The sequence below is a fragment of the Astatotilapia calliptera genome, chromosome 3 (genome assembly GCF_964374335.1).
Source record: "Astatotilapia calliptera chromosome 3, fAstCal68.1, whole genome shotgun sequence".
NCBI lineage: Eukaryota > Metazoa > Chordata > Actinopteri > Cichliformes > Cichlidae > Astatotilapia > Astatotilapia calliptera.
In genome coordinates, this window is record NC_137424.1 from 62,502,080 (window position 1) to 62,574,168 (window position 72,089).

Consider the following 72,089-nt stretch of genomic DNA (forward strand, 5'->3'; position numbering starts at 1 on the left):
TAATGACTTTATACAGATATATACTTAACCCATGAATTTTACCTCAAGGTCAAATTGAAGAACTGCTGTCAGCTAATTACAACACACACAACAAACACAAAAAAGACACAAATAACTGAGAGTCTAAAAAATGTAGGAGCTTCGAATGATGTCTGTTGTTCAGTCCCATCAAAATGCTGATAGTATTTGCTACGATAATAATTAATCGCAGACTGCTATAAACCAGCTATGTTGCAGCAACAACAAACTGGCTCCTTTCATTTTAACTGTGTGTTTACCAGGATTGACCTTTAGACATAATAACAGCAGGTAAATGAATAAACCAGAGATAACTTCTTCTAAGAAAACTTTAGATATGTTCTTTGATAGCTTATCATGAGAATAATAAAAATAAAATGTCCATAAAATGAACAGATGGCAGTACAGAAGGAAAAGTAAATACGAAAGAAAAAAGGAAAAGAAAACTGCTGTGAAGGCTTTTTGGGGGATCACATATTTTTTCACAAGATTTTTTCTGAATAATTTCTGTTAATTTTTTTTCTGTTAATTTTGTATTTACCAACCACATTGCAGCAGCAGCACAGCGCAGCAGCTTCAGCAATGAAGGTGCTGAACATTGTCCAAACTCAATGTCCCCAGTCTCTTTCATAATGCGGTCAAAGCTCTGCAGGAGGTGGGAGTTAAAGATCTCGTGGACTGAGGCCTCTGCCGGGTGTTCCCTCACTGTACATGTAGGTGCACCAGGTTTGTCCACCATCCTCCATGACCACCTGATCCAACTCAACACCAGGTGGTGAATAGTTGACAGCTCAGCACCTCTCTTCACTTGAGTGTCCAGAACATACAGCTGCAGATCTGATGATACGATTACAAAATCCTGGTGCCATGCACTTATGGACAACGTTAGGTTCGAAAATAATTTTGTTATGGCCAAACTGTGGTTTGCACAAAAGTCCAGTAACAGAATACCACTCAGGTTCAGATCTGGGACACTGTGGGACGTTAGAATCCCCAAGTGGAGCACCTTCAAGCACCATGCCCAGTGAATCCAATAAGGCCGGGTACTCTGAACCCTTGTTTTGCACATAAGCAGTCAACACCTGTTCCCCAACCCGAAGGAACAGGGAACAAACCCTTTCCCATGGCCAATTTCCCATGGGAGACCCTACCAGGAGACAAAAACCCCTCAACAAACCCTCCACGAAGATAAAGTGGTGATTCACATAGGGGATTCTGGAGGTGAAAGTTCAGCTTTTTTTGTACACAATTTTTTTTCTGTTTTTACATTCTATAATATATCCCGAATTCACTTTTTCTTTCCATTCTTTCTGTTGCTTTAGTAAGTGAATTTTCCCAATGTGAGGTTAACTAAAGTCAATGTTTATGTCTGATTAATGACGCAATACATAAAATGAAAACAGCAGAAATGGTAATATTCATAAGTAAATGGGTTTTAATTAAAATCTTTTACATACTGCTCTAGGTGGTCTGAAACTACATGGATTATGTGTCATGGTCCTGGGTCATTTGACCCAGCGTTTTATGTTTATTATTATGATCTTGTGTTCTAGTGTATTCTGTCTAAGTATTTGATTTTAGACTTTTTAGTTCTAGGGTTTTGATTCCCTGCTTCCTCTGTTTTGTGTCTGCCCATGTGTTCCCTCCCTGTTGCTATGTCTGATGTCTTGTCTTAAGCTTGTTTCTGTTTTACTTTGATAGTCCCTGTCTTGTGTGTAGTGTGTCTGGTTTTGCTTCCCAAAGTCTTGTCGGCTCTGATTTCTCATAGCTTGTTTCCTTTCTGTCTCCCATTCAGTCGTGCGTTTTCTTCTGCCTTTTCCTGGTACATCTGTTTTGCCTCCCTGTGTTTCCTCTGCGGTTCTTCCTGTGTTCATCTTTGAGTCGTCCAGTGTTTTTCCCTGCATGTCATCCTTTGAGCTTAGGTTTCAGTTTCATTCATTCGATTTTCCCAGTTTAGGTTATTGCTTAGTTCCTCTCCTCACCACCTCCATGTCAGTCTGTTATTTCACATCGTTTCAATAAAAGCTCACTCATCGCATCAAAGCCAGTTCCTGCATTTTGGGTTCTCTATCATAACCCCAAACATCTGCCACCGCAGCTGTAACATTATGCTGTTCAGTGATGATTAAGCTAAGTCATGATCTATCACTTTTTTTGTTTTTCTCTTCCTTATCTGTACTTTCTAATGTAAACAAAACAGAACTTCCCCATAAAAGTAAACTATGTGGAGGAAAAAAAGTCACTGTTGCTTCTACACTGAACAGGAAAAAGGAAGTACTACACCTTCACATCTATCATATTGTGCTTTTACTCAGTGATATGTGAGACATGTGAGGGGTAACATGGAGGTCACAGGGCTCGGTATGAGACTGAGTGAGTACTGATTCTTCTTTCCATCTCTATTCAACTTCAAAATCAAATCTTCAAAATAAGATGTTTGTCTATTAGACAGTATTAAAACTTTACTACCTAAATACTTTTGTTAGAGTCAGATTTTCTTTAACCAGTCAGTTAGTATTGGTGATAGAAACTCCTTTAACTTTTATTGACTTGCATTTAAAGGAGTTTATTTCAGTCAATAAGGACATTGGTGTGTATGATTACAGTTATCAAAACATGAATCCTACTTTTAGTCAGTGTTTACAATATGTATTTATTCAAAAAGGGGGAAAACGATTGAAATATGCCACTAAAAGCTAAATTTAATAATTTGAGTGGCGGTGTAATGAAGGTTTTCTTTTTGTGTCTGCAGTGGTGATGGCACTGTTTCTGCTCATGGCTGAAAATCAGAAATGTTGCCATGCTCAGAAATGTAAGACATTTTTGATATATAAACTGTAAAAAAAATAAGGATGTAGTTATTGTATGTATTTTCTATGCTGAGTCTCACAATTTCAACAGTGGTGGTCTCAATGTAACACAGAGTATTAGTTCTGCACTAAAATTAAACTGGTTAATCAATGTGAGTTTTCACTTTGCTCTTTTTGAACAGTGGATATAAACTCACTTTCTTTTCTTTTCTTTTCCCGCTTATCTGTGCAGCAGAAGGAGCTTATCTTCATGTTCATCCAAACAGACTGCAGTTCTTTGAATATGATTCCATCTCATTAAACTGCTCGGGGTTTCATGGCCCAGCAGAATGGATAGTGATCAAAAAGCTTGGCTTAAATTCTACTCAGTGGGAAACATCAACAAGAACTTTGTACATTAAACCTGCCTTTAAGTCACACAGTGGAGAATACTGGTGCGAAAAAGAAGACGGAGAGAAAAGCAGCACTGTCAACATCACCATCACTAGTATGTTTAGTAACCCACAATTAACATTTTTTTAAAAAGTTCAATATGCTGCCATGGCTCCAGAAAAAGTTAAAATAGGCTTTATTCAAAATATATTTGCAGCTATCTTCACTTTAGTTAGATTTGCACAATGACTTTGTATCATTGTATTCATCATTATAATTATTATTATTATTATTTTTTTTTTTGAGGAGATGTGATCCTGGAGATTCCCGCTTTTCCTGTTATGGAGGGAGAAAATGTCACTTTGGGTTGTAGAAAAAAAGGAATGCCTTCCAATCTTCCAGCTGATTTTTATAAAGATGGCCACAATTTGGAAACTGGATATGGAGGAAAGATAACCATTCCCAATGTTTCCAAGTCTAATGAAGGACTGTACAAGTGCATCTTTTCTGAATCTCAAGGGAAATCACCAGAGAGTTGGCTGACTGTTAGGGGTGAGAAATGACTACATACCTGACATATAATTGTGTATAAAAGAAACAGCACACACACAGTATTTCACATTTTCTGGTTTTTTTGGGTTTTTTTTTTAGCTTTATACATTAAATAGGCTAAAAATACGATGCTAGAACAAAATCGCAATGTACAATTCAAACCAAGGCTCATCCAGGATTCGAGCTCTAGTGACTATGATGTGAAAAAAATAAATTACAATCTGCACAACTAAAGACCTAAATTGAGTCAAAACAAAAAGTAAAAATGTTATGATTAGATCTTTTGGACAAACTGATATTAATTATCAAATGTCAGAGTTTCATAGAATAAATACTAAGAGGTTTTGATGAGTTTTTTTTTTCTTTGACCAGTAATTTCCATGCAAATTAAACTTGAATATTGCCATACCAATTTTTTTATTTTGTTAACAGTGGACATTGTTACCACACCTCAAGAAACAATACCTCGTGAATATGAAAGGAGTCCAGAAGAGACACCCAACTCCACTGAGCCCTCCATCTTGTTGTCAGCTGTCTTCACGACTTTGGGTGTAGCTGTGCTGGTCGTTATTGGAGTACTTTACCATCAGAAACACAGAGGTATAGACAATATTTCATCCAGCTGCAAATTAGAAATAATAAAATTATTTACTGTCTTCCATAGAATGCTTCCCTATAAAAGGGATCCTTCTAAAACCCCACACATTTTGTGGCCACAGGATGTTAAGTATAATAGTATAATTAAAAGTGGGCATGTATTGAGCTCCACTACTACTGTCTGAAAACTGTACTCAAGCCTTTGACATTACTTCATGACTGCCTAATTCACTTTTGCCATATAGCCAATATAGGGAAAACTGAGAGATGCACTCAAAATAAAGCAAATAAAAGTGTAGTGTGTGCAATGGGTAGCAGAGCTTAGGGTAAGCATTTGTACGGTAGATTAAAGAAGGTTTATTTAAGTAAGTAATACAAAAATGATGGTTGAGCTAGCAGTTTCATGTTGGTTCTCACATTTGATCTCTCTGTTTATTTTATTTATATTTTTTAATCTAATAGCATGTGCTTCCTCTGGGACATCAGCAACAGGTAAGAATTACATGCTAAATTAACAGAAACCACACTGCATAATAATACAATTATATAAAATGATTATTTATAATACTGTGCATTCAGTATTTTTTTCTAGTAATTACTCCTCTTGAAGCATAGCAGTAATTTCAAAAAACGGTGTCTCTAAACTTTGGAAAGGAATTGAAATTCTTTCTCCTGGAGTCTAATGAATAACTTGACTGTAAAGACTGTAAGGATTACTATTTTAAAAGTATATGTATGCTGTCTACTTTTCTACTACTATGTATGTATACATGTGTATACACGTATGTCTTATGTTTATTTGTTCCAATGTATGAAGATGTCAGGGTACCTGATGTAATCATGGATAAATGTGACAATGGCAGAAAAAACAACAAGAGAAAAGGTACTTATTACATAATATCATTTTTATACCCTGAGGTACCCCTGAGCAAGGTACTGTCTACACACTCCTCCATGGGCCCACTGCTTCACTGAGTGAATGGGTTAAGTGCAGAGAGTAATTTCCCTACAGGGATCAGCTGTAATGTATCACAACTTTGGAAAACTCAGTTCAATTTCTCTAGCCACACCCAGGCCTGATCACTGCCACACCTGTTATAAATAAAAGAATCACTTAAATATGCCTGACAAAGTGGAGTAAACCAAAAGATCCTCAAAAGCCAGACATCATGCTGGGATCCAAGGAAATTCAGAAAGAAATAAGAAACAAAGTAATTGAGATCTTTCAGTCTGGAAAAGTTTGAGCCATTTCTAAAGCTGTGAGTCTCCAGTGAACCACAGTGAGGGCAATTATCCACAAATGGCAAAAACATGGAACAGTGGTGAACCTTACTAGGAGTGGCCGGCAACAAAAATTACCCCGAGAGCACAGCGATGACTCATCCAAGAGGTCACAAAAGACCCTAGAACAAAAACAGCAGGACTCACTTGTGTCAGTTAAGGTTAGTATTCATGAAAGAGCCTGGAGGAAAATGGCCTGCATAACAGAGTTACAACATGAAAACTAGTGGTGAGCAAAAGAAACATAAAGGCTAGTCTCAGTTTTGCCAAAAACAAGACTTTCAGGAAAACACTGTGGACTGACGACACAAAAGCTGAACTTTTTTGAAGGTGTGTGTACCATTAAATCTGCCGTAAAAGCAACACAGCATTTCAGAAAAGGCACATCATACCAGCAGTAAAATATTGTGGGGGTAGTGTGATTGTCTGGGGCTGTTTTGCTGCCTTGGGACCTGGAAAACTTGCTGTGGTAAATGAAACCATGAATGCTGCTGTCTACCAAAATATCCTGAAAGAGAATGTCGGGCCATCTGTTCGTGAACTCAAGCGTGCTTGGGTTCTGCAGCAGGGCAATTATCCAAAACACACCAGCAAGTTCAAGCGTGAATGGCCTAAGAAAACTATAAGACTTTTGAGTGGCCTAGACAAAGTCCTGACCTGAATCTGACTGAAATACTTTGGCATGATCATCAAATTTGTTTGATGATCTGAAACATTTAAGTGTGACAAACATACAAAAACATAAAGGAAAATACTGTATGAATATGTTTTTAAAGCTTGTCTATAAGTCCATAATATCTTAGCTTCATCTAGCCACTAATCAAAGTCTGTATTGCTTCTTCTGTTGAATTAAGAGGTGAAAATGTATTTCTATATTGTTTCAGAAAATCAGAGAGGAAATGTAGCTGATCCAGACAGTGTTACATATGCTGCTGTCACGGTCAAACCAAAGAGGGAGAGAGGTAACTTATTTGCAAGTTATTTTGTGTTGTTCGTTATCAGAAGCGCAGAACATGTGAAATATGTTATGTAGATTGATAATTTCATTTTTCATTAATTAGGGCTAGCTTTTATCATTCAGTTGCACCCAATAAAGTCAATCAAGATTTTGACTTAATCCTAGTCACCCCTAGTCCTATCCTTTTCAAGTGAGACTATTATGTATCTCACATCTATTGCATTTATTTTTTAAGATGTGCTGAGGGTAAAAAAGTGAACCGACGACGTTATATCTCTGTTCATACATGAGTGTTACTTATACCAGAATAGACATGCTGTCATTTGTAGATGCACTCACTGTGGTGAACTACTTATATTACAGTTTTAGTACAGATAATTTTGAGATGTGTGAGAAACAGTTTGACAGGAAATTTATTTTGCATTAAAAGGAAATTGAAAGAACATAACCACAAAAACCATAAAAACCAACCCATGTTTGAGTAAGATGATTCGTTTTGTATTGCTCAAGTTTTGTATTTGTATGTTTAGTAATAATAGCTTATCTGCCTTCTTACTGCTTTAGTATTTAAGTGTATGTGGCTGATACATATAGTTTGTCATGTTCTTCTCTTATTTGTCAGTTTGTAAACAGACAATAGAATCAGATCCAGACAAAACAACATATGCTACTGTTGCAAATCAGAGGAAAGACAGAGGTAATTTTCTCTTTACTGACTACATCAACAGGCCATGTAGGTATCAACACAATTTTTGACATTGCCTTTTTGTTTATCTTGCAGGTCATTGACAACAAAAAAAGACATCTGAATACTGAAAAATGAGACATGAGTCTGAAGCTTTTTGACATATTTTATTGTGTTTTGGATGCATTACAATATCCTGGTTAAACTATTTCTTTTGGCTGTGTTGCAGTGCTACTGATTGTAAATCTAAGTCGTATTATTACTTCAGACTTGCCAGATAAAATGTATTGTTGTTAATTTAAAAAAGTAGAAATAAATCATTAAATATAGGTTTAAATAAATTTTCTCAAATATAGAAAAGAAGATTTGCAACCTAAAAACTTTAATTTTTAAATAACAAATTTTCTTTTAATAGATACTTATTGAGAGCATTTCAGACTCACAATTGTCTTCATATGTGAGCTTTAGTTCAACACCATCAGGGCCTCTTTTTAAAGGAAGTGGGTTATTATAGTCTAACACAGGGGTCGGCAACCTGCGGCTCTTTAGTCCTTTAGTCCTGCGGCTCCGCGTGGTTTGGGAAAATAAATTAGAAGTATTTAGCTGAAGTGTATTTTATTTATGTTAGTTCTTTTTTAACTTGTAGTTATAAATTGGAAGATTATTGTGATAGTGAAATATAAAAATAAAATTATATTCTATTATTTCTTCATCGCTCAAAATAAGCGTCACACTCGCAGAAGCCGGTGTACTGGGCGAAATGCCGTGAATTTATCGAGACTTTCAACCCAGGTAGGCCAATTATGGATCTTCGGGTCCACATTATGTCAGCAGCTGTTCTCCACCGTGAACTATGTTAAAAACAAACACTGCTCACGCCTCACAGATGACAGCTTACAGGCCTGCGTACAGATGAAAGTGACTTCGTACAGCCCCGATTTGCAGACGCTGTGCGCAAAGGTTCAGGAGCAGAAGTCCCATTGTAAACATACCACGGCAGACCCGCTGCTTTTCAGCATCTCTTTATTGACCACTTTTCACACACAGTTGCTGTACGCATACAGCCGGCTGTAGCTATTCAGCTCACAGCCCGACACATACCAACAACAACATAACAGCATAGAGAGCACAGACGTAAAGGCGGCGAGGCGTAATTGCGGGTGCCGCTCAGGTGCGTCCGCCTCCCCTGTAGCGGTGCTGCAGACCACACCCCACCACACACATTAACCAGATAAAATACATATTTAGGCAGAATTTTGCAAATATATATTTTTCATTTTTCAGCAGCATAGTGCTTTTTTCCAGTTATTTTTTAAAAGTCAGGTCAAGGCTCCAAAATCCCAAAGGTGATAAAAGGGTGGCGGCTCACAACAGTTTTTGTTTGCTACATGGATGATTTTAGTTCAGCTGGGTGTCTTTCCTTTTGTTATATTTCTTCAAGAGTTCAAAATGTGTTAATTACATAAATAAAATGTAATTTTCTCTGTAGCACTTCATGGGTTTCCTAAGCAACACACCTTAGTTGTTCACACAAAGCATAAAGGTAAAAAACAATTTATACAGTGTTATCTTCATTTTAGATGTCAAAAAGTATTTGCGGCTCCCAGTGTTTTCTTTTGCGTGGAAACCAGGTCCAAATGGCTCTTTGGGTGTTAACGGTTGCAGACCCCTGGTCTAACAGGTTATACCAAAATGTGCTATTGCTGTTGTGGCTATTGACCTGAAGCAAAGATGCAGTGCGGCAGATACACTATACTGCCAAAAGTTTCAGATGATTGAACCCAAGTGTTCCAATCACTTTCACTGCCACAGGTTTATAAAATCAATCACTTAGGCATGCAGACTGCTCCTACAAACTTTTGAGAAAGAATGGGTGCTTATACCAAAGTGGAAGAGATTGGGAACAACTCAGCCATGAAGTGGAAGGCCACACAAAATCACAGAGTGGTCAGCAGATGCTGAGGTGTATAGTGTACCAGAGGTTGTCAACTTTCTGCAGTGTCAGTCACCACAGAACTTTTCAGATCAAATAAAGAACAATGCATAGAGAGCTTCATGGAATCGGTTTCCACGGCCAAGCAGCTGCAGCCAAGCCTTACATCACCAATTACAATGCAAACCATTGGATGCAGTGGTGTAAAGCAGACCACCACTGGACTTTAGAGCAGTGGAGACATGTTCAGGCCAGGAGAACGTTACTTATCTGACTGCATTGTCCCAAGCTTGGTGTAGGAGGGAAATTTTGGTGTGGGGCTGTTTTTCAGGAGTTGGGCTCAGCTCCTAAGTTCCAGTGAAAGGAACTCTTAATGCTTCAGCAAACAAATATACTTTTTGACACTTTCAAGCTCCCAAATTTGTGGGAACAGTTTGGGATTGGCCCCTTCCTGTTCCAACATAACTGTACACAAGAGCACAAAGGAAGGACCTCAAAGATGGGAAATTCTGATGTAAAAGAACTGACTGGCTTGTAGAGTCTTGACCTCAACCCGAACGAACACCTTGGGGTTTGAATTAGGGTGCAGACTGCAAGCCAGATCTTTTTGTCCATCAGTGTCAGACCCCACAAATGTGTTTCTGTAAGAAGAGTCAAAACATTTCCATAAACACACTCCTAAACCTCTAGAAAGCCTTCCCTGAAGAGCGGAGATAGCTGCATAGAATGGGTCAACATTATTAGACACTATGGATTAAGAAAAGGATGTCACTCAAGTTCATATAATAATAATGTACACTTTTATTGATCCCCGTGGGGAAAGTCTTCTCTGCATTTAACCCATTCACTCAGTGAAGCAGTGGGCAGCCACCAGTGCAGCGCCCAGGGAGCAGCGTGTGGGGATCGTACCTTGCTCAAGGGTACCTCAGGGTAGTCGTTCAGGGGATTCGAACCCCTGACCTTCTGATTATGGGGCAACCGCTTTACCTACTGAGCTATATTTGTGTGTGAAAGCAGATGTGTGCATTATTTTGGCAATTTTTTACACACACATGACCTGCTATATTAAATTAAAGTCCACTGAATGTTCATTTTTACATTAATTCAGGTTATAAGCAGGTGTGATATGAAATCCATTTATGATAGAACAAATGTGATCTTCAAAAATAAACATGTAGCATTCAGATCATGTTGACAAATAAATATTTGCAGAGCAGAATTATGTGTGCTTATTCATTTACACATGATTTCAAAAGTGAAAACATAAAATGATCAAATAATAATCACCTAAACCTATGACTCGTTATACCACCCTTGCAGTATTTCCTTCTGGAGAGGAATCTTGACCCATTTTTCTTTGCAGAATTGCCAAATTTCTGTCATTTTTCATTATTTTGCACATGAACACCCTTTTTAACTCATTCACTGCCATTGACGTCTATAGACGTCAATTGAAAAACTCTTCAAAAAAAACTCTTCAAAAATGAGTAAAAATGCTCAAAAACCCTGGCAGTGGGGAGTTACCTGATTTGAAAATGGCTGGCAGTGAATGAGTTAAGATCTCTCAGTAGTTCCACTTTTTCTCCTTTTGAGGATGATGGCTATATCATTGTTGCTGAGTCTCAAAGCTTTAGATGTGGCTTTGTAACCCTTTCCAGATTGTTAGATCTCAATGACTATGTTTCTCATGTGTTTCTTGTAGTGTGGTGTTGCTTTTTGAGAATTCTCGTTCTACTTCACTTTATCAGTCATGTTCTATTTAACTGATTTCTTAATTCCTCAGCAATCACGCCTAGATGTGTCTAGTGAAAGTGAAGGGTTTTCTTTTGTTTTTTTGTGGTTACGCGTACATATACCAGTTTGGAGTTTTCCAGACAAGCAGTTTGTTGGAATAGATGAGCAAAATGCCAAAACTGCTTTAATTGGTGTGGTCACACTTGTTGGTTATCAGTTAATCAAGTGCAAGAGCTACAACTACAACAACATACAACTATGATTTGGTTACCAAATATGTTAAAAATACTTACCAAATAATAATAATAATAATTTCAAATGCAATATACACCATACTGTATTAGAAACCAGTAACTAAAACGCCAATTCATGGCAAAGTACCTCAGGAGGAAGAGCAGGTCATCAATCATCAAGTCGGGGGGCATGCCACATGTCCTTAGGCAAGATACCAAGATACCCCAGAAGCTTGGAAGTGTCTAAATGTTAGATGGAAAACACTTAGGCGCTTCTATGAAAGGTTGAATAAGGCATTCGGGTGTTCTGGGAGAGTCAAAAATTGCTTTTTGACTCTTTGAGTTCCCCACGCAGGCGTAGGTGAAAGCTCAGCCTTCTGGTATGATGGGTGTCGTCTCGGTTTAGGGCGACGCCGGCCTGATCCCGAGGATATGTGAGGGTTTGTTCAGTCGGATCTCGGAGGCCACTCGATGGGTCGAAGCTTCGTTTCACACAGAAGTCAGGTGAGAGTCTGGTTCCAGCACCTGAGGGTCCAAAATGCTGGAGAGGCTGCTTTCACGTTTGTGCTTGTGCCCTCAGCTACCTGAAGCTCTACAACGAGAGTGTCAGAGACCTGCTGAGGAGGAAGTCCACTCAGACCTACAACCTGAGAGTCAGGGAGCACCCGAAAGGCGGGCCTTACGTAGCTGATGGAGGCCGGAAACATCAACCGCACCACCGCCAGCGCCGGCATGCACGATGTCAGCAGCCCCTCACACGCCATCTTCACCATCAACTTCACACAGGTCAGCGACGGTCACGGGTTCCACGTCATCATAAGGAACAAAAAAGAATTTGTTCTTTTACCAAGTATAAAATACATTTTCTTTATATTTATTTTTTTCTCTGCCACAGGTGGAATATATCTATGTATTGAACCAAAGAGATTACAGTTATAGACCAGTCACATGTTTGGACACAGTTTCTTATTCAATGTTGTGTGTTTTCTTTATTTTCATGACTATTTACAATGTAGATTCTCACTGAAGGTATCAAGACTATGAAGGAACACACACACAATTATGAAGTTAATGAAAAACTGTGAAATAAATCAAAACATGTTTTATATTTTAGACTCTTCAAAATAGCCACCCGTTGCTGTGATTACTGCTTTGGACACTCTTGGCATTACTTGTGATTTCTGAGGGTGGTGACTCGGATGAATTTATCCTCAGCAGCAGAGGTGACTCCTGGTCTTCCTTTCCTGTGGGGGTCCTCATGCCTGCCAGTCAAATGAATGTGAAATACAACATGCCATGTTATCATACTGAAGGCAGCCGCTAGAAGATGGGGGACAGACACAGAGGGCATACATTCTCAGGTTGGCTGTGGCACTTAAACAATGCTCACTTGAAACTAAAAGACAAAGAAAATAATTCAGATAAGACAGGATGGATCCATGCTTCATGCTGTTTATGCCCAAATTTGACCACGAGATTCATCAAACCAGGTGATATTTTCACATGTTTTTTTTACAGTTATGGCAATTATGAGGAAGGATATGTTTGGTCTGTGTAGCTGTATCGCAAGCTGAGTGACAGCAGAGGGCAGAAAAGGATCATTTTCTTTGTTCACATAACTGTGTGAGAAAGGAGAAAGAACTAATAAAGGATAACATTACTATTGTGTTTATGGCTAATCTCAGTGTCAGCAAGTCTGACACAAATCTACTAATCTGAAAGCTGGAGAGTCAGAGTCATTATAGTCATTATAGCAGTAGTTCAATATAAAGAATATACTTTTGGTAGATTTAAGCGACTTAATATGTGTCAAAGTAATGGGTGGATGATCTTTTGAAATAGAAAATTAAATAAAATATAAATTAACCATAATGTAATTTATGACATTTTAAAAACATTTTAATAGTGATCATACACTGAACAAAAATAAAAATGCAACACTATTGTGCTGTGTGATCAAAATGCATATTTCAGAGTGGCCTTTTGTTGTGGGCAGTCTAAGGCACACCTGTGCAATATGTCTATTTAGCACCTTGACATACCTACATACATACACGTGAGGCAAAGGAGAAGTTCTCACTAACACAGATTTAGACATTTTGTGATTTGTGACGAATTTGTGAAGAATATTTGAGAGTAATGGGTCTTTTGTGTATGTGGAAAATGTTACACATCTTTGAGTTCAGCTCATGAAAAATGGGAGCAAAAATAAAAGTGTTGCATTTATATTTTCGTTCAGTGTACATACATATATGGATGCACAGACACAAATTACACACACACACACACACACACACATACACATACATACACTGTATATCATGCACTGGTATCGGATCGATACTAGCCTGGTGAGATCGATCCTTTACTTTAAGTTCTGCTCTTGTTTGCGGTCCTGTGGTTTCGGCAAAGACGAAACAGCCTCTTGTGTTTAGATGTTGCGCCATAACGTGACATGACTTAGATGCTTTGGGGGTTGTTAAGTTGTTTACATATTATTTATATTTTCCCCATTTGTTGTTTTTGTTGTTGAGAATTTTAATTGTAATTTTTGTACTATAGTTTCTCAACAGTATCTGTTTGTTTTAATTTGTTTACTGGTTTGCCTGCACTTTTTATTTGAGATTTTTCTAAAAAAATTCATTTTCGATAAGAATTTTCTTTTTAATTATAAACTTTGCCCTAATTATGTCCGGGGTTTTAACTATTTAATAATAAAAAAGGAAACATCACAAAAACACTTAAGGTCATAAAAATTAATTGAGATTTAGCAATTTAATGGCGCATCCGCCTCATTTATTCAAAAAGTATTGGTATCCGCAATACTGGCCTGTATTTACTTGGTGTCACGGTTCTGGGTCATTCTGACCCAGCATTTTCAGTTCTTATGTTTTTGGTATTTCTTTGGATTATGATTCATATTCTGATTATTTAGTGTTACTGTTTTGATTATTGTTGTTATTGCAGGTTTAGTTTAGTGTCTAGTCTGTCTCTCTTTGTCTATTCTGTGTCTTAGTAAAGTGTGTCTTCTTTCCTCATCTTGCTTTGTGTTCTGTCTGCCTGCCTAAGTTTACTTTTGGGTTCTCAGTTTTGTTACTTTTTGAGTTCAGCATTAAAGCTGTTTTGAGTTCGCGTTTTGCCTCAGAGTGTCTGAACTTTGGGTCCTCCATATCACCACTTCTGCCTGCACGCAGCCTAAAAATGAAACTTGGTATCGATACCAATACCAAAATATGCAGTATTGACACCACTAGTGTCAATTCTGAAGCAATATAATTATTGAGCTGTGATGCAATCGCTGATATAAAGTTCACATGATATTATGATAAGACAAGATAAGAGAAGCTTTACTGTCATTGTTAACACAAGAATACAGCAATACTACCCTGGCTTCTGCAAGTTGGGTATTGTTGGTTGTTCCTTTGGCTGATTTGTCAAGTCCTGCCAACACTTTTGTGTGAACCTCAGGATGTCAGGAGTCATTTGACTCAGCCAAAGCCCGGCTGTGCAGTGCTCCAGTGGTGGCTGCTGCTGATTTTGCTTGTGCTTTCAAGCTAGAGTTGGATGCAAGTTCTTATGGTGCAGGTGCTGCACTTCTCCAGGAAGTTGCTCACCCAGTGTGCTGCTTTTCAAAGAAATTCAATACACATCAAAAGAATTGCTGCACAAATGAAAAAGAAACCTTAGCATTACTTTCAGCACTGCAACATTTCGAAGTGTATGTTAGTTCCAGCTCCACCCAGTTGTTGTTTATAGTGACCACAATCCCCTGGTGTTTCTGTCTCTAACAATCAGGGTCTCATGCATTGGTCCATATTGCTGCAAGATTTTAACCTTGTGTTGCAGGAATTGCCGTCTTGTGTGTGGCCGGGTGCAGTAAGGAGTGTATGTGATGTGTGTGAGCATGCGCGTGAAGGAAACGTGGGGAGCGGAAGGAAAAAAAAAAGGAAAAAAGAGAGAGTGTGTCGTGGGTAGAGAGGGCGACCGGGAGCAGCATTCTAACAGGCTACAGCCAATGCAGTGTTTCGAAGTGTGCAGTACTGTTATTAAAGCCTCATCTCTTCAGTACTCTCCGGTGTCTCAGCTGATTAACCTCGAAGGAGGACAAACTTCGGCCCTGGAGGAAGCATCTCCCCTTGCGTCTCCCGACCACAGTGAGGGGACTGACGGCGAGGGATGGTTAACACTTGATATTTATCATCATATAATCATAGAGGGGCTGATAATATTGTGGCAGATGCACTATGCCATGTAGGAATTTAGGCCGAGCATTTCTTCAGGGGTAGAAATGTGGCTACTACATTTTATATCCAATACTTGATTTTAAATTGTGGGTGTTATGACTCAGGTCATAATTTTGTTTGTTTTCACTCCTGATGGTGGCATTGTTAATCTCTCTCTCTCTTTTTTTTTTGGTCGCTTATGTAAGTTCCAGATGGAGGCTGGCCATCGGTTGAAGACTGAATGAAACTCCCTACAATTTAGGACCAGTGTAGCTCCACCTACTTCCTGCTTCCAACCAGGCAGTTATCTACTGTGTGTGATGAATTTTCTGTATCTAGAAGAACTAGATTAGTTATTTTTTCCATGTATTGTAAATATTGTGAATAGACTCTTTTGTTGATTGACCTGGTAACTGTTTTCATAGGAAGCTTATGGCTTTTAAAACCTTTTCTCTTGTTCAGGTTAGGGAGACCAATGACAGGCCTGGATTTTCTTTGGGATTTTCATGATAGGAAAGTTGATTCGGTTTACTTTCTTGAATATTTTGTTTGTTGTTTTGGCCATGCCCAGCCTGACGTTTCCTACCTTCAAAGATAAATAAAATATTTCATTTCATTTCAATTCATTTTATTTTGTTTCACACATGGTACAGCAGTAATTCATTTCCTATACACAAACCTTCCTTTCAATTGAAGTAACACTGTATCCATGCATGAAAAGGAACAGGAAGAAGAATAAATTCTTATTAACACCTGCCCACTATCTGTAATAATACAAGTAGGCACTTACAACCAAAATACACTCTGACACTATCCTACACACAGCTAAACAAAACAAAGAAAACAATATACTCAACAACAAGCAATACCACTAAATATAAAACTAAAAGGATAATTCTTTCTACAGTTAACTCCTGTTATTTTCATCTTCTTCATATTGGTTTATCATTTTATTCTTACAGCACATTTTAAATTGAAAAACATTTGTGCAGCCCTTACGATTATCATGGAGACAATTCCACATTTTACACCTTTGTGTGGTCCGAGCAAACGGATGCTTAAAATACACTGAACAAAAATATAAACGCAACACTTTTGTTTTTGCTCTCATTTTTCATGAGCTGAACTTAAAGATGTGAAACATTTTCTACATACACAAAGGACCCATTACTATCAAATATTGTTCACAAATCTGTTTAAATCTGTGTTAGTGAGAATTTCTCGTTTGCCGAGATAATCCATCCCACCTCACAGGTGTGGCATGTCAAGGTGCTGATTAGATAGCATTGATATCGCTCAGGTGTGCCTTAGACTGCCCACAATAAAAGGCCACTCTGAAATATGCAGCTTGATCACACAGCACAATGCCGCCACTTTTCATGTCCGATGTCTCCACAGTTCAGTTAGCAAGCATTTAGTTAGCACCAGCAACTGCGCAAACAGACATACAGCAAATAGTGAAGGTCTGGTAGAGAAAGCCAGTTGGTTAATACCAAGTATTCAGCAAAGGAGGGGGGTTACATTACTAGATGATTAAACATGCAACTGTTTTGCTGGCAATAATTAAAATGATTAAAGAAAATTAACAAGCTATTTATGCAAGATAATTCATAATTTTATAAACTGGAATGATGAAATTATATTGGGGGGTTATATTGGCTGGATCTCATTATTGGGGGGGATCATGACCCCCATAACCCCCTGGAAATTACGCACGTGAACGGTGAACTTACTGATCTGTTAACCGTATATATTTTTGTAATAGAGAAGACATTTAAAACCTTCTATAGAAAATGTGTTTATTTTAGATTTTAAAAAAATATAAGTATCTAGGATATTAATACAAATGCATTTTTCCCCAATAAGAATGTGTATTTCAAAGAAAATGAGATTTAGAGATAGAATGACAGACCACTTATAATAAATTAATCACCTGAAATTCCTCATTTTACATTTTCTCACCAAAAGTGTTCTATCAGTCCAATTGCTTTCTGGCAGTTTTGCTTGGCTCAACTACATGGGAGGTAAACCTTTGTTTCTTCTTTACTCTGAAATGATTCCAACCAAAAGGCTAAAGAAACTAACTCCACTGCATGATCACTTGACAACACAAATCAGCCAGCTGCTAATGCATGAGACACACCTGGCATGGTTAACCAAAGGGCAGAAGGTCTTGATCCCCAAGGATCCCAAGAAAAGACCAGTCCTGCGCACTCTCTGGAGTTACTAAAACAAATCCTATGTCTCTTGGAATGCTTGATTAAGGATCAGGAATTAAATTTGGGGATGTGGAAAACAACACTGGAGGCTAACTTCAAGCCAACTGTACAAGCCATCATAAATTGTGGGATTAACAAAGGAGATGCTTTGCCCCCACTGCTGTTCTGCATGGGCCTGAAACACATGGATATCAACTATGAAGTGGAACAATTGTAAGCTGCCTCCACTGCATGGATGAATATAGAGAAGATGGCTGTATTCCAGGAGTGAACGAGACATTGGTTGATTGATGCACACGACTTGATTTTACAGCAGTGACATTAGAATTTCATTTGGACTGGAGAACTGCAGTCAGATGTTAACAAATAGAGTGGACCACATTAACAGAATGTAAAATAGCAAACACTGAGGATAGCTAAAAATTACTCAGGAATCCCATACACCAATGGGAACCACGAAGAGGCCACTAGGATAAAAGGTGATTTTAAAGGGCAGGGGCTATCAATTTTGGCTGCATGTTATAAGTGTCTCTCTCTTGCTCAAAATTAATTTGTTTTTACATTTGTCTTCCCAATAGACTGTGTTGACATCATACGTTGTCGCAGATTTTAGTATACAGTTGCTTTATTTAATAGTGGACTCGACTGAGGATTTCCACTTAAATATAAGAATACTCTTTACCTCCTAATTGTTAAAGTAACACAACATTTACAAAAGTATATAAAAAAAGTGTTGGTTAAATAAAAGATCAAGGCTTAATTATAATACACTATTGTAAAATTAACTACATGTTACATAGCTTAGTCAGATTTGTTTGGAATTGCATCATGTAAAGGTGCCACCAGCTTGCATGTTATGAGACCAGAGGTCTAGCTGCAAAAATACTAAGACTAACAGGACTAATAATAATAGTCCTACTTTCCATTATGCCAGCAGCCAGTTTTTAAAAGCTCATACCTAACAAAGCACTAGTTAGTCTATCATACTTTTTTAAACACAAAGTTGTTGGAATATCATACATATCTTCCCTTTATCGACTGAAAAAAGGCTCAAAATCCTCGACCCAAATAACAAAGATAATAAAACAGGGTCTAACCTACATTTTTTCAGTTATATTTCAGTCTAATTTTAATACAGCAGTAGCAATAAACCATGGAGCTCACAGCTCTTTGCAAGAAACTTTCTGAGTACTTTTGTCTTCTTGTAAAATGTAGCAATTTATTCGTAAAACATTAAACAATTTACAGTTTGAATTACTTATAGGGAGGCAGGATTCCTGTTTTGATAATAATATGTTGTTTGATGGGGTTATTTACAGACATAATGCTTAGAATAAAAAGTCTAAGACACTTTTGTGTTTTCTTCATCTCTACAGTGACAGCTTTTTTGGTGTTGCTGGTTTTACAAATTGACTATAACTACACACAGGACAGATGTAAGTTATCATCAACTTAAAAAAAACAACAAAAACAAAAAAACTAAACAGAGACATAAAGGCATAAAGAAAAAAAAGAAAGAAAGTCATTAAATATTATTATTCAGTGCTAAACAAGTTTTTAGGGTCAGTTGTCTACATATGTGTTGTTGATTTAAAAATATCACTATATTGTCAAACTCATTTCTTTTTATTTTATTATCATTGTTATTTTTACATTTCCAATACAGCTTTTGCTCAGATTGTTCCCACTGGACTTCAGCTCTTTGAATATAGCTCCCTCTCAATTAACTGTGAGGGTCTTAATCCCGAAACTGGATGGACTGTAAAGAGGAGACGAAAGGGAGAAGTCAGTGCATGTGTCAGTAACTGGGTGACAACAACTACGTCTGTCTGTGCCATCAAACCTGTTTATCTCACAGAAAGTGGGGAATACTGGTGTGAGAATTGAAACGAGAGGAGAAACACTGTCAACGTCATAGTTGCTGGTAATATGCATTTATGTAAAAAAATTGTTAATTAGCTGCAATAAATCTAAGCTGAAATGTAAAGGTAAATTAAAGCATAGAGAAATTATAGCAATACTAAAACAAGCGGGAGAAAAAAGGTGCTCTATCTGGACAGGTATACTTTGCTGCCTTTCAGAGCTGCCTTAATTCCTAATGGGATAGATTTCAACAAGGTGCTGGAAATATTCCTCAGAGACTTTGGTCCATAGTCAATTCAGTGTGGAATTCAATGTTATTTATAACACCAAGTCACAACTACAATTGTCCCAAGGCGTTTCTTATTGTAAGGTAAAGTGGATTTGTTTGATGTCAATGTGAAATTTCCATTCTGCAACATCCCAAAGGTGCTCTCTAAAATGCTTTGTGACATGGTGTGTTGTCCTGTTAGATGGATTCATCATACAAATAAAGGGATAGTCATCATCAATACAAAAAGTGTGCCAAGGAATTATTCCACACACTATTATACTGCGAGCAGCATGCAAAACTGCTGATACAAGTCAGGATGGATCCCTCTATCTAGATATCACAGCAGAAATTAAGAGTCATCAGATCAGTTCTAATTTTTGTGAGCTTGTGTAAATTGTGGCCTCACTTTTCCTCGTCTTAGCTGATAGGAGTCGCTTCTTTTTCTGTAGCGCATCTGCTTCAAGGTTCAGTGTGTATTCAGAGATGGTCTTTTCTATAGCTTAATTGAAACAAGTAATTATTTGTGTTACTTTTGTTTCCCTAACCACTTGAATGAGTCTGGCCTTTCTCCTCTGACCTCTGGCATTAACAAGTCTTTTTGGATCAGTCTCTGTAGACCCCAAAGATGTTGGTCATGACCCAAAGCATAGTCAAGCTCACTTAAATCACATTTTTCCCTATTCTGATGCTCAGTTTGAGCTTCAGGTAAACTTGACCACTATCCAGTGCCTTTATACACTGTGTTGCTGTCTTGTGATTAACTGATAAGACATTTGCTTTAATGATGAACACATTAAACAAATTGACAACATTTAGTCATAACAGCTGACTCTCAGTAATATGTGCTTATGTTTAAGCTGGAGCTGTGATCCTGGAAAATCCTGTTGTTCCTGTGAAGGAGGGAGACGTCGTGACTTTTATCTGTAGAAGTACCATGGCCCCTTCTGCCCACATAGCAGATTTCTTCAAAGATGACCAACACATCAACAGCAGCTCCACAGGCAAGATGACCATTACTAGAGTTTCTGAGTCTGATGAAGGGCTTTATAAGTGCAATATCTCAGAGTTTGGAGAATCTCCAGAGAGCTGGCTGGCAGTCCGAGGTGAGACGTGAAGATTTTTTACTATTAGGCTCAATTAAAAAATAACCTTAAAAGTCACAGCAAAATTATAAGGCAGTAAAACTGAAAAATGTACTTCTCAAACATCAAATATTAAAAGAAAAAGAAAAAAATAACAAACTATAATAATGAATTATACATGTTTTGTTTTCTTGCAGCCCTTCACAAAACTGCTCGAACTGCTCAAACCTACTCACAGAACTCTTGCCATTGTCATAAGGACTATTTTCACGGTAATCATGGTAGTTCTGCTGCTGCTCATTGTGGGACTTCTTTACTGTGGAAATATATGAGTTACAAATAACTGACTCAAACTCACTTCACCAGAAAATTAAATCATTTCTGGGGTTTCATATCTTACCAAATAGGAAAGAAATCTAACAAGAAACTTTTGCTTTGCTTTGCTTATTTATTTCTCTAATCTTCTCTAAGATAAAAGGTTATGGTTTCATAATTTCAGGTATTAGTTGAGGTAATTTTCTGATCTTAGAGGAGCACATGTGACAGCTATTACTGTACATAATAAGTAGCAAGAAGTTTCAGAGTGTCTGTTCAGTTACCACTTGCAGAAATTATCAAACAGTCACAAGTGAAATCAACCAAGCTACATCTGCTATAACTGTTTGTGTCACAGTCTGCCAGGGTGTGTGGAGGACCCAGGTGCAGACACAGGCAAGAAAATGGAATTAACTCGAACAAAAAGCTTTATTTGGGGTTTATACACATGAAACATAAATCAAGGCAAGAAACAAACTTGAGCAACAACTAGACTGCGAAGACTAAGACTAAATAAAGAAAACTTTGGATAAACTACAACACTGTGACCAGACTATGATGACCATTATCACTATGAATTAACTATGCGTTAACTATGATAACTATGACCATGTGACGAAGAACGAATGGAGACACACAGACTAAATACAATGGAGGCGATGAGGGAACGGGAAACACATGGGGACACAGCTGATACAAATTAGCGTGAGGACACCACAGGGGAAAGTGAAACTAAAACAATGAACACAGAACACAAAACCTCTTCAAAGTAAAACAGGAACCATAAGACACAGACATGACATGAACTTGACAACAAGAAAACAAATGACAGACATGAAACCTGACAAGTAACTACACGAACCAACAAGGGAGACTAAATCTCAGGGGGTGATGACACAAAAGGGATCTGATAGCAGAGAACTAAAAACTGAACAACCTAGGGGCTTAAGATAACCAGATGATATTAACATAACTTCCATACTAATATAGGGAATCAATGATACGTAATAAATTCAAAATGCTGGGTCGGAGACCCAGCCCATGAAAGTTTGGGGGTGAAAGGAGAAAGACAGGACAAAAGGCTGTGGAAGTGAGACAGAGATTAGATTGATAACAAATAATAATTATTGGTGACTGGAAAAAAGATAAGTGAAGAAGAGACACTCAGTGTGTCATAGGAAGCCCCTAGCATCCTAGGCATAAGTAACATAAGGTTCAGGGTAATCTGATCCAGCCCTAAATATATACTTAGGGCTGATCATTCTTGCATTTGTTTTTGTTTTATTATAATTAGACATAAAGTAAAAAAAATAAAGTAAAAAAAAAAAGTCACTGGTTATATTACACCATAAATCAGTTCTAGCATTTTTCTGTCTGCAGTTATGAATTCTTCTGTGAAAATATTATTTTTGCTTTAGATTTCAAAACTGAAAATAATCTAATAATTAAATTCTGCAGAATAACCACATCAAATCATCTCCATAATACTTCAGGTATTTATGCACTCACAAACATAAAATTTATAAAATTATTTTAAATAATAGCAAATATAGGATATTTCAGCAATTGTAATTCCAGCATTGCAAGCATATTTAGAAGTGTTGGAGGAAGAAACTGCTGACCTAATTATGCTGTATATCAGCTGGACGATGTGCTTGTATTATTAGAGTTTAATGTATGCATGAGTGTAAAATAAATAATGACATGGTAAGTGTGGAGAAAAAAAATGATCTGAGCAAAAAGTAAACACCGTTATATTGTTGATGGACAGTATACAATATAACAATAATCAAATCACTTAAACTAATCTAAAAAACATATTCTGAGCTGAGTTTGTTCTTATCTTATCCCCATGCTCTGAGTTAATGATAATCACCCAACAGGAAAGCAGAGCAGCTGGGCATTGAGTGGAAGTATGATGTAACTCAAAATCCTTCCGAATTAACCATCTAACAGGCAAAACTGAGCAGATATTTTAGCAGATATAAATTCCAAAATCAATTCACACTTTGGACTTTTACCCTTTTTAGTGTCCCTGCTAGAATTTTCACCTCTTAGATCCAATTTTCTGAACTGCTCATCTCACAGAAGACAAAAGGGAAGAACCCAGAGTCTCTTTTACACCCCATTTTTATACCTGTTCACCCTTTCTCCCCCCTTTCCTACTGGGCATCACATCTTCACATTTTGGACATCCAATCAAGTTGTTGACATTTTATCATCTGCTGTCCACCAACACCTTATCTGTCACTCTCTGTCTGTCTGACTTAAATGTGCTTTTTAAACCTTTAAAATCAACTCATTGCATTTTCTTTGTTATTCTTAACATGAAGAATTTTAACATGAACATTTGTTGCAGCATAATCCCTCTTCATTTGAAATACAGAGGGATACTTTCTTTCACCTTTTTAAAATCTGTTAATTAACCTTTTTTACTTTTTATTTATTTTAATAACTTATTTTATGGAATCATACATTTTGTAGTCAGACATTTTCTAATATAATTGGCCCCAGGCTGTCACTTTCACCCCCACCCTGCACCACACACACACACACACACACACACACACACACCAAGGTCAGATTCTTGGTGAGGCCTGTTATTAGAAACACAAAACTGCCACGGTTGTAGCTGCTCATGCGCACTCACACATTTCACCACAGAAATCTGACATTAAAACAGTTATTTCTATTACTCAAACTATGTTTGTCATTAGTATATTAATTACATTTGTATTTTATTTATCTTGATTAAGAATAAAATGCTTAATTATTAGGAAATAGATGAAAGCTCTGTTTTAGAACTTTGATCACTTTTACTCACATAAGTCTGACTATTAAGACCTTCAATATCTCTTAGCTGTGATGTGGAGGCGGCCAGGGGGGACCTCAATCTCATTCTACCCCAGGTCTCACGACAAGACAGACAACATATTTTCTTCTTGCTTTCACAGTGTAATTCTTACTTACACACAGACAAAAGATTTAAAGGATCACAAAAATGTTGATACATTTTATCATAACAAACTCTCCTATGATAAAATACAGTCAAACTGCGTTTCTTGTTTAAATGTATATAGTATAAATTTAAAGCAAACAAATAAAGAAACATTAGGCATCACATTGCAAAATGACAACAAGAGAAAAAAAACAGAAAAATCCATGTTTTATTTGTCGTGTTACTCTGTCCTTTGCTGAGGGAGAAAAGCAAAAAAAACGGGTTAGGTTTATAACTGAAGACACAACACGACAGTTTGTACGTGTGATTTTAGCAAGAAATATATACAAGAAAAACTTACACACCTGTTCATTGTCTCTCGCTTGTTTCTCTGACAGTTTCTTCTTAATCTCTTCTATGTCTTCCTGTTTCTCTCTCAAGTGTTTAATAATTTGTTCCTTGTCTATTTCTAGTTTTCCCTTTCTTTCTGTCATTTCGATTATAATGTTCTCCGTTTCCTCCATTAGCTTTTCTGTCATCTTTAACAGTTCATCATGTACTTCTATTCTCTTTTCCAGGTCAGTTTTTTTATCTTCACGCTTATGCATTTTTTTCTCTTTGTCAAGTTTTGGGGCTTTGTCTTTCTCCAACTTTTTCATGGCCTCTTTCATCTCTGCCTTGTCCTCCTGCAGTAGTGTGATGAGTTTTTCTCTCTGGTCCTTCAGAAATGTCTTCTGCTCCATCAGTTTTTCAATGGTTTGTCTGACATGTTTTAAGTCCTCCTCCTTGTTCTGCAACTCATCTTCAAGTCTTTTCTTTTTCTCACATTCTCTCTGTAATTTTTCCTCCATCTCTGTTTGATGTAGTTTGTTTTCGTCCTCATCATGTTTGCTGATTTCTGTGTGATAAAATTGCAGGAATTTACTATACCAGTAATCAAATATAAATGGAAATAAACATTAAACATTTGAAGCATTACTATAGAGACTGACACTATGGTTACTACCCTACAACAATGTAGAGTCTAGAACAAAAGTCTTCTTTTGAGATGGACTGACTTTCAGATGTATTTCAAAATTCAGTGAAAATAGATGTTCAGAAATCACTAATGAAGGATATTTAAAATAACATTAGATGTACTGAAACTGCTACATGTGAGTCAGAGAGGTTTGGCCAATTTTATTCAAAATCACACACATGCATATCTAATTTTCACATTTAATTTTCTTTCACTGCTTTGTTTATATGAGTAAACGAGTGAGAACATGAAATTTTGGTCGCAATTCCTAGAACAAGGATGAAGCACAAAAAGTTTTAATTTATATTGTTGCTATAACTAGAATTTTACAGTCGGTGATTTCCTCAAATATTTTTACCTTTGCCCCCAAAATGTCTCAGTCACACTAGAGGAAAACAATAGGAAGGCAACTTCCTCGTGTGGAATTTCTACACATTCAGCAGGTGGTTGTGGAAACCAGTTGGTCTTCTAGAGGTTGAGGGTGTTCTATACTTCACTTTTGATCACAAGACAATTGCACAGGTTGCTAATAGGATGCAAACTGCCAACAAATAATCACAGTCTGACTTGAAGTAAGTCCAGTTACTCTCCGACAGACGGGCAACCACTTGTCAATAATTGACACTTAGTTTATAAATTCAAACAGAGAGTCAAGATATTGCAATCTCAGTCAGTCTGCACTGATGGGACCAACTCTGCATCTCTTTACAACACAGGACACAGGGTTATATTCCTTTATAAAAGTAAAGTTGCTGAGAGCCTCCAATTTTGCTAGTAAATCGCTGTAATTTCTGCAGTCTCCATCCACTGTTTTCCCTCGAGCGCCTTTAACATAACTGTTTATGTGTTTGTGTCATTTTTATTTGAATCACGTTTGTACTTCTTAGCCCTTTATTTTAAAGGCAGTTACACTAAAACAAGACATTAAAAAGGCCTGATGATAATTTGAGGTTGGGGTAAAAAAGTACCATGTAGTTTGAACTTACTGGTTTTCTTTTGTCCACATTTCCATATTAGGAATATTACTGTGCCGACGCTTATTAAACAGACAGCCAAGTTGATGATAATGTGAACAGCAGTATTAGACTGGACCATGAAGAGATCACCTGTAAATATAAGGAGACAAAATGTTCTAGATTCTACTTTCTGTAACTGAAAATTAATGTGAGTGATAAAAAAGCATTTCTACCTGAAACATGGATGTGTGTCTCTTTGATTTGACTGATATTCTTCTGTTGAACTTTGCAGGTGAAGCTGTAGCTCTGTCCTTTCTCCACAGTCACTTTACTGCTGACAGCATAGAGGCCATCAGAACCTCTGACAATCTTTGTAGGTTCCACAGAAATGGGTTTTTCCTCACTGTACACCCACAACATCTGAGGCTCTGGATACCAGCCATTAGATTTACACTCTAACACCATTTTATTTTTGACATTAGTGAGTTCTATGACTGGTGAGGAAACTGAACCTGCAAAAAAAAAAAGACAAAAGATTGAAATGTAGTTGCCAAAATATATATCTGAAAAAAAGATTCTTAAAATAGTTACAGTTCGCCCAAATTTCTCTCTTATTGACCTTAACTCAAATTGTCCTTTTAAGCTTATAGAGAGGCACAATGCTATGTGACATCAACTGTGCCAATCTAACTGGTCAAATTTCTAATAATCTTACTTATTTATTCCATTTTCTCTTTTCGAAGTTCCTGTATATAGGCTGAAATTAACTTGTACCTATCCAAGTAGTTCTTTGTCAAATCAGCTTTCCTCTGGTTCATCTTGGTAAAAGGGCCTCCTTGGCTGAAGTGTTTTTCTCATGGGGCCAGATACCCCTCGGTTGGCAAAAAGCCCATTTTGTGGGTGCTCAGATCGCCTGTGATTCTAAGTACTTTTGTTTTTTGTTCTGTATCTCTCTGATTTGTCCAGTTGTACTGCTTAATAACCCAGCTGCTCCATGTGCTACACTGGTCAGGTTGTGTGCCCTAATGGCCAGAAAACCAGAATGCCAATGACTCTGTAGTCATTCCCTTGTCATGTTCATGTCAATATGCTCAGTCCAAATATCCGTCCAGGAAGTATTTTCTAGCCCAAGTAAGAGCTATTTTGGTTACCCAGAATAAAACTCATATGCCTCTGTGAATGATCCACTTTCTACTGGAGCTGATCCAAGTGTTCCTTTATCCTACTTGTCATTCTGAGTGCCCTTTGACCCTCAATATCTATGTTGCTTAAAGTCTTTCTTCACATCTAAATTGCAAAGTGAAGAAATTAATCTAAATTAAATGAAACTTACCCACAGCAAGCGTCACCACAGTTTCTGCATTAAATTTAGGTACAAGGCATTTGTATGTTCCTGCATCAGAGAGTTGCACTGTGGACAGTTTCAGTGAAACGTCTCCACACTGCAGTTTGTTGACAGAGAGTGATGTTCTTCCTGTGTACAAAGGATTCTGCTCAGTCAGAAGCTCCACACCCTCTCGCCTCACATAGACAGATCTAGGTTTGAGGTCAGTTCTGGACCAATCCACAGTCAGGTCAACAGCATCCACAGCAGGTTCCAGGTGGCATGGCAAAATGATGTCATCACCAATCATGGCCACTACTGGCTGAGTTGGACCAATCATCTGATGCTGACCTAACAAATTTAGGGACACAAACAGTTCAGCAGTTTTGTAATTGTGAAGATCAGTCTGAGCAAACTGTGTAATTGATTTATTTAACTACATCAACATAAACTGGTGCTGTTACAGTGTGTGTTTCCATCATCTGTGAAAGACTACAGGTAAGAACTTTAAATTGTGGATTTTACAAATGTTTGTGTGCAACTTACCACCACAAGTTTGTGTTAGAAAAAGGAGGACGACAACAACATGATGCAAAACCAAGAGATGTTTATTCTTCATAGGACTCATTCTAGATGTCTGCAACAAAAAAAAAGGGGGGGGCATAGTAAACACACCCTTTTATATATTAAGCCATTCTCTGATAGAAAAAATGAAACAGTGAAAGACTGATTTGTAGACTGTCACGGTAATATCACATTTGAAAAAAGTATTTAATTATGTTAAATTTATTTTTAATCATTTGGAAATGCGCTCCTTTCCAGGAGTAACAGTAACAAGAGAGATCAAGAACATTGCAGGAAATCTGGACATTTTCTTCTTAGCTCTTGATGAGAGCAAACATGTCATCTGGACACAGCCCAGTTACTCATCTTTACGAAGTCATTATACTACAAGCAAAATAACAAAAGTACTTTTTACTAAATCAAAGGTCTCCCTTTTTTTCTCCTTTGTGCAATATTTTAGCAGATGTGCAATTTTCATAGCCCTTCCACCCTTATTTATTTATTATTTATTATATTTGAGTGTACATTAGGGATGGGTACCGGTGTCCGGTGCCATGATGGCACCGGTTCTGACATAAACGGTAGTAACCAGACCGAAAAGCAGCGCACATTTCGGTGCTTTATTTCGGTGCTTTTTTTTCCTGAGCTGTGATACACTTCTAGCCAATCATTTTACGTTTCCGAGGATAGTAGGCGGGTCCAGGTACGTACGTTCTTTTAGAGCAGAACTACAGATTAAAAATGCCCAAGGCGAAGCGGTCAAAAGTCTGGCTGTACTTCACAGCAAAATATGCAAACTCAGCAGCCTGCAACAAGTGCTTTAAGGTGATACTGTGATACTGTCAAAGGAGGTAACACCTCGAATCCGATGAAACACCTAGTTTTTTTTTAAAAGCCAAGAAATGCACTGTATTTGATAGCTTGCTGCGAGACCTCACACCGAGCACATCTACTGCGGGTGTGGTGCCTGTTATCAGACCCGGAGTTAGCAACATCCCCCAAAAACCCGAAGAGGAGAGTCCTGGCCCCTAGCCCTGTCAGTGTAGCAGAAATGATGACGGATGATGATGGCAGCAGCAGCCGTTCTTCTCTGCGTGAGTAGCTTAATGTTGTTCGTGTGTAATTTACGTTGAGTAGGCTAAACACGTTATTACATTAATGCATGTAAGGTGAACTAGCAAACATCATCATAGCTACATGCGGCTGTCTTCTTGTTTGATGGCAGATACTCCCTTCACCCTGGCCAAAAAGGCTAAAATGACCAAAGAAAAAGAGGGAAACAGTTAAACATGAGAGGTTTTTGGATAAAGTTTGTGTTTTTTCCATTGTTTAAGCACTGCTTCCAGCTAAGAGTGATACCATATATGCCCCATAGCTGCAGAAAAGGCTAACATTGTTATCTTTTTACAAAAAAAAAGCTGAAAATGACATGTTTTTTGGACCAATTTTGTGTGCAATATTTTAGCAGATGTGCAATTTTCATAGCCCGTCCACCCATCCATTCGTCCATTATCCTTTTCAGGGTCGCGGGGGGCGCTGGAGCCCATCGCAGCTGTCATAGGGCGAGAGGCAGGTTACACCCTGGACAGGTCGCCAGTCTGTCGCAGGGCCAACACACAGGGACGGACAACCATTCGCACTCACATTCATTCGCACATTCACACCTAGTGACAATTTGGATTATCCAATTAACCTATCCCCACAAGCTGCATGTCTTTGGACGGTGGGAGGAAGCCGGAGTACCCTGAGGGAACCCACGCAAACGTGGGGAGAACATGCAAACTCCACACAGAAAGACCCCGGCCTGATGGTGGAATTGAACTCAGGACCTTCTTGCTGTGCGGCAACAGTGCTAACCACCGTGCCACCGTGCTGCCCGTCCACCCTTATTTATTTATTATTTATTATATTTGAGTGTACATAGTGTTTATGTATTTCTTTCTTCTTCTTTTGTATATTGTCTTTTATTTTCACACCTTGTGGTCTTGTTACATAATTGAATGGTGCAAGTAACTATACAATGACAATAAAAGTTCTACATCTAAGTCTGTGAAATTTAGCACAAAAGTAAGTTTTTATTGATAAACAATGATAAAACATTGGTGATTTTTTTCTGTCCCATTTTCATTGTCTGATTCCAACATCTACTCTTACCAGTAACTGCTTATAAAGAGATCAAAATAATAGAGCGATGAAAGTAGAGAGACAAGAGACACAAGTAACATTGAGTTCAGTATATCCTCCTCAACCAAAAAGCTGTGTCTGTGCATAGGTCATGGTTTCTTTTGTCCTGTTTGCAATTAATAGACTTACTGTCTATAAAATGCTGATAGAAGATATAGATTTTATTTCAAATTGTAAACTCTCGAAGTAGCAACTAATAACAGCATGTAATTAAAAGTACACATTTTAAATATTTATGAATGTACAAGTATCCAGAAATAATAATTATGTTACTTTCGCTCCTTGATGCTTACAGCACTCTTTGTGCCTCTGTTAACTGTTAATGCTAATGGAATCAATGTGATTTTATGTATTATGAGCACCTACTAGAAAACTTAGGCTAAGTACAGTTTAGCTTTCTATGGTAAAAGTCTACATACCTGTCGAACTGCTCAAAACAGTCACCACAGCTCAAAGAAAGTAGGTTGTAATAAAACTATGTGCACTATCAACCCAACCCTCTGTTAAACAATAACGCGTGTTGACTTTATAGTTCCTGATATCAAAGGTCAGTTCTTTTCATAAAGTGAGGACGGGTTGGAATTTTGTTAAACTTTCAATTTGATTCATTTGTCCATTTAAGTCAAAGCTGTCTTTTAACATGATGAATGTGCTTCAACATCCTACATGCTGTGAATTCCTTGTTTAGGAGTTGTGAACAAGGACATTATGTCCGTGAAAGGTGTCAAATATAACTCACTGTGTATAGTGCATACAGTTTTCTTGGTGTGTGTATTTAAGAGCAGCACTTCAGTAATTGGATGACCCATTTCATCAAATGAAATGATAAGGGTGTAAAAAATTGTTACATGGTATATTTGCATTGGGTCTTTAAAATGTTTCTCTCTTCTGAGTGAAAGAGCTTCATTTCTCTCACGGCATAACTGGCAATTTTAAATATTGGTGTGTGGTTTTTAAAGAGAAACACTGGAATATTGCTTTCTACACGTGCTGTCTGGTTACCTTTTAATGTGCTTGAATTTGCCTCATTTAGAGGACAAGCCAGGTACATATACACACTAACATCAGTTTTTCCTTTTGAATAAGAGGCCATGTTTTGGCTTAAGCACCTCTTCAAACATACATCAAACATATCCGCTAAGATGATCTTTTTCACCCCATTAAATGATCAGTGCATATTTACAGATTTACATACATGCTCTCTCATACACACCCAATTCTCCCAACCCCCACCAACACACACACACTATTGGGAAAATATATTTTCTAGCGCTTATTTGCCGTGTATTTTGTTTTATGCATTTAATAACAGGTCAGTATATTAAAGGCCATCTTTGAGTTATAAACTGTGTCATAGGTCATTAGATTGTTTAGCAAGACGGAAAATTGTGCAGAACAGGATGTACTCAGGATGTGTCATAGACTATTATAGGCCTCATATTAAGAACAACAGGAAACAGCAAGTAGAGAGGCAGTTAAGATAGATTTTTAAGTAATTGTAGAAGATCACCAAAAAAGGAATCATAGCTGTCTCTAACTGTAACTGATGGATGATAAATATACTCTGCTTACACATAAAGAGGCATGAACTCTGACATATAAAACTGTGTATCAAAGTGCTTCCTCTTTGGGATCCACCGGACCACGCTTTGGGCGGTGTCGTGTGGATGTCCCACATATATGTACTAAAATAAATTATTGTTGTTAACTGGACCTGTTCTGAGTATTGGTTGTTTGTTCTCAGCACATCAACGAAGAATCGAGACAACACACACACACGCACACACACACAAAGAGATCCATTTATCTCTTTCTCCCAAACATGGACATACATCACATATTCAAAGCCTGGATGTTTCAGATTCAAATGTATACATATTTCATATGTTCTGTTGTGTTTATCTTTTGTTGGTGAAGTTTTCCGTGTTGGTGCAGTTTGCATAATAAATGTGCTCATTGATGAATCAGATGTTGATCTAAAAATAGTTTCACACACACATCCATATAAATCACTCTTGGGACGCCAGAATATAAGTGGCAAAAAGGCAAGAATTTCATGCATTAGCCTACAATGGAAAACAGTAAAAATGTAAAATATCACTACTTTTCTTTAAAAAATGCTGACATGAAATGAATGGGGCATTTTTGTGTTGAGAGAAACTATACAAAAAAATAATAATCCAATCAAATCAATTTTGTTTCTGTTCTTTGACATGTCCAAGAATCTAATCACCCCCAATGTCTGCTGTACAGACTCCATTGATTCTTTTAAAAAGCAGCTGAAGACATTTTCATATAAAAACTTTTTCAACTAATTTGTTGTTTTTATGTTGCACGAATCAGCAGCAGTCTCCCACATAGCAAAATTGACATGGCACAGATCTGGCCCACACAATGTGCTTACACATGGCCCACATAGCACAAAGAATGACAGCCCTTTGGTGGCCCAGATTTCTACTTGTTCTCTGACTCAAAATCAAAAGAAACCAAACAAACAAATAAACATAAAGACTTACCACAGATAAAGACCCTAGACTCAGACACAGTGATCCAAACTAATCCAAAGTGTCGCTGTTAAAGTGAAATGAGTCACTGGAGCCGAGCAGGAAACAAAAACTGAGACAAGTATCAACCAGTTACTGCAAAACAGACATTCTGGTTGGACCAGTTTCTAACGTTCATTGCTGCACATTCCTTTATGTTTATCAGATAAACACTGGGCATTACTAACACAGGGATGGCTTACCTTGATTGCATACGGCATCAGATCAGTTCAGATCATGTGTAAACCCAAGAGGAGCTCAAAATGGTTTTGTCATGGTGCTGGGTCATTGACCCAGTGTTTTGTGTTTGGCATTGTGTTTATTATTATTAGCTGATCTGATGTTTAATTTCTTCATGGTTATCTTTATTAGTATGTAGGTTTCATTGTCAGGGTTTCAAGTTCTAGGTTTATTTCCTGTGTCGTTACCCTGGTGCTTTGTTTGTCTCTCTGAGTTTGTGTTTGTGAATTTCCTGTTTTACTTTGAAGGTCTGTGTCTGCGAGCGGGTCTATCCCATGCTTTGCTGTGAGACTGAGCTGGGCAGACATCTCCGAAATCATCGACACACTTTTGTAAAGAGGCTGTATCTTGACAAACCGACCAGATATCTGAAGATTAAACCCCTACATTCTCGGCTAAAAAACATTAAAACTATATTTGGTGACACACAAACAGGGTTTTTCAAAGTACAGTTCAGTTAGTTTCCACATGCCAGTTGTTTGTGTGCAGAAATGCCTTCTAAAAACGATGGCCACCAGGCCAAAGCAATGGTTTTGACTCGATCAGTGTTAACCCCGCCCCCTGAGTTTGATCGGTGAGGTTGACAGATAAAATTATTTCATGGTGAGACCTGAAGGAGTCAAGTGTGCCAAAATTAATTAATTAAATACACATTAATTAATTATGTAAATGTGGCAATAATTAATTAAACGTGTCAAAAATATTAATTTAATTAATTATTTTCCATTTTAATTAATTATTTCCTATTATTTTTTTTGCCATATTTAATTAATTATTTAATGGTGTATTTAATTAATTCATTATGTCAGTCCTGGCGTTCCATATGCTACAGCTGTATGTATGAATATGTGTTTCTGTGCTCACAGTCCACCTCTCAGGAACCTGCAGTTCATTTTTAGTCGACTTTAAACAGACCTCACAAAAGGCTGATGTGGCAGGTTCAGTAGTCCGATTTAAGTATGATACCTTTGGACAGGGATTAATCTGGTGCATCGCTTCGCTGCACTCCTATGTATTTTCCCCACACCTGAATAAAACATACTGATATTTACAAATAACAGATTCAGCTGATGCAGCCTGACTCAATCCTGACTCTGCGATTCTGCGATCTGGCTGCGATTAAACACTTTACTGGAAACTTTATTAACTAGTAACTTCATCAGTCATGACAGAAGCTAATATTTCTGTGCTAACATCGTTTAACCAGTAACAGCTTTACTCCAATATAAGCTAACGTTTACACCGTAACTTTAAGCTAGCACCATAAAGACGGTAAAACACGTAATAATATCTACAAATGCATCTTACAGCTGTTATATTAGCACTCGGTGTATTACTAACATAACCACATTAACATTACTGACACTCGCTGACTTTTAATAGTCATTCTATAAATGCTGTCCGTTTAAATGGTCTTACCTGTAAACACTGCTGTATTCACCAGATTCCAGCCAGAGTGGATTCTGGAGTCTTCCCTTGCTCCTGTTAGTGATCCTCCGTCTGGATGGATGAGAACAACCTTCTGAACAAACTAGGAGGTAGAGAAGGTCCCTCCTGGCCCATATCTATGGAAATGATTTCTGATAATAACACCCAATGTATTGACTGGTAGTATCCGAAGTGGGTGCATGGTAATATAAACCCAACAGATTTAAAACAATATCATGTCAGTTTCTTTTCTTTTCTTTTTTACATATCTTTTAGAGATAATGCTCATATAAGAGGCTGTTCTAAAATAGACACAATTTGCAGTGTGGTGGCCAATCCCATTATCTAGAGTAGAAATGTAAGCACATAATTATACAGCATAGTTATCAAAGAAATCATGTTAGCAAGTGCTTAAGATTTATGTAGGTCTTAGCATATGAAAAACCATCAATACTGTAGTATTAGTGATGCCATTAGATCTTGATGAAAACTTTTACAAGTTGTTACAAGTATGTTAAATATACATTACCTGAATACAACAGGATGCAAAGAAAAACCCAGCAAAAGATACATGTCCTCATTTTTGGCTTATGTAAAAACCAAAAAAACAAAAAATGTAATTGATGTAGTATTACAGAGATCAGCAAAGTCTACTTAAATAAGAATAAAAGAAAAAGACACAGTGGTGTGTTTAGGAGATCTTTCCTTTTTCTAAGGGATTATTTAGCTTGGATTTTTGAAGCATTCAGGAAATGTGTAAGCAGTCATTTTACTGTACAACGTATCTGCTATAAATTGCACTGTATACTTAATATCAATTATCTGTATTAATGCCGTTTTTGTAAAAACAGTCACTGTGTACCACCATCAGAAACTAATACAAATATAGAAAGAGATAAATAAATACAAATAAATAAATAAATTGTAAGATATTATGAATTGTTATGCATTGTTAGGTATTACTGTCATTGCAAATTATCATTAACAGGAATTTTATCAAATCATACGTACATACCATGGAGTGTGGCAGAATGTCAGCTCACCTCAGAGGAAAGTAAGTTGCCTGGTCAAAGTCCATTTATAAAATCTTGCTATTGTGGAGGAATGTAAAGACAACAGGAGAGGTCTCAATATGTCTCACTCCAACTTCTTTATTCACAGCTTCACAACAACTCCACATACAAAAAGCACCAAAACCTCCACCCCAGCACTCCCCTTGACCTTGGGTGTGAGTGGAGCCACCTGGTGGTCTGCCACACTATCTCTTTTAATTGCAATCACCCTAGAGTAATTATTTAATACGGATACATACCTAACCTTTGACTTTTGCCTCAAAGTCAAATTGAAGAACTGCTGTAAGCTAATTAAAATACACAAAATGAAAAACCACACAACCCCCCCCAAACACACACACACACACACACACACACACAGAAAAAGAAAAAAAAATGTAGGAAATTGGAAGGCTGTCTGTTGTTCAGTCCCATCAACATGCTGATAATATTAAATCTGAGACTGCTATAAATCAGATATGTTGCAGCAACAACATACCTGCCTTTAATTTTAACTGTGTTTATTAGAATTGACCTTTAGACGTAGTAACAGGAGGTAAATCAACACACCAGAGAGAGAATCTTTTAAGAAAATGTGGTAGATGTGGTCTTTGACAGATTATCACGAGTATCATAAACTAAATGATTATAAAATTTATAAATGGGAGCAAAGAAGGAAAAGTAAATATAAAAGAAAAAATGAAAAGAAAACTTGGCAGTGAAGGGGGTGGCACAACGTTTTTTTTGAGTCACATACTTTTTCCACATAGGTTTTGATAGATTTTTTTCTGTTAATAGATGAAATCATTATTTAAAACGGCAATTTATATTTACTCATGTTATCTTCATCTATTGTGATTGATCTGAAACGTGTGACAAATCTGCAAAACAACAACAAAAAAAATCAGGGAGACAGCATTGTAAAAACATAAAAACTAGAATATAGAATAGAAAAATACGTAGAATATTAAGATGGGAGGATGAAGACGCACAGGAGCCGACAGCACTGGCGGCTTCCTTCACAGTAGAAAAGGGCCTGCGTGCCCAACCGTCGTCCCCTGATCGATGATGATAATGATGATGATGAAGCTTTATTTGTCACTTGCAGTTGCCTGCAGTGAAATTGGACCTCTTTCAATCATACACACACATTACAAAAACATCACACCGGGGAGACAGGTCAGAACAGGTAGCATTAAAGAAAAACAGTGAAATGTACAACACAGTAGGCAAGAGGAGGAGAAAAAAAGAGAACTCCACTCAGACTGAGCTCCTTATAGGGGATCAGTATGAGAACAGAAAACAAAAACTCCTTAGTACAAAAAGCACATAAATGTTCACACTGTAACAACATGAAAACCCATTACAAGCACCAAGGGTAGCTAAATGGGGTTAGAGTAAGCCAATGTAGACAGCAGCATCGGCTCCTGTGGAATCTCTGGCGGAATCCAGGCGACCCGGCTTCTGCATCAGGTTGGGGCAAGCGTCGGAATGCGGATGTATCTGATGGTAGATCTTTATTTGCAAGTCATTTACTGCAGTGCTGCTCTGATAATGGCTTAAATCTCTCCAGTAAAGTCTTTTTGCCTGATAATATACACACATATTAGAGAAGCATGGCACACAACATCATGGTTAGATCATTGTATCTGCACAGCTCAGGACTCATTAGAGTTTATGAGCATTAATTAGCATTTTGCTCTTACTGATCATGTTCCTGTATCTCTTTATCTGTAAATTTGGGCAAATTGCCTTAGATTAATAATATATTTGAGGGGAAAATTGGTCTAACCTGATTGAGGAGGACCTTCTGGTATATTCTGATAGGATTGAGCTACCGAAAGATGCATTTACATGTTAATTGTAAAAATCCCCAACATGCGGCTGAGTTGTGTTCCTTATATGAGAATATTGTGGAGTCCCTACTCATGTCGAGCAGCTCACTGTCTAAGACTAAAATGTATAAAGCAAAATGAGACTGGAAGTTACAGTGGGATGCAAAAGTTTGGGCAACCTTGTAATAGTCATTATTTTCCTGTATAAATCACTGGTTGTTACAATAAAAAAATGTCAGTTAAATATATCATATAGGAGACACACACAGTGATATTAGACAAGTGAAATGAAGTTTATTGGATTTACAGAAAGTGTGCAATAATTGTTCAAACAAAATCAGGCAGGTGCATAAATTTGGGCACCACAAAAAAAAAAAAAAGGAAATGAAATCAATATTTAGTAGATCCGCCTTTTGCAGGAATTACAGCCTCTAAACGCTTCCTGTAGGTTCCAATGAGAGTCTGGATTGTGGTTGAAGGTATTTTGGACCATTCCTCTTTACAAAACAGCTCTAGTTCATTCAGGTTTGATGGCTTCTGAGCATGGACAGCTCTCTTTAACTCACACCACAGGTTTTCAATAATATTCAGGTCTGGGGACTGAGATGGCCATTCCAGAACGTTGTACTTGTTCTTCTGCATGAATGCCTTAGTGGATTATGAGCAGTGTTTCGGTTCGTTCTCTTGTTGTAAGAGAGCCCCGGTGCAGCTTTAGCTTTGTCACTGATTCCTGGACATTGGTCTCCAGAATCTGCTGATACTGAGTGGAATCCATGTGTCCCTCAACTCTGACAAGATTCCCAGTCCCTGCACTGGCCACACAGCCCCACAGCATGATGGAGCCACCACTATATTTTACTGTAGATAGCAGTTTTTCCTTGGAATGCTGTGTTCTTTTTCCTCCATGCATAACGCCCCTTGTTATGTCCAAATAACTCAATTTTAGTTTCATCAGTCCACAGCACCTTATTCCAGAATGAAGCTGGCTTGTCCAAATGTGCATTAGCAAACCTCAAGCGGCTCTGTTTGTGCTGTGGGTGGAGAAAAGGCTTCCTCTGCATCACTCTCGCATACAGCATCTCCTTGTGTAAAGTGCGCCGAATGGTAGAACGATGCACAGTGACTCCATCTGCTGCAAGATGATGTTGCAGGTCTTTGGGTTGATTATGACTGTTCTCACCATCCTTCGCCTCTGCTTATCTAAGATTTTCCTTGACTTGTCACTTCCGGCCTTAACTAGAACTGTGCCTGTGGTCTTCCATTTCGTCACTATGTTCCTCACAGTGGAAACTGACAGCTGACATACAAATAAGTGTTTAATGATAGTCTGACATACTTTTAAAGCATAAAAATAAGTTTTTAAAATCACATTCTTTGATGATCACATTACACGTATCACATTTTCAAAGCATGATATAGATTCTCACTATGTTAGCATATGAACTAAAGTAGGGGGATGATTTCTCTAACATTAGACACACAGTACAACGATACTCTTGTGTCAGGATGGCTATTAGTATATTTTAAAAGACATAAACACACCTTGGACCTGTAAAACGCCTTCTATGAAGTTCTCACGCTTTCCTAACAAATATCAAGCGCCTGATGGCTTAATTTTGCTGACTAGTTGGGGCACATATGTTTATGTGTCTGAGGCCTTTTGCACTTCTGAAAAAAAGGTGGGCGCAACGACGATACTGGCTACTTGAGACAAAAAAAGAAGTGCGCAATAACAAATAACGTATGCGTCTGGGGACATTGTTAGAAGCAGAAAATTAACTAAAACAAAACCAAAAACTCAACTGAAAACTACAAAACCAAACAGGCTGACTGACAGAACACACAGCATGATAAGACACTAGAACAACATGAAACATGCAACATGAACAGATGAAAACACAGGGCTTAAATACACAGAGTGAGCAATCAGTGAATGAGAAACAGAAGGGAAACACAGCTGGGGCAATTCAGGGTTAACGAGACGAGGGACGCAAAACCAGATCCATTAACATAGGACACGGACTTTCAAAGTAAAACAGGAAACACAGATTGGGCTTACAGACACAGACTCACAAGCAGACACTTTAACAGAGGGAACAGAGACGTGGGACCAGGGCAGACACAGACACCGACTGAACACAGAACAGAGGGAGTATGGAAACCCAAACTTAAGAACTACAAAATCATAAACCAAGAAGAACCGGGAAAAATAGAAATGCCAAACAGAAACCAAAACCTTCACATTAATAAACCAAGATGAGAACACAAATAATGGTACAAAACTGAAAACACTGGGTCAACGACCTAGGTACCCTAACAGGATGAGTGACGAAATGTTTCTGCCACTGAAAACGCTACGTACAGATGAACAGAATCAACCTTTTGGGATGTGTAACAGGTTGTGCAATTGGCAATACCATAGTCAACCATTTGATATACGCAGATAATTTAGTAATCTTTTCCCCATAAAGTGCTGTCCTTCAACAATTATTGAGGGCCTGCTCTCAATATGAGCAGGAGTTTGATATCCAATGCCAAGAAGAGTAATATTTTGATTGCCAGAATTGAGTTATTCCTGAATTTTCTCTGGCGGGCTCTGTTCTTAAAGTGCAAACTGCTGTTAAATCATTAGGTCACTACATATATGATGATTTGTCTGATGATATGGACATCTATAGACAATGCCGGTTAATATATACCCAAGCTAATATGTTGAGTCAAAATTTTGGTATGTGCACTGTTCAAAGTGCAATCAGACAGGGGCCACCAGGTATAAGGACTCAGATGCAGACAGCACACAGAGACACAGGCTGCCTGTGAAAGCAGTGCTTTATTTACAGAGTGAGAACTGTGAAAAACAATAATCACTAAACACTGTAAACCTAAACCATGCACAGGCGATAGTTAAGTACTTAAAGCAAGAGTAACACTATTAACTAAGCAATGCTATGAGCATTTACAGTTCTATGAATGCTATAACCACAAAGTCATTTACTATGAGGTGTGAGAGTCCAGAACAGAGCTAGTACAGAACCCGATACTGGGTGACTGCCGGTACAGGAACCCAGAAGTGGCTGGAAACAGGGAGGCTAAGCAGGGGACTGGAGCCAGGAGGCTCAGTGTCTCCGCAGCGAGAAAAAAGCCGTTAGGCGAGAATTCCAGGCGGGAAATCCAGGTGATAAACAGCAATACGTGCACAGTCTTACTTTCTCATAAGGTGGGGTGAAGCGTGGAGAGGGGCACGTGGCCCGGGTGAATAGTGAAGTTCAGAGCTGAGATCGCATATAGAAAAGAACAGAGTAGCCCTTCATTGTCATTGTACATGGACAACAAAATTGTGGGTGCTCCACACCAACTGTGTGTGAATAAAATATAAATAGTAGACATCAGGAATAGATAGTAAACAGAAAAAATATACACAATCAAGAGTGATATATACAAAACAAGAGAAATGTATACAAAAATAATAAAGGCACACATTAGACAACAAGATAGTTTCAAAGTGCTCGGAAGTAGTGCACATAGTCTTAGTCTGTGTCTGAAGTCTCTGTATGAGTTTCCTGAGTGATGGGGGTTACTGAAACCATGGCTCAGATTGGTGAGGTGGGTGGGCAAGAGTGGGGTGTGGGACAGTGTTTACTGCCAGTCCGCATGGCCCAGGGGAAGGAGCTGTTTGTGAGTCTGGAGGTGTGGGACCTGATTGAGAGGTTAAACAGCCTGTTGAGGATTCCTGCCAGTTGGTCTGCGCTCTCAGTCTCGTCCTGACCTCATGTTTCTTGAGGGAGAGGGGGTGTGGTGGGTGAGGGGGGGTCAGGGAGGGGTGGTCTGAAACTGAGAAAGGAAGACCCCCCTGCGAGTTTAAGGCTCCTGTCAGAAGTTGGGGGGTTCTGGCCTTTGTAGTTGATGAGGGCCTTCCACACCTGGTGGGGTTGCTATCACTGAGGATTCTCAGTGAACAGAATCAACTTTTTGGGAGCTGAAAGTTAAGTATTCATAAGCAAATGGGTTTTAAATCTTTTACATACCACTCTAAATCGTCTTTGAAACTACAGGGAGGGCCATTTATATGGATACACCGTAATAACATGGGAATGGTTGGTGATATTAAAGTCCTGTTTGTGGCACATTAGTATATGTGAGGGGGCAAACTCCTCAAGATGGGTGGTGACCATGGTGGCCATTTAGAAGTCGGCCATCTTGGATATAACTTTTGTTTTTCCAATAGGAAGAAGGCCATGTGACACATCAAACTTATTGGTAATGTCACAAGAAAAACAATGGTGTGCTTGGTTTCAACGTAACTTTATTCTCTCATGAGTTATTTACAAGTTTCCCTTTGTTCCCCATAAAAGTTAATCACGTGGAGGAAAAAAAATCCCCAGAAGTCGAGGTAGCTTCTACACTGAACAGGAAAAAGGAAGTACTGCACCTTCGCATCTGTGATATTGTGCTTTTACTCAGTGATATCTTGAGACATGTGAGGGGTAACATGGAGGTCACAGGGCTGGGTGTGAAACAGAGTAAGTGCTGATTCTTCTTTCCATCTCAATTCAATTTCAAAATCTTAAGATACAACAAAAACAGTCTTTGTCTACGTGTTTAATACTGTAAAAATTTAAAAGATTTCACGTGTTTGAATTGTGAATTAGTGTGTGTGATTACATAATATATTACTGTTATCAAAACATGAATCCTACTTTTAGTCAGTGTTTACAATATGTATTTATTGAAAAAGTTGGAAAATGGTTGAAATATCTCACTAAAAGCTAAATTTGATATCGACTAGTTGTGTTGATCAAGGTTTTCTTTTTGTGTCTGCAGTGGTGATGATACTCTTTCTGCTCATAGCTGAAGATCAGAAATGGTGCTATGTTCAGAAATGTAAGGAGAAATTTTTGATATATAAATTGTAAAAAAATAAGGATGTAGTTACTGTATGTATTTTCTATCCTGAGGTTCATAATTTGAACAATGATGGCTGTCTTTGCTTTTCGTGTAACTTCATGTGACTTTTTCATTTCACTTTTCTTTGAACAGTGAATATCAACTGACTTTATTTTTTCTTTTCTTTTCTTCTTCTTCTTTTTGTAATTATCTGTGCAGCAGAAGGAGCTTATCTTCATGTTCATCCAAATAGACTGCAGTTCTTTGAATATGACTCCATCTCATTAAACTGCTCGGGGTTTCATGGCCCAGCAGAATGGAGAGTGATCAAAAAGCTTGGTTTAAATTCTACTCAGTGGGAAACATCAACAAGAACTTTGTACATTAAACCTGCCTTTAAGTCACACAGTGGAGAATACTGGTGTGAAAAAGAAGACGGAGAGAAAAGCAGCACTGTCAACATCACCATCACTAGTATGTTTAGTAACCGCCAGTTTAAAAAATCCCAGTATTATGTCAAAATCTCAAGATTGCCTTCAGTTAAAAATATTTTTACAGTCATCTTCACTTTAGTCACATTTACACATGGACTTTGTATTAAATGGAATTTGTATTTTTTTATTTATTTATTTATTTATTTATTGGGGGGGAGGGGATCACTGTATTCATCATTATAATTGTTGCTGTCTTTTTTTTTTTTTTAGGTGGAGATGTGATCCTGGAGATCCCTGCTTTTCCTGTTATGGAGGGAGACAATATTGCTTTGGGCTGCAAGAAAAAAACAATACCTTCCAGTCTTGCAGCTGATTTTTATAAAGATGGCCACTACTTGGAAACTGGATATGTAGGAAAAATAACCATTCCCAATATTTCCAAGTCTAATGAAGGACTATACAAGTGCATCTTTACTGAATCTCAAGGGAAATCACCAGAGAGTTGGCTGACTGTTGGGGGTGAGTAATAACCACATATTTGACGTATAATTGTGTATAAAAGAAAGAGCACGCACATAGTACTTCCCCTCTTCTGCTCTTTTAGCTTTACGCAATAATTAGTCTAAAAATGTGATGCTAAAACAAAATCGCAATGTACCATATAAACCAAGGCTCACCAGGATTCATCTTCTAGTAAAAAAATCTTTAATTTATTGCCTGCATGACAATCTGGAAAACAAAAAAGTCAATTGAGACAAAACAAAAAGGTTGATTGTTTTGCCAAGATCTGTTTGACAAAATGACATTAATTATGAAACATTATATTGTCACAGAATAAATACTAAGAGGTTTTGATAAGTGCTTTTTTTCTTTGACTGATAATCTCCAGGAGGAAACTTGAATATTGCCATACTAATGATTTTGTTGTGTTAGCAGTGAATATTCCTACTACACCTCAAGAAACAATACCTACAGATAATGAAAGAACTCCTGAGGAGACACCCAACTCCACTGAGCCCTCAGTCTTGTTGCCGTCTGTCTTTACCATATTAGGTGTAGCTGTGCTGGTAGTTATTGGAGCACTTTACTGCCGGAAAAATAGAGGTATAGAAAAAAATGATTTACTTTATTCTATATAGAATGCTTCCCTATAAAGGAATCATTCTAAAACCCAACACATTTGGTAGTTCTCACATTTGATCTCTCTGTTTATCTATTTTTCTATCTAATAGCATGGGCTTTCTCGGGGACATCAGCACCAGGTGAGAATCACATGGTAAATGAACAGAAACCACACTGCATAACAATACTATTATATAAAATTACTAGTAGTAGTAATTACTCCTCTTGAAGCATAGTTGTAATTTCAAGTGAGGCATTAACTCAAGCCTCTAGACTTTATTGAAATTCTTTTTCCTGAAGTCTAATGAATACATTGACTGTAAAGATTACTGTTTTTAAAGTATGTATCTTTTTATGTCTACTCTACTAATATTACTTTATATCTATACATGTGTATACATTGGTGTCATATGTTTATTTGTTTCAGTGTATGAAGATGTCAGGGTACCTGATCTAATCATGGATAAACGTGATAATGACAGAAAAAACAACAAGAAAACAGGTACTTATTACATAATATCTTGTTTTATACCATAGTGTGGTTGAAAATAGCAATAAGCATACTATTGTAATGCATGTAGGTGTTAGAGTATAATGTACGTAGCATAATGTAAAGTGGTGTGAAAAAGTTTTGGCCCCCATCCTGAATTCCTATTTTTTTGTGTTTGTCACACTTAAATGTTTCAGATCATCAAACAAATTTAAATATTAGACAAAGAAAATGTAATTAAACACAAAATGCAGTTTCTAAATGAAGGTGTTTAATATTAAGCTGGGGATCCAAACCTACATGCCCCCTGTGTGAAAAAGTGAACCACACACAGGCCTACTTACTGCCACACCTGTTCATGCCATGACATCATGTCGGTATCCAAGAAAATTCTGAAAGAAGTGAGAAAAAACATAACTGGCATCGATCAGACTGGAAAAGCTTAACCCACATCTAAATCTGTGGGACTCCACCAAACCACAATGAGAGCCATTATAATGGCGAAAAAGTGCAGGCCTCACTTGCCTCAGTTACAGTCAGTGTTCATGACTCCACCATAAGAAATAAGACTGGGCAAAAATGTCCAAGATGAAAAGCACTGCTGAGCAAAAGAAACTTAAAGTCTTCTCTCAATTTTGCCAGAAATTGTCTTGATTATCCCCAAGACTTTTGGACTCTGGAAAATACTCTTTGGACTGGCAAGACAAAAGTTGATCTTTTTAGAAAGTGTGTCTCCCAAGTGGTGTAAAAGTAACACAACATTTCAGAAAAGGCACATCATAACAGCAGTAAAATATGGTGGTGGCTGTGTGATGGCCTGGGGCTGTTTTGCTGTCTTAGGACCTGGAAGACCAAAACATCCTGAAGGAGAATGTACAGCTAGCTGTTCATGACCTCAAGCTTAAGCCCACTTGAAGATTCTGCAGCAGGATAATGATCAAAAACAAATGAGTAAGTCCTCTCTGAATGGCTTAAGAAAAACAAAATGGAGACTCTGGAGTGGCCTAGTACAAGTCCTGACCTGATTCTGATGAGATGCTGTCTGACAAAAAAAGAGGAAATCAGGAAATCAGGAAAGGGAAAAACAGGTTTTTACACCACTGTATGTCTATAAAACCTTTAATATCCATAATAATAATGTCTTAGCTCCATCTTACCATTAATCAAAGGATTTATTGCTTCTTGTGTTGAATTAAGAGGTGAAATGTATTTTTATATTGTTACAGAACATCAGAGAGCAAATGTAGCTGATTCAGACAGTGTTACATATGCTGCTGTCACAGTCAAACCAAAGAGGGAGAGAGGTAACTTATTTGCATTAAGTTATTTTGTGTGATTCGCTGGCAGAAGCACAAAATATGTGAAATATGTTATATGGATGGATAATATATTTTTTTCATTAATAAGGGCTAGTGACAGGTTTGTAGCTTGAACCCATCTGCTGGAACGTTGAAGACAATATAATTACACAGCAAGCAAGACACGAAGTAGGCAAAGTTCTTCATGTTTCTCGTGCACGGGAGAGAACCAGACAAACGACGTTCCTTCGCTTGACCCCAGTTGCTCTCGTCCGCTCCCCCGTAACACTACTCTTTTATTGAGGTTACATGAATATACATAGGTTCATTAACATATGACGTCTACATACAAACAAAAAGTACCTTGTGTGTGTGTGTGTGTGTGGTGTGTGTGTGTGTGTGTGTGTGTGTGTCAGGTCAGAGTGTGACCCCATAAATGACTTCCCTAAACCTGCTGGTCTCGAAGTACAGCAGTTCATCAAACCAAAAGGCACTTAGACTATTTTTCTGTTGCACCCTTTATTAGGATTTTTGCTTAATTCCAGTCACTGGTTTTCACTATTACGTATTTCACATCTATCGCATCTATTTTTTAAGATGTCCTGAGTAATAAAGTGAACCGACGACGTTATATCTCTGTTCAAACATGAGTGTTACTTATACCAGAATAGACATGCTGTCATTTGTAAATGCACTCACTGTGGTGAACTACTTATATTGCAATTTTAGTACAGATCATTTTGAGATGAGTGAGAAACATTGTGTGGCAGGAACTTCATTCTACATTAAAAGGAAACTGAAAGCACATAACCACAGAAACTATAATAGCCATGTTTAAGTAAGCTGATTCGTTGTTTTGTTTTCACACAGGTGATATTCTGTGTCTGTGTGCTTAGTAATTACAGTGTATCTGTCTACATACTGCTTTAGTATTAAAGTGTATGTGGCTGATACATATAGTTTGTCATGTTCTTCTCTTATTTGTCAGTTTGTAAAAGGACAAATGAATCCGATCCAGAGAAAACAACATATGCTACTGTTGCATATCATAAGAAAGACCGAGGTAATTTTCGCCTTACAGACTACAGCAACGGGACATTTGTAGACATCAAAGCAAGCCAAACAACATCACATTTTTGTTTGTCTTCCAGGTCATTGACAGCAGAAAAATGCATCTGAATACAGAAAAAGTTAAGACATAAATCTGAAGCCTTTTGAATTTTTTTTTCAAGTTTTATTGTTTTTTGGATGCATTACAATGTCCACCTTATACTGTTTCTTTTGCCTGTGTTGCAGTGCTACTGATTGTAAATCTAAGTCTTATTATTATTTCAGACATGACCATGTGACCCAGTTATGTATTTAGATGACATAAATCTTTGTTAATTAAACAAAATAGAAATACATATTTAAATGTTGGTTTTAATAATTGTTTTCAAATGCAGGCAAGCAGACTTCCAATCTAAATATTTGAATTGTTAAATCACAAAAACTTATCTTTGAAAAGGAAGAAGTTATCAACTTTTTTATTTTTTGTTAAAAAAAATAGAATATCTATTGAGAGCATTTCAGACAATTGTTTTCCCATATGAGCTTCAGCTTAACACCAACAGGGCTTGTTTTAAAGGCAGCGGGTTATTATATACTAAGAAGTTATACTGCAATGCTTTTTGTTTTAAGCGCTATTGCTGCTGTGGCGACAGCTAAAATTACCTGTAAATCTCCATTTGAACCGAAGCAGAGATGCAGTGTGACAGAGGGACTATACGGCCAAAACTATTCACCTATCCAGATCATTGAATTCAGGTGTTCCAATCAGTTCCAAGGACCTAGGCATGCAGACTGAGTCTTTACTTTAAGTTCTGCTCGTTTGCAATGGTTTCGGCAAAGATGAAACGGCCAGGTTGCTGGACTCGCCGCTCCCGTGTCAGTGAAGAACAGGAACATTTTGCTCCTCCTCCCCCATCTTGTCTTTAGGTGCTGCACTGTCACATGACATGACTTAGAGGCTTTGGGGGTTGTTAAGTTGCTTACATATTAATTATATTTTAATTAATTATATTTTACACCAGTTGTTTTTGTTGTTTAGAATTTTAATTGTAATTTTAGTATTATAGTTTCTCAACGGTACTTGTTTGTTTTAATTTGTTTACTGGTTTGCTTGCACTTTAAGATTTTTATTAAAAAAAATAAAAAATAAAAAAATAATAAAAACTTGATAACCAAACCACCACGGCAGACCTGATGGCATTTTCATGCTTCGCAGCATCATTTGTTCTTACAATAATTACACGGTTGCTGTAACACTACATTCAACAGCTGCAGTTCTCCCGCTGCCAGCCCTACACATCACCACCAACAACAACACAAGAAGAGCACAGGTTTTAAGCTGGAGAGGTGTTATTGTAGATGCCGTGCAGGTGAGTCCATCTCACCTGCACCGTGTCCCGGGCCAGTATGATAACATGATAACATGATAACATTATCATATTGAAGGCATCCACCAGAAGATGGGGGATAGACATAGAGGGTCATTACGTGTTGGTTTCCAAACTATCTACAGTGGGGCAAAAAAGTATTTAGTCAGCCACCGATTGTGCAAGTTCCCCCACTTAAAATGATGACAGAGGTCAGTAATTTGCACCAGAGGTACACTTCAACTGTGAGAGACAGAATGTGAAAAAAAAATCCATGAATTCACATGGTAGGATTTGTAAAGAATTTATTCGTAAATCAGGGTGGAAAATAAGTATTTGGTCAATAACAAAAATACAACTCAATACTTACACCCCCCCCCCCCCCCCCCACGGTGTGCTGCAAATTCTGTGTCTGTGTCTATGTGCACGAGCACATGAATGCCTACATGTGCGCGTTCCCACGTGTCTATGTGAGTGCTCGTGTGTGACTGTGTACGCATACCTGTGTGTATGTGTGAGTGCACATGAGTGAGTGTGCGTGTGGATGTGTGTGCGTGACAGTTAAAACACTGTGGGTGTAGGTGACTCCCTAGAGGTCATAAAACCCATCTCCCTTCCAGACCACAGTTATCAAGTTACAAATCTTGAGACCCCCAACCTAAACATCCTCTGGGGAATTTCCACTCAGTGGGGGAGGGGTCTCCTACAATCTTACTCCTAAGTTCACAACACAATGAGGCCTTTATAATATTAAGGGCAGTATCTCTACAATAGTTCTACATTCTATGTTAACACATTTCTAAACTCTAAAATAAGCTAAACAATCCTACACATGCTAACACTAAGCTAGTAAAAAACCCAGCTGAATGAATGCTGACCCCAGGCCAGTAGCCAGACCCTGAACTTCAAAAGGTAAAAAACAGATTAGCAGTTAATCTGCTAGGTTTCTACCTGTTCGTGTTTCTAAAGTAGAATCACTGTACGATTGCTTTGTAGTCTCTTAGTGCTGGTTTTTATCATTGTGTTGTGTTGTCAGGTTTGTGTTCATACCTAGATACTACAAGCCACAAGACTATTGGAGCAATGTCCATTGGATAAAATAGAAAAAAAAGCTAAAATATTTGGCAATAATACACCGCTCCATGTTTTGCATATCAGCATATCAGTTTTGCTACTTTGTATATCAGCGCAAACACCTCATACAGACTGTCAAGCATGGTGATGAAATTCCTCATCATAGAGTCAAGTGTAAGGCCGTCACTCCGATAAGTAAAGCATGTCTGAAATTGAGTCATGCAATAGGACAAGGACACCAGTAACTCTACAACATAAAAAACCTTAAACAAGCTATGCATAAAGAAATTCTCATAAACCTGAATGAAGTGACGCAATGTTGCAAAGAAAGGTGGGCCAAGACTCTTCCACAACAATGCAAGACATGGATAATGTCATTCATGCTATTGCTGGTAAGAAAGGGTCTACAAACTACTGAATCATGAGGTACACATTTTTTTCCACAAGAGTACATGAAGCTACCAACCTGTGCACTGGCTGGATTTACTACAATAAAGCCTATAACTCCTGGAATACATAGAACTGTACAAGAGCAACAGGATGCTAAGATTTGAAATTGAATAGGGATGTGGAAAACAAATCCTCTTCATTATTATTTCTCAGTTGTTTGTCTGTTAAATATATTTTTACATAGACATACATGGTTTTAATTTACTGTCCATAACTGCCTTCATGTGAAAGCTACGGAGTCATCAGGGTCTGTTTTGAAGATTTAGTGGTTTAACCTTGTTCAGCTCAGTCTTCCTGTTCACACAACTGAAAACACTGTTTACAAGAACTGTTGCAGTTTATAAGAAGACACTCCAAGGTTAGTGCTAACCACTGAGTGTGTATTTTCATTTAGGTCTGTCTAAAGTGTTTGCTTTAGTTCATAAAAGAAAATTTAAGCAAAGTGTGTCAATTTTGAAACAATGTAATTACTGAGACGTGATGCAATCACTGATATACAATTCACATGATATTACGATAAGACAAGATAATACAAGCTTGTCATTGTTAGCACAAGAATACAGTTATTTTACTTGATTAAAAGAGTAATGATAAAATATCTTCTATGCTGTATTATGACCCAGGTCGTGATTTCGTGTATTGATTTGGCTCCTGCACACCTGGTGGTCGCATTGTTTATTTTCTCTGTTTTTGGAAAAACCGGACCACTTCTTAAGATAAGATAAGATAAGATAAGATAAGATAAGATAAGATAAGATAAGATAAGATAAGATAAGATAACCTTTATTAGTCCCACACGTGGGAAATTTGTTTTGTCACAGCAGGAAGTGGACAGTGCAAAAGTTATGACGCAAAAATTAGAATACAATAAGAATAAATACAGTACACAACTGTACAGAATAGAATAAAATAATATACTATATACAGTAGAATAAAATAGAATAAAAATATACAATAAGATAAAAATAGAATACGAATGCTATATACAACTGAGTAAAAATACAACGATGCCAGAAAAGATTATTGCACTTAGTGTTATTGCACATGTGTGGATGTGTGTGTTTGTTCAGTTAAAGTCTTTGTTGTGGAGTCTGACAGCAGTGGGGAGGAAAGACCTGCGAAATCTCTCCGTCCCACACCGTGGGTGCTGCAGTCTCCCACTGAAGGAGCTGCTCAGTGCTGTCACAGTCTGCTGCATGGGGTGGGAGACGTTGTCCAACAGGGATGAAAGCTTAGCCGCCATTCTCCTGTCACTCACCACCTCCACTGGGTCCAGAGGGCATCCTAGAACAGAGCTGGCCCTTCGGATCACCCTGTTCAGTCTCTTCCTGTCCCCAGCAGAGATGCTGCCGCCCCAGCAGACCACACCATAAAAGATAGCAGAAGCCACCACAGAGTCATAGAAGGTCTTCAGGAGTGGGCCCTCCACCCCAAACGACCTGAGTCTCCGCAGCAGGTACAGCCTGCTCTGCCCTTTCCTGTAGAGGGCGTCTGAGTTATGAGTCCAGTCCAGTCTGTTGTTCAGATGAACACCAAGGTACCTGTAGCTGTCCACAGCCTCAATGTCCATACCCTGGATGTTCAGTGGTTGCAGTGGAGAATGCTTGTGCCTGCGGAAGTCTACCACCAGCTCCTTGGTTTTACTGGCGTTGATCTGGAGGTAGTTCAGCTGGCACCAGTCCACAAAGTCTTGAGTCAGTCCTCTGTACTCCTTGTCGTCCCCATCAGTGATGAGGCCGACTATTGCAGAGTCATCAGAGAACTTCTGCAGGAAGCACTGGGTGGAATTGTGGGAGAAGTCTGCAGTGTAGATGGTGAAGAGGAACGGAGCCAGAACCGTTCCCTGTGGGGCCCCCGTACTGCAGACGACCCTGTCCGACACACAGCCCTGAGTCCTCACATACTGTGGTCGGTCGGTGAGGTAGTCCAAAATCCAGGTAGTGAGGTGATGGTCCACTCCAGAGTTCTCCAGCTTGTCCTTCAGAACCGAGGGAAGAATAGTGTTGAAGGCACTGGAGAAATCAAAGAACATGATTCTCACAGTGCTTCCAGCGGTCTCCAGGTGAGCGAGGGAACGATGTAGGAGGTGAATGACGGCATCATCCGCTCCAATGCCATACATTATACTGTAATGCCATATGGGTTATGAAATGCTGCAGCCAATGTCCTAAGGCTGATGAATAGAGTACTCTCTGGTGTCAGCAGCTGCAAAGTATACTCAAATAATATTGTAGTTTATTCATCAACATGGTCAGAGCACATGGACACTTTGCAGGAATTCTTCACCAGGTTAGAGAGTGCATGCTTGACTTTAAATCGTGTAAAATGTGAGTCTGACAAAGCTGTGGTCTAGGAAAACAAGTAGGTCAAGAGCAAGTGTGCCATTTGGTACAGGAAAATCCAAAATGGCTTGAACCCTGGCTTTCAGTTTCTGGGTATGTGTGGCTACTATCCTGCTTTCTGCAAGTTGGGCTTTGTTGGTTGTTCCTTTAGCTGATTTGTCAAGTCCTGCCGACACTTTTGTGTGGACTTCTGGATGTCAGGAGTCATTTGACTCAGCCAAAGCCCGGCTGTGCAGTGCTCCAGTGGTGGCTGCTGCTGATTTTTCTTGTGCTTTCAAGCTAGAGGTGGATGCAAGTTCTTATGGTGCAGGTGCTGCACTTCTCCAGGAGGCTGCTCACCCAGTGTGCTGCTTTTCAAAGAAATTCAATACACATCAGAAGAATTGCAGCACAAATGAAAAGGAAACCTTAGCATTACTTTTAGCACTGCAACATTTCCTGTCTCCCATGCGCAATAACATCAGGGCCCATATTGCTGCAAGATTTTAACCTTGATATTTATCATCATATAATCGTAGAGGGGCTGATAATATTGTGTCAGATGCGCTATGCCATGTAGGAATTTAGGTTAAGCATTTCTTCACTCCTGATGGTGGCATTGTTAATTTTCTCTCTCTCTTTTTGTTTCCTTATGAAAGTTCCAGGTGGAGGCTGGCCATCGGTTGAATGAAGCTCCCTGTAAATTAGGACCAGTGTAGCTCCGCCTACTTTGTGCAGAGTTATGTACTGTGTGTGATGAAGTTCCTGTATCTAGAAGAACTAGATTAGTTATTTTTCTATATATTGTAAATATTGTAAATAGACTATTTTGTTGATTGATCTGGTAGCTATTTTTGTAGGAAGCTTATGGCTTTTAAAACCTTTTCTCCTTTTCAGGTTAGGGAGACAAATGAGAGGCCTGTATTATTTTTTGGATTTTAAAGAAAAGAAAGTTGGTTCGGTTTCCTTGCTTGAATTTTTTGTTCATTGTTTTGGCCGTGCCCAGCCTGATGTTTCCTACCTTCAAAGATAAATAAAATATTCAGTTGCTGTAACCATATACGTTTTTGTAATAGAGAAGACATTTAAAAACCTTCTATAGAAAATAAGTTTATTTAGATAAGAAAAATAAATTTTAAGTATCTAGCATATTAATACAAATGCATTTTTCCCAATAAGAATGTGTCTTTCAAAGAAAATGAGATTTAGAGATAGAATGACAGACCACTTTTAATAAATTAATCACCTAAATTTTTTTACATTTTCTCACCAAAAGTGTTCTGTCAGTCCGATTGCTTGCTGGCAGTTTTGCTATGTGGCTCAACTACATGGAAGGTAAACCTTTTATTGAGAACTAAGTACATTATGAAATCAACATCAGATTGTTTCTTCTTTATTCAGAATGAGGTGTTACTTGGACACTTGGATAATGTCATTTGGACTGAAGAACTGTAGTCAGATTAACAAACAGTTAACAAATAGGGTTAAGGTAGTCAGGACTGAGTGGACCACATTAACAGAATGTAAAATAGCAAACACTGAGGATAGCTAAAAATTACTCAGGAATCCCATACACCAATGGGAACCACGAAGAGACAACTAGGATAAAAGGTGATTTTAAAGGGCAGGGGCTATCAATTTTGGCTGCATGTTATAAATGTCTCTCTCTTGCTCAAAATTAATCTGTTTTTACATTTGTCTTCCCAATAGACTGTGTTGACATCATACGTTGTCGCAGATTTTAGTATACAGTTGCTTTATTTAATAGTGGACTCGACTGAGGATTTCCACTTAAATATGAGAATACTCTTTACCTCCTAATTGTTACAGTAACACAACATTTAAAAAATGTATATAAAAAAAAGTCTTGGTTAAATGAGGACAAGATCAAGGCTCAGTTATAATACACCATTCTAAAATTAACTACATGTTACATAGCTTAGTCAGATTTGTTTGGAATTGCATCATGTAAAGGTGCCACCAGCTTACATGTTACGAGACCAGAGGTCTAGCTGAAAAAATACTAAGACTAACAGGACTAATAGTAATAGTCCTACTTTCCATTATGCCAGCAGCCAGTTTTTTTAAAAGCTCATACCTAACACTCTCATACCTTAGTCTATCATACTTTTTTAAACACAAAGTTGTTGGAATATCATACATATCTGCCCTTTATCAACTGAAAAAAGGCTCAAAATCTGTGACCCAAATAATAAAGTTTTAGGCGAAGATAATAAAACAGGGTCCCTTTGTGACACAGCCTGAGCTGAAGTTTATTTTTGCATTAGTGATATCCATCAGTCACACAGTAGGAGGCGGGTCTAACCTACATTTTTTCAGTTATATTTCAGTCTAATTTTAATACAGTCACTAGCGAGACACCATGGAGCTCACAGCTCTTTGCAAGAAACTATGTGAGTACTTTTGTCTTCTTGTAAAATGTAGTAATTTATCCTGACAATGTATCCTCCCTTTCTGAATTCCTAATTTGATAATGACATGTTGGTTGATGGAGTTATTTGCTGAAAAAAATTCTAATTTAAAAAAATCTAAGACCCTTTTATGTTTTCTTCATCTCTACAGTGACAGCGTTTTTGGTGTTGGTGGTTTCACAAATTCAACATAACTATGCACAGGACAGGTGTAAGTTATTATCAACTTAAAAGCAAAGCAAAACACAGACATAAAAGCAGAAAGAAAGAAAGAAAGAAAGAAAGAAAGAAAGAAAGAAAGAAAGAAAGAAAGAAAGAAAGAAAGAAAGAAAGAAAGAAAGAAAAAGAAAGACAGGACGTCACTAACATATTATTATTCAGCAGTAACCAAGTTTTTTTAGGGCCTACATATATTTCAAAATATCACTATATTGGCAAATTAATTTCTTTTTATTTTAGTATCATTGTTATTTTTACATTTCAAATACAGCTTTTGCTCAGATTGTTCCCACTGGACTTCAGCTCTTTGAATATAGCTCCCTCTCAATTAACTGTGAGGGTCTTAATCCTGAAACTGGATGGACTGTAAAGAGGAGACGAAAAGGAGAAGTCAGTGCATGTGTCAGTAACTGGGTGACAACAACTGCGTCTGTCTGCGCCATCAAACCTGTTTATCTCACAGACAGCGGAGAATATTGGTGCGAGATTGGAGGCGAGAGGAGCAACACTGTCAACATCACAGTCACTGGTAATATGCATTTTCATAAAAAACATTCACTCAAGTAACACATGAGCTTTAAACTATGTGTATCACCTGCAATAAAGCGAAACTGAGATGTCACAAATCTAGTTGTGTGTTACAAAAAGTTAGTCAGAAGTAAATTAAAGCTTAGATAAGTTAGAGTAAAACCCAAACAAACGAGAAAAAAAAGGTGCTCTATCCAGTCACTTTTTCAGGTTTACTTTGCTACTACTGGGTTAGACCTCTTTTCCTTTCAGAGCTGCCTTAATTCTTGATGCCATAGATTTCAACAAGGTGGTAGAAACATTCCTTAGAGATTTGGTCTTTATTCCATTCATTTTATTCAATTCAATTGAGTTAAATTTTATTTATATAACATCAAGTCACAACTACAATTGCCTCAAGGTGTTTTATAATGTAAGGTAAAGACCCTACAATAATATGTCTATATTGACATGATGAAAAACATCATCACACAGTTGCAGTGGATATGTTTCATGTGCATGTGAATCTCCCATTCTGCAACAAGGGGCTCCACTGAGTTTTTTTTCACAGAACCAATATAAGATGCTTTGTGAGAAGGTGTGTTGTCCTGTTTGATGGATTCACCACACACACAAAGGGATGGACATAGTCAGCACTAATACAAAATGTGTGCCAAGAAAATATTCCCCACACTATCATACTGCGAGCAGCATGCAAAATTGCTCATACAAGGCAGGATGGATCCCTGCATCTAGATATCACAGCAGAAATCCAGATTCATCAGATCAGTTCTAATTTTGGCGAGCCTGTGTAAATTGTTGTCTCACTTTTTTCTTCTTAGCTGACAGAAGAAGAAAGTAGCCCATCTGTAGCAGATGGGCTACAGATGCTCTGTAGCCCATCTGCTTCAAGGTTCAGTGTGTATTAAGAGATGGTCTTTTGCACAGTTTAATTAAACAAAGTAAGAATTGAATGAATTACTTTTGTTTTCTTATCCACTTGAATCAGTCTGGCCATTCTCCTCTGACCTCTGGCATCAACAAGGTATTTCTACCCAGGGAGCTGATGCTTATTGCATATTTTCTCTTTTTTTGGATCCATCTCCAGAAACCCTAGAGATGATTGTGTTGTCGACGGTCATGAGCCAAAGCATAATCAAGCTCATTCAAATCACCTTTTTTCTCCCATTCTGATGCTCATTATCCTATGCCTATACACCAAGTTGCTATCTTGTGATTGACTGATGAGACATTTGCTTTAATAACGACAAAATTAAACAAAGTGACAACATTTTGTCAAAGCAGCTGACTCTCAGTAATGTCTGTTGATATTTTAGCTGGAGCTGTGATCCTGGAAAGTCCTGTTGTTCCTGTGAAGGAGGGAGAAGTCGTGACTTTTATCTGTAGAAGTACCATGGCCCCTTTTGCCCACATAGCAGATTTCTTCAAAGATAACCGACACATCAGCAGCAGCTCCACAGGCAAGATGACCATTACTAGAGTTTCTGAGTCTGATGAAGGGCTTTATAAGTGCAATATCTCAGAGTTTGGAGAATCTCCAGAGAGCCGGCTGGCAGTCCGAGGTGAGACATGAAGATTTTTTACTATTAGGCTCAATTAAAAAAAAAAAAAAAACAAGTCACAGCAAAAATATAAGACAGTAAAACTGAAAAAAGTCATTCTCAAACACTAACATCTCTCTTGATTATGTATCGAGTGTATGTTTTAAAATTCAAAAAATTAAACAGCTTAAGTATAATATTTAGTGCCTATTCAAATGCTTCTCTTTCCATCTGCTATTTGTTCGGTTTTGTAACTCTAAGAAGTGTAAATTAGGCATGTTTTGTTTTTTCTTTCTTTCAGCCTTTCAAAATGCTCAAAGCTACTCACAGAACTCTTGCCATGGTTACCTGGTAGTACGGACCGTTTTCACTGTAATCATGGTTTTTCTTCTGCTGCTCATCGTGGGACTTCTTTACCGTGGAAATATATGAGTTACAAAGAACTGACTCAAACTCACTTCAACAAACAAACAATCGTTTCTGGGGTTTCATTTCATACCAAAATAGAAATATTCTAGCAAGAAGCTTTGGCTTTGTCTTGCTTAGCCAAGGCTTATTTTTTTTCTCTAATCTTCTCTAAAATATAAGGTTGTGCTTTCATAATTTCCGATATAGCTTGAGGTATTTTATTTTGTCTGATCTTAGACAAGCACAACATGTGACAGCTTTTACTATATATAATAAATAGTAAGAAGTTTCAGAGTGTCTGTTCAGTTACCACTTGCAGAAATTATCAAACAGTCAGAAGTGAAATCAACCACAGGTTAACAATCCATTAAAAAAAAAAAACCTGTAGTGGTGGAGTGTGGTCTGTAGCTCAGCTGCAGGGGAGGGGTGGTATAGTGGGTTGAGGGCTAGTGCCAGGGAGGCTGGCTGGTGCTATTATCAGTAGTTATCTAATCATCCCTCCCCTATTTCTACAACAGTAGTGTGGTGGGACCAGAGAGAGAAGAACTGAGCTGGTGTCACTGCAAAGTGTTATTATGCAGTAAGGAAAGAAAGTGTGAAATAAAGAGTCTGCACAGCAACAGAAATTTTCTAGATGGGGCCCTCAATATCTTGTTACAGATGGGCTTTATAATTTTAGACGCTCTACATAGCATATGAGATCTACATATGAGATGAATTAAGATAATTCTTTCAGCAAAAAGTATTTTTGAAAATAGTTTGGAAAATCGTATTACTTTAAAATATTATCAAAATCTGTTACAACTGTTTGAGGGTGAAAGGAGGAAGACAGGACAAAAGGTATGCTGTGCAAAAGCCAGAGATTACATTAATGACAAATAATAATTAAATGCAGAATGGTGTATAAAAACATGGTGAGTGAAAAAAAACAGATAAGGGAAGAAGAAACAGTGCATCATGGGAAGCCCCATCCCAGGCATAAGTAACAGGTTCAGGGTCATCTGATCCAGCTCTAAATATATACTTAGGGCTGGATCATTCTTGGTTTTGTCTTTTTTTTTTTTTTGTTCCTGCAATTCTCAGACATCAAATAAAGATTTCACTGGAATTATTACACCATAAATCGGTTCCAGCATTTTTTTTGTCTGCAGTTATAAATTCTTCCGTGAAAGTATTATTTTCTCTTTAGATTTCAAAAGTGAAAATAAACCAATAATTGTATGCTGCAGAATAACCACATCAAATCATCTTAATAAGCCAACTCCATAATACTTCAGGTATTTGCACTTACGAACATAAAACATTTTTTTCATTATTTTTCATTATTTAAAAAAATAGTAAATATATGATTTACTATTTTTTTTAAATAGCAAATATATGAGGTGACATGGTAGTTGCTGCACAGCAAGAAGGTCAATTCCACCTTCCACCATCAGGCCAGGGTTTTTCTGTGTGGAGTTTGCATGTTCTCCCTGTTTTTGCGTGGGTTCTCCCTGGGTACTCCGGCTTCCTCCCACAGACCAAAGATATGTTAGTGGGGATAGGTTAACTGATCAATCTAAATTGCCCATAGGTGTGAATGTGAGTGTGAATGGTTGTCTGTCTCTGTGTGTTGGCCCTGCGACAGACTGGCGACCTGTCCAGGGTGTACCCTGCCTCTCGCCCTATAACAGCTGGGATAGACTCCAGCGACCCCCGCGACCCTGAAAGGGATAAGCAGAAGCGAGTGGATGGATGGATAGTAAATATATGATATTTCAGCAACTGCAATTCCACCAGAGTATCGCCAGCATATTTATGACTTTAGTAATGTTGGGAAGAAACTGCTGACCTTGTTGTCCTGTATATCAGCTGGAAGATGTGCTTGTATTATAAGTAGAGTTTAATGTACGCTTGAGTATAAAATAAATAATGGTAAACATGATGTGAGCAAAAAGTAAGCAGCTTTAAACCGATTATGGACAGTGACTTTCATTCCTTCTTAAAAAGATTGTGATCAACTAGAAGTCATCAGAACATTACACTTAGACCTATTTGTGTTGTAGCTTAGATCCACTCCCCAGCCTTAGAAACAACACTGATGGCAGGTTCTAGATGGAAAGGAAAAAATGTTTGTCATCACCAACTACTGCTTTGATTGGCAGCATAATTTGTAAGAGCTATTTGTACTAATAAAGAACATGTCACAATCCTGGGTCATTTGGCCCAGTGTTTTATGTTATGTCATTATGTTCATTTGTGTCAGCTGTTTTCCCATTTGTTTCCATTTCCCCTGATCACCTCCTGTGTGCATTTAGTCTGTGTTTCGTCTGTTGTTTTCCATGTCATGCTCCTAGGTTTGCATCTTCCACGTCTCAGGTATTCATGCCCAGGTGTTCATGTTAGGGTCTTTCATGTTGTAGTTTAGTTCACCCAGTTAAGGTTTCAGTTTTTCCCTTGGCCTTTGTTTGTAGTTCTTTTGCCAGCCTTAAATAAAAGGCTCACCTTCTATTATGTCAAGTTTTGTCACTTTACGTGTCTATGTTTGGGCTCAACTCATCACTCCATATAGTCTGCCACAGCCAGACTGTGACAGAATAATACTTAGACCATTACCTTTACTGTTTCACAAAAGGTTAAAAAGTGAATGCCCACAATTTAGACTTTAATTGCAGAATATTTTATTAAAGAAATTTAGCAAGAGCAAAGCAAAATCAAATAGTAAGCATCACAAAATAATAATCAAATCACTTAAAATGCAAAACTGAGCACATATAAATAAAAGAGATATACATTCCAAAAATCAAATCACGGGTTCACTGTTTGGACTTCCATTTTCAAGTCTTAAATCCAAACTAATCTAAACTGCTCATCTCACAGAAGACCCCCCCCCCCCCCCCCACACACACACACACACACACACACACACACACACACACACACACACACACAAAGAGATAACCATTTATCTCTTTCTCGGAAACACACACATGCATCATATATTCAAAGCCTGGATGTTTCAGATTCAAATGTATACATATTTCATATTTTCTGTTGTGTTTATCTTTTGTTTTTGAGGTTTTCAATGTTGGTGCTGTTTGCATAATAAATGTGCTCATTGATGAATCAGATGGTGATCTGAAAATTGTTTTACACACACATCCATATAAATCACTCGTTGGACCCCCTGGTGGTCACACGGCTTCGTAATGTTAGTGACAAAAATAAAATAAGTTCATGCATTAGCCTACAATGGCAAAATGTTTGAATCTGATGGAAAACAGTAAAAATATAAAATATCACTTCTTTTCTTTAAAAAAAATGCTGACATTATTGAATGCATGGTTTTATAATACAAGAGTATTACAAGAGAGATTTAAATATGGGGTTTCAATGGAAGTGAATGGGGCATTTTTGTGTCGAGAGAGACTATACAAACAATAATAATGCAATCAAATCAAATTTTTTCCTGTTCTTTGACATGTCCAAGAATCTAAAAAAAACCCAATGTCCCATCCTCGTTCTATTTATTGTATGGAAAACTACACAATTAGACTTTTTTCAATGAATAAACTGGCATTTCAAGGCTTAAAATCCTGAAATTAATTTAATGTTTGATTATTGTGAAAAGGGCTGAAGATGATTTAGTGATTTATGAAAAAAAGCAGATTTTGTGTGTGTAGAATTTTGTGCACAAAGGTGTTGAAATGGTGCAAAATGCATCAGCAGAGTATGGATGACATGTAAGATTAAAGGACACAAGATTTTAAAAATTTGACTAAAAAGAAGATTTCCTTCAAAAATCCATGTCACGAGCTATAACACGGCCAACATGATTGCCAAATTTTAAAAAAAGTCCTAAGGAGGGCATGAGGGTTTCAACAGTGTAGTAAACAGTAATCACACCCCTGTGGTTCACTCACAAGAGTAACATTGTACCAATGCCTGACTATCATAACTCCACAAATGATCAAGGGTGATATGTCATCGTCAGGATAACCGGTTTTGTTTGAGTTTTTTCAGCATGAACCACAAGTCTTTGGGCTAGTGCTCCCTCTCCTTGAGTCGCTACAATATTTTCCTTTGAAAGGCGAGCTCTCTAGCTTTGATTGACATAATGCAGAACATTGTTACAGTTCAACACAGACAGGTGCAAACTCAGTTTAATCTACGTAAATTCAGAAAAAGTGCTTCATCTTCAGTCATTTCAGACAGCTGTGCTCCTGGGTTTCAAGCAGTCATTTTCAAAGGAGAGTTTTATAAATTATCTAGTTTTAATAACTGTCTGACAGAAATCAAGTTAAAAATGTTAAAAATTATGGTTAAAAATGAACTTCCTCCAGCTAATCTTCGATAAAACATAAACTTTAATTATTGCTCTCAACCACATGATTTCAGAAAGTAGACAGCATATCAGCTTCTTAGACCCTCCTGTTAAATTGAGCCTTAGAAACCTTGGTGTCATATTTGACAGCTCAATGTTGAGAAACATTCCAAACGGCTTGTCCAGAACTGTTTTTATTATCTAAGGAATACTTTAAAACTCAGAATAAAGGTGTCAAAGGCTGATTATTCATGCTTTTATTTCTTCCCGTTTGGATTAACCTGTGGATCAGTTTCTAATGTTCTAAAAAAAAAAGTCTTAAAACTTAGAATCTATGATTATTAATAGTGTGCTGTGTAATGCCAACATTTATAAAGTATAAAGATTTAAAATATCATATCACATTTGACCTCTGACCTCTCCCATAAGTTCAACAGCTCAACCTGAAAGTCAAAGTAATGATAATGCTATATAGAGCCATTTATTTAAAACTATGTCCCTGTTGGTACTGACAGCATGTAGGGAATGATACATGGGGATTGTAAATATCAGGTTACTTTGGACCTCTGATCTCTTCTTTAGGGTGAAATATGTTCAAACTTGCATAAAATGTATTTCATCCATGCTTCAAATTCTGCAACCTTTATATTGGTGACATGTTTCATGACTTTATTTTGTGCATTACAGTAACAGGTTACAACCTTAAATACAAACTAATACATTTTCAATGTTGCTGAATGTTTTTTAAATAAATTGTTGAAATCTTATTTTCACTTCATATTCATTTTTAAATATTTGCATGAATTTTTCTTAAAATCAAATGAATGCTACACTTGTACTATATCCACATAAATAGCAAATAATTATACTCAAATTATGTCAGGTGTTTAAGATCAGTTTTAAAATACTGTTTGACATGTTCGTTTGCTGGAACTCGTGTGGAACAAGTCAGTGTCAGTGTGGTTACTGTTTTTACACTAAATCCAAAAGTGACCTCTAGTGTCAATCTCTGGTATTGCACTGAAAGGACGCAGCACAGCTGGAGCTCTGTTTGTTCAGCCTCTGAATTCTTCGAGTGAGCTAGCCTGTAGCTCCAGGTCAGCTGCAGAGTTTTTGACCTTAAACAACAAACAACAGAGGGCTTTGTGATCAGATCAGGCTCTGTGTGTCCTTCCTTTAATTCCCGACTCTGACATCAGCTCACAGCTTCTAATTAGTGAAATTAGTAACTAGTATTGACATTCAAGTTGAAATCCAAACTTCTGCTGAAGAAGAAATGTTCATGTCACGGTATGCCATGGCACACCGTGGGGATGTGGGGAATTAGTACCCAAACGCTGGACTCTGATGAACAGTTAATTCCCGTGTGATCCCCTGACTCCCGTGTCGTGTCTTCTTCCCAATAAGTCCATGCCTCGTGCTCTCCGCTCCGTGTGTCCGCACTCCCTGTGCTCGCTGCTCTCTGGCTTTCCACACTCCTACTGGTGGAAACAATAGAAGCAGCCGTCAGGACACTTAACTACTGTGGGCATACACTCACTGAACTTGTCTCTCTAAAAACACTTTGTGGAGTCTCACGCAATGATCCCACATCAGTGAGAGCTCCATCATACTCTTAAATAGCTCCCCCGATGAGCCTGATCAGCAGCAGGTGTGTGGCAAGGTCTTCAGGTGTGGCCAGCCCCCTAGCACGGCCACACCAACCAGGCCTGCAGGTGCCTGTCAGCTGGCCTACAGGAAATAGCCGCACTGCGTACACTCACCCACACACAACTGCCTATACATACAACGTGGAAACACAACAGCAGCACAGACCAACTAAAAACACACTGTCCACACTGCTCATGGACCCTGGCTCCCTGACAGTTCAGGTCTTCCCTGTGGTTTCCACATGCTGATGCTCTCTTCATTAAGGCGTCTACACTGGTGTGTGAGCAGGAGTCTCTGTTTAAAACAAAACAAGTTTGGACTTCAAAGTATACACTGTTTTTTAAATTTTAATTACAGGCCAGTAAATCCAGAGTTATGATTTAAAAAAATATAAGCCATGATTTCTTCTAAATACTGTTGTCACTGTGTTTTTTTTGGATAAAAAAAAAAAGCATTTAAAAAGCAAGGACAGCGCGAGAACAGTAAAGAAAGAAAAAAAGCCACCTCTTTCCTATCAGTGGAAACAATGCTATGTCGACCAAGTAAAAACAAAAGTCAACATGTGGAATTTGGTTGTTTAGGAAGAGGGGAAAGTTTGGGAAGTGTTGGTAACAGCAGCGAGACAGAGCGAGCGAGTGAAAGAGAGAGAGAGAGAGTTTCAAGATGTGGGAGATTTGTGATGTTTAGTGTTAGCTTGTTAATGCGTTGACGCCGTCTGGCCCCACGCACTGGGCGATCCGCCGTAACTAGTTAACGGAGATTAATGCAGTTATGGCGTTAACGTCATTTTAACGAGATTAACGCTGACAGCACTACTGTTTTTATTTACATTTTTTACAAAGCTCCAACTTATTTGGAAATAGGGCAAAAATCATGGTTCATAAGTCACGTCACTGTTTGTTGTGATCTTTATAAAGAATCACTTTCACCTCTAACTTTGTTCTTTTCATTCACAGCTGCTGTTTGCAGAGGTCTGGATCACAGCGCTGTTGTCATCGCCATAATTTTAGCAGCATTTGACTCTGAAAAAAATGTTTTTTTAATAAATAACAGATAAAAATACTACATGGATTATCAAATAATAATTTTCCTAAGAAGGCTTAAAGAAGCTTTATATAATGCAGCATAACTAATTAAAATCAAAGCTAGAATAACTCTGTGTGACATCATCAATTACGATATGAAACATTTCCTGGAAGAACTCACCAACAACCAGCCTGATATCTGCAGCTCTCTTCAGGCCCCATAACTCTGGGAAGAAACATCTATCTGTATATTCCTTCTACTGAGAGCTCCACCGTGCAATGTGCTGCAGCTTTTCAGGCCATCCTTGAACAGCTCTGTCCTCCCAGCGTACCTCCACATCTTCATGTTGTTGTCATCCTGGTTTTGGTTTTAACGGTGCACATACTGGCTCTGTCGAGGAAGGTCCGGTCTCCACCACTCCTTGTCCACAACTGGAGGCTCCAACTGACATGGCAGCATGGCATCATTGTCATGAGTGGCCACGATTGGATGAGATGAACCGATCGCCTCAGGATAACCTGAGCCACAGAGAGCAAACATGAAACATTTCATTGTTTTTGAAACATGGTGAAGCTCATTTAGTCACATATTCACTGAGCATCCGGCCAGAGTCAAAGAGCCCTGCTACACATGTTCAAACACTTATGCATATAAGAGTCACTTGGAGCTGCTTTCATGCCATGGTGAAATTCTTTATAACAAAGTGTTAGAGGAGGTCACAACATGAAGAAGCAGCAGACAAGCCAAAGCAAGCAAACATGTTTACGGTTTCTTTCAACAGCTCAAACTATCTGCATTTATAACATCCACCATACCTGCTGCTGAACCACAGCATGGTGTTTATACTCTTTACTGTACACATCCATGTATATACTGTATATATAGAAACCACTTATGCACTCTTTATTCATTCCATGATTTATTCCAAAATCTTTGAACTTTGCAGCATAAATAGAATTATTTTGTGGAAAAAAATTCAGAAAAAGTTGCTTTTTATTTAATTTTTCCTCATGTTGATCTTTGAAATATCTTCACCAGAAATAAATAGCTATTAATTAAATGTCACAAGCAGGAGGCCTCAGTATCAAAATAAAGCAAAAACTTGTGAGATTTCATCAGAGGTGTAAATATTACAGCAGATGTTACTGTGTCAATGTTACTGAGGCTGGAACATAGAAAAATAGATTTTAACCTTGCCTAATTTATTTTTGGATTGCTTTGGATAAAACCACTTTGAAAATATGCTTCAGTAGACAATAAACTCCAGAAAACCAGGAATCAACACATCTGTGCAAAGACTGATGCTGCTGAAGTGAAACAGTGAAAGGTGATCAAGCTTTTAATAAACTAGTTGCCAGGCATTTTTCCATTTGGAGCATTTTGGCACCATCTGTCAGCTGAAATGTCTTAGGTATTGAACGACAGAAATGATTGAACTTGATGTACATGCCTTAAAATTGTTGTTTTTTGAATAATTATTGAAGAACGACGTACACATTCAGGTATATTGGATCTTTGTGCCTTTGCGTAATGCACTTTTAGAAAATAGCCTCGGCCCTTTAATTCTGAGGGGCCATAACTTTGGCTTCTATTGGCCGATTTACATGTTTGATCCCTCTTTTTAATCATCTGAGCCAAAAGAGTCACGCTAATATAATGCTGTTTACATCAGTTCCACCAATCAAAAGTTTTAAGACAAAAAATGCACGTGACAAACAATTTACAACACACTCGCTCATCCGATCACACGTCTGTAATCGGGCTGAAAATGTTGAAAATGTTGATTGCTTCTACCTGAAACATTGTGAACGACCTTGTGTATTCAGGAAATGAGTTTATAGAGGCTATTGTCAGCATCTGTGAAGAAAAACTAATAAATTTCATGAAAGTTTGTAACTGCTCTTTTAATTATTATTTTTTTTTTGTTTTCTGTGTGTTTGGTGATAGTAGAAATGGTTTAGCTTTTTAGCTAAACTTTTTAGCTGCGATGCGGAGGTTTCTGTGGATACCACACATGTGGATATTTACATAACAGACCTTGTATCACAACTGATGAAACAGAACCGTGCTTTACTAAAATCTGGCTTGATTCATTTCAATAATTCGGCAGTTCCTTGGTGTCAATTTCACAACCTGAAAAAAAATGGAAGGGTGATATCAGGTTTATGAATCTAGTCTACTGTTAAGAAAAAGGAAAACAAATAAATTTTCATCTGTCAGATAGAAAATACCTTCTGGTACTCTTCAGTCCGTCAGTGCCTGGGGGAGGTGGCGTACAGGATTCAGGAACAGAGTGGCCCCTTATCAGGGCATGACCATCCATCTGGGGCAACAGCGGGGCTGTGAGCAGACCTAGACTCCATTCCTACAGATTCTTCTACCAACAATGTGGCCCCACCTAGTTCCCACCTCCTGACTCTCAAGCTGTGAGTCCCATGACTCCTGGGCCAGTGACCTCTCCTGTTGCAGCCTTTTTCTCCTGTGGTCCACATCACTTCTTATGCAGTCAGTCTTGTCTCTGTGTTTGTATTTCTGTCTGTGTGTCAAGGTTGCATCTCTGTAGTCCGTACTTCCTGTCTTATATTGCCAGTGCCGAGTGTTTAGTTAAGTTTCTGTTATTCTTTGTGTTCCTTTCCACCTGTGTCAAATTCTTGTATTTAGTCTATTCATGTGTGTGTCTCCTTATGAAGTCTGTTTACTTTTTTATCTGTACCAAGCTCTTGTGTTGTAGTCAGTCGAGGTTTCCTGTTTTATTTATTCATCATTCCATTCAGGTGTTTTTTCTCTTCCCTGACCTCATTTGTGGATTTAAGTTTTCAGTTTTCCTTTGTTCCTCATTGTATTGTGATCCGTCCTACCCCAGGTGCTCTCTCCTAGTATTAGTGTTTCTAGTTTCTATGTTCCCAGTTCAGTTGATGCCCGAGGTTTGTGTTTCCTGTGTTGTTCGGGCATGAAATTGGAAATGCTGTTGCACCCTCAGACCTGATTCTAGGATCACACTGTTTTTAAATGTACACATTTGTGTGAAAAAAACAGTAAGCAGCAGTCTGTCAGAGTGGGCTCCTGAAAGGATTGCTGCACCTCCAGGTCAAAGGTCAAACCCTCCTCTATGCCTCAGTTTACTGAGCACTGAGGTATTTTGTGTCACAAAATAAGCAAATAAAAAAAATAAGTTTAAGGTTTGGATAATCATCAAAAATGTGGTTTGCTGCATGAGGGCAACATCCCACATAGCAAAATTTGCATGGCCCGGATCTGGCCCGCACAATGTGCCTACATGTGGCCCATATACTGCAAAGAATGAAGGCCCTTTGGTGGCCCAGATCTGGTTTGCCAGAGGTGCCCCACACATGGGTCAGCACAAGGCCAGTTGCAGAAACACTGGTGGTCCTGTGCTGGCCCATGTATGGATTACCTCTGGAAAACCTGACCTGGGCCACCAAAGGGCCGTCATTCTTTGCGGTATGTGGGCCATGTGTAAGTTGTGTGCAGTCACGGGCCAGCTACAGACACAACTTCGACCCAATAAGCTTCCGATCAGCTACAGCCACCCAGTGGTAAACATGAGTAAACCCTCACTAGGGTTTGGATAAAGTGTACACTCACAAACCTGTCAAACCTGCATTTGAAATGTTGGCTACTATAGCAGTATAGTATTGCAACATAGCATTTGGGTCCATCCATCCATCCATCCACTTATCCTTTTCAGGGTCGCGGGGGGCGCTGGAGCCTATCCTAGCTGTCATAGGGCGAGAGGCGGGGTACACCCTGGACAGGTCGCCAGTCTGTCGCAGGGCATTTGGGTCTTCTAACTAAAATAGGAAAATAGGAACATAAATAGTGCCATCATTGCCAGACCTGGCCCACATGTGGTTGACATACACCCTGCCATGACACCAGTCAGTCGGAAGTGCCAGCTTGATGCCAGATCGGGGCCAGACCTGTTTTCTATGACCCTGGGCCACATAAACCAAACCACAATCTTGCCAGATGTGGCATGCCATCACATAAACACTGCCATCTTTGCCAGGTCTGGCCCATATCTAGATGACATACCACTTAACATGCCAGAAGTCAGCCAGTGGTGCCGTCTTTACACTAGATCCGGGCCAGACCTTTCTGCTACGTGGGATATAGGATTAAATAAACTATTTCACAAAATAGTATATCATCCCAAATGATATACAAAAAACTTAGTAACTGTCAAGTGTTACGAAATCAGTTTTACCCCGGTTCTTTTTATTCCTCGAGCATCCAGAGACGGCACCGGACTCAGTAGTCATTTTCACAAAACTTTATTGTGTGGATGCTTTAAGCATCCACACTATAGAGTTCCTGTTTCTCTTTATTCTTTATTATTATTATTATTATTATTGTGTGGATGCTTTAAGCATCCACACTATTGAGTTCCTGTTTCTCTTTATTCTTTATTATCTTTATTGTGTGGATGCTTTAAGCATCCACACTATTGAGTTCCTGTTTCTCTTTATTGTGTGGATGCTTTAAGCATCCACACTATTGAGTTCCTGTTTCTCTTTATTCTTTATTATTATTATTATTCTTCAAGTTGCTTCCGTACACTTTTCGCCGTAGAACTACTTCCACAATTTTCAGCCGATTTTCACCGTTCAAATTTTAAACTATTCTGCTATTTTTGCTCTTTCCGGCTATGACTTTTGCTATTTTTTTGCTATTATACTTTTTAAAATATTAAGCTTTTTTCCTTTAATTTGTCCCATTGAAATGAATGGGAAACTTCAGCAATTCTGCTAAAATTTGCTTGTTTTTGAAACTTAACTACTTCCTCATATTTTCACCTAGAACAACCATTCAAATTTTAAAATGTTCACAAATTATTGGGCTATTCAGGTATGATTCAGCTTTTTCAAATCTTTTACTGTTTTACTTTTATGCCTCTTAAAGTTTTGAGTTGCAAAATTGTGATTTTTCACAAAATACATGTGTTGTTATGGTTGCTATGCTCTTGGCTTCCAGTGTGCCACTGAAGGTTTTGCAGTCTTCTCTTCATGTCCGAACAACTGTTTGCTACTTGCTCAATTTTCACTCAACTTCCACAAATTATACATCAAAACGTAGGTATTTTTGCTGGCTTTCAGAAAATGTCACCATCATTGTTGTGGGATTTATAGAATTTTGGCAAATCTCCTCAGACTAACACAAGGTCAGAAAACTCTCCATATAAAGTCAATGGAGAGTTTGTTCAAAATCACCGCTGCATTTCTGTAATGAGAGGCATATTCGAATCGTCATATCTCCTTAACGAAGCAAAGTTAAGACATGAGGCTTGTCCCCGAATATCTTCAGACACCCCTGACGCTCACAATTCAAGAATTATTTTCTCACCTATTACCGTTCTGAAATGAGTTGGACTTGTTTGAGGTTAGGAAATTCGTCCTTCGCTCAGATTTCTTCAGATTTCAAACTGTGGAAATGAACCACTTTTTTCTCTCGTCATAACTTTTTGTTGGATTTCCACAGAGACCTGAAAATTTCCATGATTGTTCACCAAAGCCTGCTGTCTCTTACGGTGAAAGAATGATATCGATACTCCAAATAGATTTCGAGTTAGAAAGCGTTGTTTGAGGGCAAGTCAAGGCAGTTTTTGCTTCGCTCTACTCAGTTATGGTGCATTACAAGTCAAATATCTTTAATAATTCATATTTTAATGATAAATTGTTAACACTGGAAGATTCCCCCATCTCTTCTGAACAAAACGGTGTAAGAATGACCGCTCTAGCCCCTACGGTTTGGAAATTATGGTCATTTGTTTGAGGGGAGTCCTCACTATGAGAAATAGGCTGCAATAATCCTGTGCCTCTCTGTGCTGCTTGTGTAAAAAGAGGCACATGTTTTGGCGGGAAAAAGTACACAGGCTCTCTGATTGGTGGATTCAAATTCAGCAGCTCCCAGGCTGACCTAGAAACTTACTTCTCTCTCCCTGTGCATTTTTTTGCTGATTTTTTTCATTTAACAAGTATATTTGAGGGACCCTCAGCATGTTCAGCATTTTTTCAGCTGTCCATTTTGCTTTTCCAATTTTTCTGTTTAACTTATTACTATTGTGCTAAATAATACTATTTCTGCTATTTTATAAGATTTGTGCCTAATATAGTATTTCTGCTAAATTACAATATTTCTGCTTTTTATACTATTTGTGCTAAAACATAGTATTTCTACTAAATGTAGTATTTATGCTTAATCATACTATTTCTGCTTTTTATGGGATTTGTGCCTAATATAGTATTTCTGCTTTTTATAGGACTTTTGCTCAAACATAGTATTTCTACTAAATGTAGTGTTTATGCTTAATCATCCTATTTCTGCTTTTTATAGGATTTGTGCTTAATATAGTATTTCTGCTAAATTATAGTATTTCTGCTTTTTATAGTATTTGTGCTAAAACATAGTATTTCTACTAAATGTAGTATTTATGCTTAATCATAGTATTTCTATATATTTCTGCCAGGTCCCCAGGCAGCCAATCCTCTGTGAGGACTGAGAAATTCAAATTTTCAAATCAGGGCCTGCACGGCTTCCCAGCCAATCATATATGTGTCCTGAGGCATTCAAATTTGCATATTGGGGCCTTCATGGCTTCTAAGCCAGCCAATCATATCTGAGGGCTGAGGAATTCAAATCCACAAATCAGGGCCTGCATAGCTTCCCAGCCAGCCAATCATGTATGTGGGCTCCAGGTATTCAAATTTGCATATTGGGGAATTCGTGGCTTCTAAGTCAACAAGTCATCCATGTCATATATCTCTAAAAATTCATATTTTAATGATAAATTGTCAACACTTGAAGATTCCCCCATCTCTTCTGAACAAAACGGTGTAAGAATGACCGCTCTAGCCCCTATGGTTAGGAAATTATGGTCATTTGTTTGAGGGGAATCCTCACTATGTGAAATAAACTGAAAGAAGCAGGTCTATGTCTCTGTGCTGCATGTGTAAAAAGATGCACCTGTTTTGGCGGGAAAACGTAAACAGCCTCTCTGATTGGTGGATTCAAATTCAGCAGCTCCCAGGCTGACCTAGAAACTTAGTCCTCTCTCCCTGTGTGTGTGTGTGTGTGTGTGTTTGTGTGTTTGTGTGTGTGTGTGTGTGTGTGTGTGTGTGTGTGTGTGTGTGTGTGTGTGTGTTTAGTGGGAGAGAGAGGACCCTGCCCTTATTTGACAGCATGTCATTGTAGGATTTAAATTGAACATAGTTAGACTGGTTGACTGGATTAGAGCCTGTGTTTGTGTGTCCCTCTGTGCATTTGTGTTTCAATAAGTTATTACTATTCTGCTAAATCATAGTATTTCTGGTACTTTTCGGTACTTGTGCTAAATACAGTATTTCTACTAAATCATACTATTTCTGCTTTTCATAGGATTTATGCCTAATATAGTATTTCTGCTAAATTATAGTATTTCTGCTTTTTATAGGATTTGTGCCTAACATAGTATTTCTGCTAAATTATAATATTTCTGCTTTTTATAGGATTTGTGCCTAACATAGTATTTCTGCTAAATTATAGTATTTCTGCTTTTTATACTATTTGTTCTAAATTATAGTATTTCTGCTTTTTATAGGATTTGTGCTTAATATAGTATTTCTGCTAAATTATAGTTTTTCTTCTTTTTATAATATTTGTGCTAAAACATAGTATTTCTACTAAATGTAGTATTTATGCTTAATAATAGTATTTCTATATATTTCTGCCAGGTCCCCAGGCAGCCAATCCTCTGTGAGGACTGAGACATTCAAATTTTCAAATCAGGGCCTGCACAGTTTCCCAGCCAATCAAATAAGTGTCCTGAGGCATTCAAATTTGCATATTGGGGCCTTCGTGGCTTCTAAGCCAGCCAATCATATCTGAGGGCTGAGGAATTCAAATCCACAAATCAGGGCCTGGACGGCTTCCCAGCCAGCCAATCACATATGTGGTCTCAGGCATTCAAATTTGCATATTGGGGAATTCGTGGCTTCTAAGTCAACAAGTCATCCATGTCATATATCTCTAAAAATTCATATTTTAATATTAAATTGTCAACACTTGAAGATTCCCCCATCTCTTCTGAACAAAACGGTGTAAGAATGACCGTTCTAGCCCCTACGGTTAGGAAATTACGGTCATTTGTTTGAGGGGAGTCGTCACTATGAGAAATAGACTGCAAAAATCCTGTGTCTCTCTGTGCTGCTGCGTGTGTAAACAGATGCACCTGTTTTGGTGGGGAAAAGTGCACAGCCTCTCTGATT

At 38.0% G+C, this 72,089-nt stretch overlaps 2 protein-coding genes and 1 long non-coding RNA gene across 3 annotated transcripts; 2 read left to right on the plus strand and 1 right to left on the minus strand.

Annotated features, from left to right (window-relative positions):
* Window positions 1–23,867: 23,867 nt before the first annotated feature.
* On the minus strand, window positions 23,868–32,773 carry LOC113018293 (butyrophilin subfamily 3 member A2-like). The gene is made up of 7 exons (XM_026161346.2): window positions 32,647–32,773; window positions 27,929–28,019; window positions 27,392–27,733; window positions 26,292–26,570; window positions 26,089–26,208; window positions 24,450–24,982; window positions 23,868–24,340 (listed from the first exon to the last, which is right to left on the minus strand). The coding sequence occupies exons 2-7, from the start codon at window positions 28,008–28,010 to the stop codon at window positions 24,326–24,328; spliced, it is 1,371 nt and encodes a 456-aa protein (XP_026017131.2). The 5' UTR covers window positions 28,011–28,019; window positions 32,647–32,773; the 3' UTR covers window positions 23,868–24,325.
* Window positions 32,774–46,128: 13,355 nt separating this feature from the next.
* On the plus strand, window positions 46,129–46,870 carry LOC145426093 (uncharacterized). Its single transcript, XR_013906854.1, has 2 exons — window positions 46,129–46,519; window positions 46,608–46,870. It is a non-coding gene; the product is annotated as an uncharacterized LOC145426093 (long non-coding RNA).
* A 2,393-nt stretch (window positions 46,871–49,263) lies between these two features.
* LOC145423434 (uncharacterized) lies at window positions 49,264–57,969 on the plus strand. Its single transcript, XM_080295872.1, has 5 exons — window positions 49,264–49,339; window positions 51,891–52,081; window positions 54,610–54,898; window positions 56,214–56,459; window positions 56,740–57,969. The coding sequence occupies exons 1-5, from the start codon at window positions 49,264–49,266 to the stop codon at window positions 56,868–56,870; spliced, it is 933 nt and encodes a 310-aa protein (XP_080151998.1). The 3' UTR covers window positions 56,871–57,969.
* Window positions 57,970–72,089: the final 14,120 nt, after the last annotated feature.

Coding starts and splice junctions, on each gene's coding strand:
- LOC113018293 (XM_026161346.2), bottom strand. CDS start 28,010: ATGAGTCCTATGAAGAATAAACATCTCTTGGTTTTGCATCATGTTGTT. Junction 26,209..26,291: donor GACACACATCCATGTTTCAG/GTAGAAATGCTT, acceptor TTATATTTACAG/GTGATCTCTTCATGGTCCAG. Junction 24,983..26,088: donor ATGTGGACAAAAGAAAACCA/GTAAGTTCAAAC, acceptor TTTATCACACAG/AAATCAGCAAACATGATGAG.
- LOC145423434 (XM_080295872.1), top strand. CDS start 49,264: ATGTTGCAAAGAAAGGTGGGCCAAGACTCTTCCACAACAATGCAAGAC. Junction 52,082..54,609: donor TCCAGGAGGCTGCTCACCCA/GTGTGCTGCTTT, acceptor TTTTTATTTTAG/TATCATTGTTATTTTTACAT. Junction 54,899..56,213: donor TGTCAACATCACAGTCACTG/GTAATATGCATT, acceptor TTGATATTTTAG/CTGGAGCTGTGATCCTGGAA.